The following is a 72,089-nucleotide window of genomic DNA, read 5'->3' as shown; positions in this document are numbered from 1 at the left end:
ATCTGCTGCTTATCACCACCTGTCACCAACTGTGCGGCAGAAGAGACCCAGCAGCCTGTCCTGCTCTGGCTCCCCCACGGAAACCAGCAACTCTGGCTGCTCAGGCAGAGCCAGACTCCCAAGGATTGCGACAGGTAGTGCCCTGTACACAGACACGCATTTCACCATCTCTCAGGTTGAAATTTTTCTGTCAGTTCTCAATATGTGAATAGAGTATGTGTGCATCTATAGTTAAGTACTTTTCTTGGTTATATATTAAAAGCCACAACTTTAGGTGATGACCATGCAAACACCTTTGTCACACTGTCTTGGGATATGACATGCTACTCGGGTAGTGTTTCAGACCATTTGTTTTCAATCAGTGGGACACAGGACTGTGTCATACCCAGTGCTCCTTGCCGATTTTGTGATTAACATCGATTTAAAGGTGTGAGAAAACGAACAGCTCAGAGATTAAAGAAAAAGTGAGGTAGAGAGCCTTGATCTCTGTACTGATGGGGAGTTCCCGCCTGCTAGCTGCATCTCTTTGGAGAAAGATGCAGCTCTGAGTGATGTTGGCCATGTTCACTCTTGGGGTATCTGTGGTGCTGAGGGATCTGATGTACCAATCAGGAAAAAGGACAGAGTGGACAAAGCACCGAGAGCAGCCCTGCATCTTGAAAGATTCATATCTATAAATATATAATGGCCTTGATATAAATGGTAATGTGTGAAAACAGGCTTTTCTCTAACACTCCAGTAAACATAATTCTGTAGTGGTGTGTGTATCTTTCCCCTCAACACGGGTGCATTTTTCACTAACTAGTCCTGCTAAAGTATTTCTTTATTGTCCCAAATATTTTGTTTACTTTCTAAGTCATCCTCAGCACCCAGACCATTCATTCATTAATTTATTTTTTTATTTAAGAATTCCCTCATAGGGAACTCCTCCTCCCACAGAGATAACATCTGGTTATCTCCTCCCATTCAGCATTTAGGATAGGATGCTTTCCCGTTACCGAGGGCTCGTAACTCTTAGTATACGCTTACTGTCCTTATTCTGAAGCAATGTTGAGAAATGACCTGTGCGTGAGGATGCTTGTTGGACATCAGAACCCTTTCCAAGCTTTCTGAGATGATGGGCTTGCTGTAAGGTATTCGTGATTTACTTGGCAGTGGAAGCATTGAAGGAATAGCAAAGCTCAGGATATCCAGGCATAGGAAGCTGACAAGAAGACCTCAGCCTGAAACTGCAGAGCGGGTGACTCTGAAAGACACCTAGAAGTCTCTCTGAGAGCACCTGAAAGACACTTGCTGAGTCCCAAGTATCTCTGGGCTACCTCAGGGTGCAGCTGTGACACAGGGAGCCACTCTGAATTTCACTTGCTTAAGAATCCAGCTCTACTCTGTCAAGGGTACAGCTTCTTTCTCTTGCCTGCCCCTCCCACATTGGGGTGTCCTCTATTGGCAGCGCTATACTCTAGGAAGGGGGATCATGAATGGGGTGCCTAGAGGAGGTGATGACTCGGCCCCATTATAACAATCCAACAGAGTATCTTATGACATGTCAAAGGACAAACTTTAAAAACGTCCCTGAATTGACCTCATTAGAATTTGTTGACCACTCCAGAATCAGTTTTTATCTGAAATGTAGAGCTCCTCTGTTGGGTATGGCAGAACAGTTTTTTTTTTTAATAACAGAGTTTGAGCAGAATAAGGAAACGGTACAACACAGAGCAGAGGTCTGTTAACATCTGATTATCTCTAGTTAATTCCCCTTGGGAGGTAAGAGGTGGGCACTGATTGTATTAGTAGTTACTTTCTGTCGCCGTGAGAAAACACCATGACCAAAAGGAACTTATAGAAGGAAAGGTTTATTAATTTTTGCATATGCTTCCAGAGGGAGAGTCTATAATTGTGAGGGAGGCTTGGCGATGGTCAGGAGGAGCAGTAGCCTGGGAGATCATATCTAGTAAATGCAAACAGGAATCAGAAAGAGGAAATGAAGTAGGGTGAGGTTATAAACTCTCAGAGCCTATTCCCAGTAACGTACTTCCCCTGGCAAGACAGTACTATTGGTGCTTTTGGAAGTTTGACTATCACTGGACCCTCTCCTGATTTCTCAGTTCAGATAAGTAACTTAATTGTGTGCGCAACTTTAGCACGAATAACTTCACTGCAGGTCAGTCTTTTGGCACCTACATCAGAATCTTGGACCAAAAGGCTTCTTATACATTTTATTTAACATAGTTCATAACCTCTCATCTGCTAGAGAACAAAACGTAGTCTTTCATTTTCGTGTTCTCGGTGTCCCAGTTCACGGAAAGAATAGATGTTTGTTTTGTTTTTGTTTTTGTTTTTTTGTTTTTCGGAGCTGGGGACCGAACCCAGGACCTTGCGCTTGCTAGGCAAGCGCTCTACCACTGAGCCAAATCCCCAACCCAAGAATAGATGTTTGAAGCGAATGAGGGAACCAGGAGGGTCTCGCTGCACTGTAGACAACGCTGTGAGAGACCGCTTGCCAGTCTGCCTTTATCTTTGCTAATTTTTCCAGAGCTGTCACATTTCTGAAAGTTTAAATTGTAGGTAGGAAGTTTTGGAAATCTGGGTACTGCCGCTGGTGAAGCATGTTAGGGTGAAGAGCCAATTCCTAGACTTATTACCACTGATTTCTTAAGTTCACTGGTAGCCTTGTGCATTAATATAATATGGCCACTAGGTGGTGCTCGCGCTTGCTGTCTTTTCTTAGACAAGGCGACTAAGACTAATGGAAGCCAGAAATGTTCCAATTTGAAGGCAACCAAACCCTCCTACAAATACTAACTACAATATTGACATCAGTTAACAGTCATTCAGACGATAACTCAGGTAAGACAAAATAAAGGAATAACTGTCGAACACTGTTTGCTATGATGCCACCGTTTGTGGCAGGCACCGTGCTAGATTTTTCAGTTCATAAACACCGATCCTACTTGGACAACATTGTTAGGTACAGAATGTTTCTTTCATCCGTATATGTATAACACAAATGCCTGCAGAAGTCAGAGGACAGTGTTCAATGTCTGGAAATGGCCTTATGGATGACCGCGAACCACCATGCCTGCAGAGGTCAGGGTCCAGAGCACAGTGTTGGATGCCGTAGAAACCGACTTGTAGATGTCTGTGAGCCACCATCTGGGTGCTAGAAACGAAACCTGGTTCCTCGGCAAGAGCGGCAATGCTCTTAACTGTTGAGCCATGTCTCCAGCCCAGCCAGACTGGTTTATATATTTTTAAAATTGCTATCATATTTTCCACATCGTACTTTGTATTTTGGTCTTCCTGATCAATAGTCTTCGAACATGTTTCACAACTTTAGCTGTCAAAAATCACAATTTAAGATTTGCATTTTATTTTCTAGATATGCAGCAATTCATCTAATGTTTCTATTCTTAAACTGATATATATATGTATATATATATATTAAAAGGAATAATTTAACACATGATACTACAGATGAATATTTGCTCACATCTAGACTGATAAAGCTGAGTTTGCTAAGGTAGGGTTGGTGGTTTAAGTGTTTTACAACATGATAAGGTTTGACACCTCTCCTTAAACTCTCTGCATGAGACCTACATGGATTTGTCTCTATGCCCACGGTTCTTTGAATCCTCACCATCAATGAGCATTTTTACTTAAATAAAGTTTCTAGTTCTAAGGGTAAAAATATTATTGCAAATTTAATTTTATTTACTACTACTCTGTGCATTGTGTGTGTGCATGTGTGTGGCGTGTGTGTATGTGGTGTGTGTGTGAGAGCATGTGTGTATGTGTGGTATGTGTGTGGTGGGTTCATGTGTGTGTGTGGTATGTGAATGTGTGGTGTGTGTGTATGTGTGTGTGTGAGAGAGAGAGAGAGAGGGAGAGAGAGAGAGAGAGAGAGAGAGAGAGAGAACATGAGTATGTGTGTGTGTGACATCATATGTGCCTGTTGTGCATGATAGCATGTGGTGTGTGTGTGTGTGTGTGTGTGTGTGTGTGTGTGTGTGAGCATTTGTGTGAAGGTAAGAGGATAACTTCTAGGACTTGCTTCCCTCATTCTTTAAGTTCTAGGAACTGAACATCATGAGCCCTGCACAGCAAGCAGTTTTACCAGCTGGGCCTACTTCACTCTTAAAATGAGTACCATTAATATTCCTTTGCCTACTAACAGGGTTGAATATGTTTTCTTGTTAATTGTTCTTAATAGTTTTTTTTAATTTGCACTTCTTTGATGATTTCCTTGGTCCTGTTTCTTAGTGGTATTAGCTCTTCTTTTATTGTTATGAAGGGATTTTTAAAATGTATTGGTTATTAACTGCAGTCATATTTCATTTGCTTTTACTGGGTTTCTGTCATTTAGAATTTCACATCCTATGAATGAAACATATTTTACTAAGGTTTCTAAGACTAGGTTCAACATTATGTATCATTTAGTGAGCAGGGGAGGCAAGGGGGGGAGAGCATTTTTATGGCTCTCAGAATTAGTTTTCCTTTGTTTTCTCAGATTACCATTCTTTGGCCAAATACTAAGGAAATAATTGGAAATCATTCAATTCGTACTGGCAAAATTTACCAAGTTGAAGAGACCAACAGTATTTCCCTAGGAGCCACTTGGAAATATATCGGGCTTTGTTTTTGTTTCTGCTTTTTTGTTGTTTTGTTTTGTTTTATGATTGAGACACTCCACAGGTACGTACCTCCATCTCTGTTCCAGAAAGTACAGAGGATGTTTCAGAGGATGCAGAACAGGGAATTGGTCATCCCCAGTACTAACGGCAATACCTATTGAGAAAGACTGATTTAGATGATCATCCAAAGACAGCTTTAAAATACACAGCTGAGCCCCGGTGGCTCAGGCCTTTGATCCCAACACCTTGGAGGCAAAGGCAGGCCGGTCTCTGTGAGGATGAGGCCAAGCTAGTCTACTGAGCATGTGTTTCAGGACAGCTAGGGATAAGACGCTGTCTTGAAAAGAATAAAAATAAAATAAAATTTAAAAATACACATTTGTTTGTTTTGCTTATTACTGAGACAATTTGAGATAGGATTTTACTGTGAAGCCAAGGTTGGCCTTAACATTGTGATCCTCTTGTCTCAGCCCCCTGAGAGCTGGAATCACAGGCTGTAATACCCTGCTTAGATTAAAGAAATACAAATCCCTTTCCTTGAAACATTCGAAGGCCACTTTCCAGCTGGTATACTGTTGGGTATTTTCCATGGTATACATGTTCACCTAGTGGGGGGAGAAAATGCACCTGTGCTTTGAAAATAGAAGTAGCTCGAGTTAAGTGTGCATAGTGGACAGACCTTTGCGTGCACGGTCATCAGTTTGATCTAACAAGTTAGTTAAATTGTCATCTGCTCAGAAGGCATTGCAGACAGAGTTGAAAGGAAATTATTAACTTGGTAGCTACAGTCTTTTCTGTTTGTCTGTTTTGCCTTGTTTGTTTGTTTGTTTGTTTGTTTGTTTTGTTTTGTTTTTTGAGACAGGGTCTCTTTATGTAAATCTGGCTGTACTGCTTTGTAGACCAGGCTGGCCTCAAACTCAGAGATCTGTCTGCCTCTGGCTCCTCTGGATTAAAGGCGTGTGCTACCAATGTCCAACTGGTTGGCTGATAGTTATAGTCTTCTTCCCCGCCCCCCCCACCCCCACCCCCCCCCCCCCCCCGAGCTTGGGACCGAACCCAGGGCCTTGAGCTTGCTAGGCAAGCGCTCTACCACTGAGCTAAATCCCCAGCCCCGATAGTTATAGTCTTAATGATGCTCCCACTCCGGCAAAATATCTGTTGGGCACATACCTGCTTTCCATTCTCCTAACACTTTCCAGTCTGTGTTTTCTACCCAAGGTGGCAGCTACAGTCTTGCCAGCACAACTGCTCTGGCTCGTGATACCCTGTTTGTTCTATGTGCTGTTTGCTCCAATGGCATGTGGAGGGAAAACGACCAGGTCTATTTTTATCTGTGAGTGCATTGTTCTTGGAAATATAATTATTTTGTTCATTTGGACTTGCCTCTGATTAAACAACAGAGAGGTAAAAGCCAGAGAGGTTTCTTTGGTGCCTGCAGATGGCAGCAGTTATTAACTTGTCGTTATAAATACAAGGTGTTGCTTTTCTCCAGTTCTAAAGTGATGTAAAAATTCAGGGTTGATTGTGTTCTAATAAAAATTAAAGATGCCCACACTGCAGTTGGAAAAAAGGATTGGATTTACACTTGAAATAATGTCCTTTCAAATATTAGTAATCAAAAACAGAACACAAAAGACTTAGTAAATAAACACACTTCACTGGTTGACACAATGTATTGAAAAGTGAAATAGGAGTTTAAGAACAGCGTTTGCTGTCTGGGTTAAACTCCATTAAGGTATGTTGTAAACATACATTTGAAAATATGCTTAAGATCATATAAACTTTGTGATCTTTACATTTAGCTCTAGAACAGGAAATAACAGTAATGTTGATCATTCTTTGAGCGATACCAATGGAATGTGTTCAAGAATGCAAACACTAAGTAATACTTTCAACTTATCATACAATTGGTCATAGTTTGAGTTTCTATTGCTTGAAGAGACAACACAACCTTGACAACTCTTTTTTTTTTATCTTTATTAACTTGAGTATTTCTTATTTACATTTAGATTGTTATTCCCCTTCCCGGTTTCCAGGCCAACATCCCCCTAACCCCTCCCATTCCCCTTCTATATGGGCTTTCCCTCCCCATCCTCCCCCCATTACCACCCTCCCCCAACAATCCTATTCACTGGGGGTTCAGTCTTGGCAGGACCAAGGGCTTCCCCTTCCACTGGTGCTCTTACTAGGATATTCATTACTACCTATGAGGTCAGAGTCCAGGGTCAGTCCATGTATAGTCTTTAGGTAGTGGCTTAGTCCCTGGAAGCTCTGGTTGGTTGGCATTGTTGTTCATATGGGGTCTCGAGCCCCTTCAAGCTCTTTCAGTCCTTTCTCTGTTTCCTTCAATGAGGGTCCCATTCTCAGTTCAGTGGTTTGCTGCTGGCATTCGCCTCTGTATTTGCTGTATTCTGGCTGTGTCTCTCAGGAGAGATCTACATCCGGCTCCTGTCAGCCTGCACTTCTTTGCTTCATCCATCTTGTCTAATTGGGTGGCTGTATATGTATGGGCCACATGTGGGGCAGGCTCTGCATGGGTGTTCCTTCTGCCTCTGTTCTAAACTTTGCCTCCCTATTTCCTGCCAACCTTGGCAACTCTTATTAATTTTTTTTCTTTATGAGAGGCTGGCTTATAGTTTCAGAGGTTTAGTCCATTATCATCATGGCAGTAAGCATGGCAGCTTGCAGGCAGACATTTTACTGGAGAAGGAGCTGAGAGTTCTGTATCTGGATCTGCAGGCAGCAGGAATGAAGATGAAGACACACTTCCTCCACCAAAGCCATACCTCCTAGCAGTGTCACCCCCTATGGGCCTATAGGGAACCATTTTATTCAAACTCCCACACTATCCAAATTGTAGACTTTAGTAAGGTAATGGAAATGAAGTTACAGCACCTATACCATCTTCCTTTTATGTTATGTAAGCATGTGGATAATGCAATTTTGGTGCCATAAAGAAGGTAGAGTGGAACTGCAGAACTCTGGGAAGAGCCCATTGAAATGGCCAAAGAGAATTGAAAGAAATTACATGCAGGTGTACTCAATAGGTACATATTTCTGAAGTGATAAATGGGCATGGCAATGTAGTTGGAACTCTTATTTCATAATAATTTGCTCTAAGAAGAAATATTACATCCCACATGATGTTCATTAAGACTGTAATTAAACAATTCCAAATGGCTTCAGGAAGTTCCTGAAACTGACCAGATTCACTAAACCCCTCCTCTCCTAAGTTTATATAAATAGTAAAGAACATTGAAAGCCACTCTCTGAAGAGCCACACTGTAACCATACTGTTTTGCTACTTTATTGGCTTCTTATACCTACCATACTCTAAAGACAGAGTCCCATGGTCAAAGCTGCTGAATTCTGCTGCTTGCTGGAAGTAGGGCATGGCCTCACTGTTCTACATTATCCTCAGCTTTCTGTATTCCAACTTCTTTACTACCTAAGCTTGACTGTCCTGGAACTTGATCTTTAGACAGAGCTTGAATTCAGAGATCTGCATAGCTCTGTCTCTGAATGCTGGGATTAAAGGTGTGTACCACCATGCCTGAACCTATGCTTTTCTTCATCTAACTTCTTCTGCTCTTGAACTCAGAAATATGCTTGCCTTTGTCTCCTAGGATTAGAGGTAAATATCCCCATGCCTGGGTCTAAGTTTTTCATGTCACTATTCCTCAAGATCCGAATTAAAAGCCTGTCTTCCAAACTCAAGATCTGGATCACAAGTGAACTCTCCATTTCTGGATTATAGTTCATTTTCAATTAAAAGTCTAAGTTATTCCTTGTTCAATGGCAAACACAATAAGCTTACCTGGGTGGGATCTTAATCTGAGATTATTACTCCACAAATCCCTTTATCTCCTTCCTTAATATCTTTCTGACAAAGCTGGCTCATTAATGCAGCTGCCTCTGTTCTTTCAAGTCCGTGAAGCCCCCTCGTGCAATTTATATTGCATCCTTATATTTTGTATGGTTGTGGAAACCTGTAAAGAACAGTTCTTACATTGATTTATATATTCTTGAACTCATGTTTTTAGAGTTTTTCCCGATAGCCTTAAGGACTGTCCTAAAGATCACAGTGTTGCCATTTTGCTGAGGAACACCAGGCGCATTCTTACTTCCTGTAATCTTGCTGTTTCTGGTTATCATGGAGTCGTTAACTTTGGCAGAAACAACATTCCCTGAAGTAGGAACACAAAGTAAAATATATACATTATTATGCAGACAAGCCTTACACCTATAGCAACTGTTGGTACCCCAGCATATCCACACCCTGCTGGCTCTGCTCCAGGGATGGGAACTGTGTTACACCATCCCTTTCTAAGCAACAATGGACCTGGCAACGACCCTCTCTACAAGTTGAAATGTGTTGTTGTTTTTATTTTTTTCTCTTCTAAATACTTTCTAATTTCCATCCATTGACTTGTGGGTTCATCATAAGTGTTTTATATGGTTTTTTTGCAGTTATTAAAGCAAAAATTTCCAGATTTTTTTCCCTTATTGATTTGTTATTTCCATTGTTCCTATACGTCACACGTCAAATCCTTTAAAATTTAAAGAACTTTTAAAAATAATATGTCTGCCAGGTATTGGTGGCACACATCTTTAATTCCAGTGATGGGAGGCAAAGGCAGGTGTGGTAAGACCCGGAAGTGGCCTTACCTCAGGAGCACAACCCACAGAACACAACTTGACAAAGGGAGCAATGCAATAGCAAGAGGGTTAATGATCCAGGTATGTGGGATTGCTTATCCACACAGGGAGAGGCAACCCCAAACCCAAAAGACACACATCGTTTATTCTTTACAGAGGGCAGACTTCAGCAGCAGGGTTAGCTGGCTTATTCTCATTGGTGGAATACAGGCAAAGGATCTGATCAGGTATTGACTGGTCTGCTCAAGGGGCTGTTCTTGGCTCGGTTAGTCACTTTCCTCATCCAGCCCTACACCTGGTCTTGGAAAATCACTGGGAAAGGGGTAAGTTGGCAAGTCCCTTAGAAGAGGGGAGGAACTGGGTGGTCAGGCAGGGTCAGGATGACACCTTGTGGTTGTTCTCGGGATTTACCACAAGAAGGGGTAGGGGGAGTCTTTCCGAGAACAGTTATCTTTGTTTTGTCCTAACTTAACTCGGTCAGAATAGTCTGGTCATTCTTGACTCAACATCTTGATCATCAAAACTTTGTCATAACATTAGGCAACCTGATGTCAGATGTTGGTTTCTCAGAAAGGTCACAAGTTTGTCATATCACTAGGCATCTTCTCAAAACCTTGTTTTTACAACATTGTTTTTCACATCTATGAAACTTTATTTCTTCATAGGCAGATTTCTGCCAGTTTGAGGCCAGCCTGGTCTACATAGTAAGTTCTAGGAGAAACAGGGCTACACAGACAAACCCTGTCTCAAAGGAACAAAAAAGAAAAAGTAAAAATACACTTAATGTATGCTTACACAAAAATTACTGAAAGAAAATTTAAAAATAAAAAATAATAAGTATATATTTTGAGACTCCTTGTGTCTGGATAATTGCTAAGCATATTGTTAGATTAAACAAACCTAATTATTTTGCAGATGGAATAAACACTCCACAACTGCTGGAGGACCCTAGAGGCTTTCGCCAGCCTTATACCCACTGCCTCAGGACAAAACTAGGTTAAGTACTAGCTTCCCACCTTAGTTCAAGGCTAGGCAAAGTTCCATTCTTCACCCACAGTTCTCAGGAGAAGCAGGAACATTCTTAAAAAACCACAGAGTGTACTGATTGATAGTCGTCTGACCCTTTGGTCCCAGATAGTTTGAATAGGTGTCATATGCTTGCTAGCCAACAGATTTAAAGGTCAATATGCTTAGCCAATACGTTTAAACTGTAACCTTGCTGATGTAACCTGTACCCCTAAAAAGTATAAAACCTGCTTGTTATAGCCATTTGGGGTCACCTTTTAGTCACTTGCCACGAGGGTCTGATTGAGGGTCAACCCCGATGCTCCAGAAAAATAAACCTCTTGAGTTTGCATCGAACTCCATTCTCTTGTCTCACTTGGGGGGCCTCCGGTAGTTAAGACTCACTTCGAGTCTTACACTGCCAATAGCTTCACATAGCAAATGGTTTTATTATAGCTCGAAGAGTATTTGGTGGCAAACTTTACTGTGATGATAGAAGTACTTGGATTCTTCATTCAGTGGCTTCATAATACCTTTTCTTAGATTTTCTGTACTGGAACTTTTATATATGCCTACAAAAATGTGAACGATCACACGGAGCATTCTAGATGTTCAATTTGGAAGTGCTTTACATCAAATCTACTTGTTTGTAATTATCTGGGACCAATTTCATGGTCCAACTGAGTAGCCAGGATAGAAAATTTTGCTCAGGAGTGTTCAAAGGAAGAGGAGAAAGAAAGGCTGAAGAAGGAACTGGAAGCATTGATAAAGGCAAGGATTTCATGATTTCTTAAACTTTCTAAAGTTACTTGCTCCTTTCATCTTTAAACTAAACCTCTAGCTTTTTTCCTATGAGATGTCAGAATAATGCACAGATTCTGTAGCATAATTGTGTAGGATTGCTGCTTGTCACCCAACACCTACCTATTAGATTGCCCTGGCTTTTGATAGTTCCTCTCTGATACTCTATCTTGTCCAAGTTACTATAAACATGAACACATGACCGTTCCTCCATTCTCTAGGGCCACACTGAAGCACAGCAGTAGTAGTAGTAGTAACACAGCTACCAAAACTTCACTGAGAACCAAGATGATCCAACAAGTGGGGATTCCAATTTGCAAAGTAAAGATGACAGATTTTGCTCTTTCAAAGTTTCAGCAAACAAGTCTCACTTTAGAACCCTGCAGATGGCTATTTCTCTTCAGGTTTTAGGGATGGTATACCTGGCAAGAAACTAGAGGTTTGCCTAAGACTATCCTCTAAGTTAAGTATCTTTTTTTCTGCAGAAGCCTCTCCCTAAGTAAGTAAACCAGACACATGAAAACACAAACATCCCCAAAGTATTCTGATGCTGAAGAAATGATTTGTATTGGGTGACTTTAAGCCCTTAAGAGTCAATATTTCTCATAAAAGAGTACCTCTTTGCTTTGTACCTCTATAAAGTCTTAAATTATTTCCCTCAAACAGCAAATTTCTCTCTAAAATGCACTTCCATTTCCCAGAATAACAATAATTGTTTTGTCCTTGTTTACTTGTCTGATTCCCTTTGACATATTTCCCCACTTTCATATGCCAGCAGTACATTCTAATAGCATTCCCACAACTTTTGGAAATTGTTTAAAAAGCAAATGGAAACCTGAGCTATATATGGATCCTTAGGATAATACAGCAGATGCCCCACCTCGTCTGCACATTAGGATCCCCCAGAGAGCTTCTAACCCTCTTGCTTCTAAGATCATAGTCCAGACCAATTAGATTAGAATGACACAGGGACCCCAGTTTGCCTTTGAAAGTGCTTTCCATGATTCCAGTGTGCAGTCAGGATTGAAAGCTACTAGCCTGAAGAGAGATCCATTTTCAACTTCAAAGAGATAACTTTTTAGGTGATGGTCAAATTGCAGCAAGATATATGTGTTTTCAAAAGTGAAGTACTAAGTGTACCTTTAGAGCCACTTCTCTTGGGAAAGAGCCTACAATTTCTTTGGACTGTCATTGTTTGAAGATTTGACATTGGGATATGATGTATTGGCTTCCAGATGGAATTATATTGCCTTCCTCCTCTGTAAGTAATAGCATCAACTATGGCAGTATCTTGACCATCGAATTCATACATTTCAAACCCAGGAATAATTCCCACTGCCAGTTGAATTTTTATCTAGGGGTAATTAAAGCATTTCATCATAAATATCGCTTAAAATGGAAAATATTATTAAGCTTTATGATGTTTCTCACGGCTGAGGTTATTAGACAGCTGGGAAAGCTTTTAGAGACAGTCATAGGAAGAAAGTGCTAGAATGATAAAATGGTCTTGCAGAGCTCCTACAGGCTTATCCCACCCGGTGTATTAATACATTAACTTCATCGTTGGCTTTCTGAGTTCTGAATTCCTCAAGCTCCATCTGTGTTAGTAAAAGCTGGAAACACACACACACACACACACACACACACACACACACACGCACGCATGCACGCACGCACACACACACACACATACACACACACACACACACGTGCTTTCATTCACAATATACCTCCACTTCCTATTAATTAAGGAAAGGTTGATGCCAACCTTCCTTCTGCTGTTCTTACTCTTCTCATTCCTCAAAGTACTAGTCATCTAAATCAGAAAACCTTGTCTTTTTTCCTCTCCTTATTCTTCACCATCTGCGCACTCTGGTGGTACTAAGCAAACATCTTTCTCACTTTGGAACATCCTCTAGATTCTCAACACTCTCTACGTTTCAGCTACATTTTGGGGGTGGGGGGAGTCAATCAATTGCTTCTCATTGAACTTCTTAGCTGGTGTCTCACTTTTAACAGCCCCTGTCTTGTTTAATTAGATCCATTTTTTATGACTTGTACCCTCTTGACTTTTATTTTCATAAAAGTCACAAGTGCTAAAATCTTTAGTCCAGTTTTTAGGGCCTTTCTCTTGACTCCTCAGTGCACTTTGTACAGACTAACACCTATGCATGAACTACCCATTTATCCTGCCAGGGAAAAGTTCCTATAGGGAACTTAGAAGAAATTAAGGAAAGGGAAGGGAAGTTGATAGGGAGCTATTAGTTATTTTGAAAATTGCTTTCAATGCAAGATGTTTCCATGAGGACGCAATTTAGTTGATTTACACAAATGCAATTCATTTATTCCCCTAGAACCAATTGTTGTGTGCCTTAGAGAAATCACTTTCATACTTGTTAGGCTGTGAAGGGACAATAGCAACTTTTGACCCTCTGCCACTTCTTGCTAGAGTGGACAGTCGGAGAAAATAATTACAGCTCAGGAGGACTTCATGAGGACAAAATATGCTGTTTTTGAAGTTCATGCGAAAATCCTTCATTGACAGCCAGTGTCTCCCACATTGGCAGATGGCCCCAGGAATGCTCCTGAGTGGAGTCCATTCCCTTGAGCTGCTTCTGCTCTGGAACAGTGGTCAGACTTCAACCCTGCAGAAGGTATGGCCATATGTCAGGTTATTCACATTGTAACTGCCTATTTCTGCCTCTTTGATCCTGTGGTTTGGTCTGTTACTGTTCTAGCACAGCCTCAAAGATGAATCACTTCTATTCAACAAGAAGTTCTGTTCAGAGGCTGGAGTCCAAGTTCATGGTGCTGCTGACTCTGTTTGGTAAGAAACTATTGTTTATTGACATCTTAGCTATGTTTACATGACAGTGACAGAGGGAATTCTGGCCTCTTGCCTCCTTATAGTAACATTAATCCATCTCTTTGGGGACTCCACTGTGAATAAAAACTCAAAGAAGCTGTTTCTACAGAAACTTATTGATGGATTAGAATTTCACTACTGTGGAGACAATGAAGTGTAGATACAGAGGCTAATTACCTTATTGTAGGCTAGTTTTAGACATCTGGGACAGTTGTTCCTTGCCCACCTGTATCTAACTAACATCTTGTGACTGAGAGAAACATTTTAGAAACTATTAATTTTGACAAGTCAACCAACCGCAAACTAAGAGTGTTACCACAAAGCATCTTGGTCCTATAGAAAAGCTTCCCTCATGTTACTGTAACTGCATCTTTGTTGTCCCCACCAATGCTGTGGTTTATTAATTTCTTTTTTCTGGTTGCTTGGCATTGTTGTTCAGATGGGGTCTCAAGCCCCTTCAAGCTCTTTCAGTCCTTTCTCTGATTCCTTCAACGTGGGTCCTATTCTCAGTTCAGTGGTTTGCTGCTGGCATTCGCCTCTGTATTTGCTGTATTCTGGCTGTGTCTCTCAGGAGAGATCTACATCCGGTTCCTGTCAGCCTGCACTTCTTTGCTTCAACCATCTTATCTAATTGGATGGCTGTATATGTGTGGGCCACATGTGGGGCAGGCTCTGAATGGGTGTTCCTTCTGCCTCTGTTCTAAACTTTGCCTCCCTATTCCCTGCCAAGGGTATTCTTGTTCCCCTTTTTAAGAAGGAGTGGAAGCATCTGCATTTTGGTCATCCTTCTTCTTGAGCTTCCTGTGGTCTGTGAATTGCATCTTGTGTAATTTGAGCTTTTTGGCTAATATCCATTTATCAATGAGTGCATACAAAGTGGGTTTTCTGTGATTGAGTTACCTCACTCAGGATGATATTTTCTAGTTCATTCCATTTGCCTACGAATTTCATGAAGTCATTGTTTTTGATAACTGAATAGTACTCCATTGTGTAGATGTACCACATTTTTTGAAACCATTCCTCTGTTGAAGAGCATCTGGGTTTTTTCTAGCTTCTGGCTATTATAAATTAGGCTGCTATGAACATAATGAGCATGTGTCTTTCTTGTATGTTGGAGCATCTTTTGGGTGTACGCCCAAGAGAAGTAGCTGGGTCTTCAGATAGTATAATGTCCAATTTTCTGAGGAACCTCCAGACTGATTTACAGAGTGGTTGTACCAATTTGCCATCCCAACAACAATGGAGGAGTGTTCCTCTTTCTCCACATCCTCGCCAGCATCTGCTGTCACCTGAGTTTTTGATCTTAGCCATTCTGACTGGTGTGAGGTGGAATCACAGGGTTGTTTTGATTTGCATTTCCCTGATGACTAAAAATGTTGAACATTTCTTTAGGTGCTTTTTGGCCATTCGATAATCATTAGCTGAGAATGTTTTGTTTAGCTCTGTACCCCATTTTTGAATAGGGTTATTTGGCTCTCTGGTGTGTAATTTTTTGAGTTCTTCGTATATCAGATGTAGAATTGCTACAGATCTTTTCCCAATCTGTTGCTTGCTGTTTTGTCCTAATGACAGTGTCTTTGGCTTTACAAAAGCTTTGTAGTTTGATGAGGTCCTATTTGTTGATTCTTGATCTTAGAGCATAAGCCATTGGTGGTTTGTTCAGGAAAATTTCCCCAGTGCCCATGTGTTAGAGATTTTTCCCCACTTTTTCTTCTATTAGTTTGAGTGTATGTGGTTTGATGTGGAGGTCCTTGATCCACTTTGACTTAAACTTTGTACATGGTGAAGGAATGGATCAATTTGCATTCTTCTACGGGCAGATCTCCAGTTGAACCAGCACCGTTTGTTGAAAATCTCATCTTTCTTCCATTTAATGGTTTTAGCTCCTTTGTCATAGATCAAGATCTTCTGAGATCTACCTCAATTTGTTTCTTCAGAGATTTGAAGTTCTTGTCATACAGATCTTTCACCTGCTTGGTTAAAGTCACACCAAGATATATTTTATTATTTGGGACTATTGTGAAGGGTATCACTTCCTTAATTTCTTTCTCAACCTGTTTATCATTTGAGTAGAGGAAGGCTACTGAGTTGTTTGAGTTAATTTTATACCCCAACATTTTGCTGAAGTTGTTTATCAGGTTAAGTAGTTCTCTGGTGGAACTTCTGGGTTCACTTAAGTACACTATCATATCATCTGCAAATAGTGATATTTTGATTTCTTCCCTACCAATTTGTATCCCTTTCACTGTCTGACTGCTCTGGCTAGGACTTTGAGTACTATATTGAGTAAGTAAGGAGAGAGTGGGGAGCCTTGTCTAGTCCCTGATTTTAGTGGGACTGCTTCATGTTTCTCTCTATTTAGTTTGATGTTAGCTACTGGTTTACTGTATATTGCTTTTACTATGTTTAGATATGGGCCTTGAATTCCTGATCTTTCCAGGACTTTTATCATGAAGGGGTGTTGAATTTTGTCAAATGCGTTTTCAGTATCTAATGAAATGATCATGTGGTTCTGTTCTTTCAGTTTGTTTATATAATGGATCACGTTGATGGTTTTCCGTATATTAAACCATCCCTGCATGCCTGGGATGAAGCCTACTTGATCATGGTGGATGATTGTTTTGATGTGCTCTTGGATTTGGTTTGCAAGAATTTTATTGAGTATTTTTGCTTTGATATTCATAAGGGTAATTGGTCTGAGGTTTTCTTTTTTGTTGGGTCATTATGTGGTTTCAGTATAAGAGTAATTGTGGCTTCATAGAAGGTATTCGGTAGTGCTCCATCTTTTTCTATTTTGTGGACTCGTTTGGATAGTATTGATATGAGGTCTTCTATGAAGATCTGATAGAATTCTGCCCTAAGCCCATATAGACCTGGGCTATTTTTGGTTGGGAGACTTTTAATGACTGCTTCTATTTCTTTAGGAGTTATGGGGTTGTTTAGATGGTTTATTTGTTCCTGATTTATCTTTGGTACAGGTATGTGTCTAGAAAATTATCCATTTCCTCCAGATTTTCCAGTTTTGTTGAATATAGGTTTTGTAGTAGGATCTAATGATTTTTTTAAATTTCTTAAGATTTTGTTGCTACATCTCCCTTTTCATTTCTGATTTTGTTAATTTGGATACACTCTCTGTGACCTCTGGTTAGTCTGGCTAAGGGTTTATCTATCTTGTTGATTTTCTCAAAGAACCAGCTCCTGGTTTTGTTGATTCTTTGTATAGTCCTTTTTGTTTCTACTGGGTTGATTTCAGCTCTGAGTTTGATTATTTCCTGCCTTCTACTCCTCTTGGCTTTATTTATTTCTTTTCGTTCTAGAGCTTTAAGGTGTGCCATCAAGCTGCCCATGCTTTCTAGAAAGCTGATGTATGCTTTCTCCTGTTTCTTTTTGCAGGCACTCAGAGCTATGAGTTTTCCTCTTAGTACCGCTTTCATTGTGTCCCATAAGTTTGGGAATGTTGTAGCTTCATTTTCATTAAATTCTAAGAAGTCTTTAATTTCTTTCTTTATTTCTTCTTTGGCCAAGTTGTCATCGAGTAGAGCATCGTTCAACTTCCATGTATATGTGGGCTTTCTATCATTATTGTTGTTATTGAAGACCCGTCTTAGTGCGTGGTGATCTGATAGGATGCATGGGATTATTTCTATCTTCCTGTATCTGTTGAGGCCTGTTTTGTGATCAATTATATGGTCAATTTTGCAGAGGGTTCCATGAGGTCCTGAGAAGAAGGTATATCCTTTTGTTTTAGAATGGAATGTTCTATAAATATCTGTTAAAGCCATTTGGTTCATGACTTCTGTTAGTTTCTCTATGTCTCTGTTTAATTTCTGTTTCTGTGATCTGTCCAGTGATGAGAGTGGGGTGTTGAAATCTCATACTATTATCATGTGAGGTGCAATGTGTGCTTTGAGCTTTAGTGAGGTTTCTTTTATGAATTTAGTTGCCTTTGTATTTGGAGCATAGATATTTAGGATTGAGAGTTCATCTTGGTGGATTTTTCCTTTGATGTGTACTTCCTTATCTTTTTAAATGACTTTTGATTGAAAGTCAATTTTATTTGGTATTATAATGGCAAGCCCAGCTTGTTTCTTCAAGGCATTTGCTTGGAAAATTGTTTTCCAGCCATTTACGCTGATGTAGTGTCTGTCTTTGTCTCTGAGGTGTGTTTCCTGCATGCAGCAAAATGCTGGGTCCTCTTTACATATCCATTCTGTTAGTCTTTGTCTTTTTATTGGGGAATTAAGTCCATTGATGTTGAGAGATATTAAGGATTAGTGATTGTTGCTTCCTGATATTTTCATTGTTAGAGGTGGAATTGGGTTTGTTTGTCTCTCTTTTGGTTTCATTGCAAGAAAATTATATTCTTGCTTTCTATACAGTGTAGTTTCTCTCCTTGTACTGGAGTTTTCCATCTGTTATCCTTTTAGGGCTGGATTTGTAGAAAGATATTGTGTAAATTTGGTTTTGTCATAGAATATCTTATTTTCTCCATTTATGTTAATTGAAAGTTTTCCTGGATACACTAACTTGGGCTGGCATTTGTGTTCTCTTAGGAGTCTGTATGACATCTTTCCAGGATCTTCTGGCTTTCATAGTCTCTGGTGAGAAGCCTGGTGTAATTTGTATAGGTTTGCCTTTGTATGTCACTTGACCTTTCTCCCTTACTACTTTTAATATTCTTTCTTTGTTTTATATATTTGGTGTTTTAACTATTATGTGCGTGGAGAAATTTCTCTTCTGGTCCAATCTATTCGGAGTTCTGTAGGCTTCTTGTATGTTTATGGGCATCTTTTTCTTTAGGCTACAGAAGTTTACTTCTATAATTTTGTTGAATATATTTACTGGCCCTTTAAGTTGGGAGTCTTTACTTTCTTCTATACCTATTATCCTTAGGTTCGATCTTCTCATTCTGTCCTGGATTTCCTGTATGTTTTGGGCTAGGAGCTTTTTGTGTTTTACATTATCTTTGACAGTTGAGTCGATATTTTTTATGGTATCTTTTGCCCCTGAGATTCTCTCTTCTATCTCTTGTATTCTGTTGGTGATGCTCGTATCTATGGCTCCTTGTCTTTTCCTTTGGTTTTCTTTATCCAGGGTTGACTCTCTTTGGGGTTTCTTTATTGTTTCTATTTCCATTTTCAATTCCTTCACCTGTTTGGTTGTGTTTTCCTTCTAATTCTTTCAGGGAATTTTGGGTTTCCTCTCTAAAATTTCTACTTGTTCATTTGTGTTTTCCTGCATTTCTCTAAGGAAGTTCTTTATGTCTTTCTTAAAGTCCTCCATCATTATCAAAAAGTCTAAATCTTGCTTTTCTCGTGTTTTTGGATATCCAGTATTTAGATATCTTTGGTGGGAGAAATGGGCTCTGATGATGATGCCAAGTAGTCTTGGTTTCTGTTGATTAGGTTCCTGCGCTTGCCTCTAGCCATTGGGTTGTCTCTGGTGTTTGCTTGTCTTGCTGTTTCTGAGAGTGACTTGACCCTGCTCTAGGCCTCTGTGTCAGCACTCCTGAAGAAATGTTTTCCTGTTTTCTTTCAGTCTTTCCTGAGAACAGGTACTCTGATTTCAGGTGTATTGGAGCTTCTGGAAACTGTCTTCCAGCTCTAGGCGTGGGCAGGAATCTAAGGGTCCTGCTCCTGACTGCTCCTAGGTCCTTGCACCCAGGGGGCACAGTTGGTACTAGGTGATTCTCTCTTGGGTCTGGACTGTGGGCAGCCGGTAGTCTCCTCTGACTTCTCAGGAGTATCCATACTATTGCAGGTCCAGCTGTCTCCCCCAACAGGATTTGGGTGCAGGGAGCTGTCTGGCTGGTGCAGACCAGAACTGCAGTTACTGGCTGCTGTCTGTTCCTATATCCCTTTGTCCAGAGGCACTCTTCAGTTTCTCCTTGGATCAGGAATGTGGGCCAAGGTGTGTAGAGGTGGCAGTATGTCCTGCGACCTCAGGATGTTTGCCCTCCTGGGTGGTCTGCTCTCTTCCCCACCTTTTTTTTTTTTCAACCTTAGCCTTGGGCAGACTTTTTGGAAAAGGGTAAAATGCAGCCACATTTTCAACAAACTATCAGAAATAACAATCTCTAGTCCACATACTAAAACTCATCTTCTTTGAAACCTCTTGAGCCAGGCCTCCAGAATTCAAATCACCCTCAGCAATAATGTCTTCCATATTCCTACTAGGATGGCCTATTAAGCCTCACTTAAAGCTTTCCATCCCATTCAAATCCAAACTCCCAAAATACATGATTAGGTCTATCATAGCAATACCTCAGTCCCTGATACTGAAAGACCCCCGGAGAGGACCTTTCCCTCAGGAGGAGTCCCAAGTGCCCAATGACCGAGCCGAGTCCACTCAGATGCAATCAGCAAGAGGGTTTATTGGAAAACACAGGTACCTGCGGGCACACAGTCTCTTCGGAGGACTTGCGCGCCCAGCAGCTCCAGCATGGGGCTTTTATAGGGATTGGGGAAGCAGAAGCCGGCGTACAGAAGCAGATGCATAGTTACGGGGATTGGTGGATTCAAACGAGGCACATAGACATGTTCACATATGATTGGCTATTTCACATGATGAGGTAATAAGGTATAGCTACACACATTGGCAGGTTTGGGGCGTCCTGGATGTTGGGGGCTGGGGGCTTATCTCTTCCTGCCAGGTGGCCTGTGAGTCAGATCTGGTACTCCTGGTCTGTTCTGCATTCCTTTCCTTTTATGGTCTGTTAGTTCTAGTGGCAGGGCGGAGCTGCCTGGACTTGCTTTTCACAGTGTTTAGTCCTGAGGTTGTGAATTTTGAAACATACTCTTTTAACTTCATAATTTTAAACCTTAAATCTGTATAATTTTCCTTTCAATACCAACTTCTGTCTTAGTTAGGGTTTTACTGCTGTGAAGACACACCAGGACAAGGCAAGTCATGTAAAGGTCAGCATTTACTTGGGGCTGGCTTACAGATTCAGTGGTTCAGTCCATTATCATCATGGCAGAAAGCATGGTAGCAGGTGAACATGTTGCTGAAGAAGGAGGTAAAAATTCTATGTCTTAATCCACAGGCAGCAGAAGAGAACTTTCTTCCACAGGCAGCCAAGAGGGGATTCTTTTCCACATTGGGCAGAGCTTAAGCACTAGGAGACCTCAAAGCTGGCTGACAGAGTGACACACTTTTTCTGTCAAGGCCACACTTGTTTCAATTAGGCCACACCTTCTAATAGTGCCACTTCCCATGGACCAAGAATATTCAAACCACCACTCTGGGCTAGACTAATAGCTTATCAGAACTCCATTGGTTAATGCTAAAACTCTGAGCTTTTGAAATCTTCATATAGCATATAGCACAGTGAGGGAAAGATATCTGAAATATTTTCATTTTTACAGACCTTAAACCACTTCCCGAGCCCTTTATAACTTATATTTACATGTCTTTCTTTTTTAAATTTGTTTTTCAAGAGAGGATCTCTCTTTGTAGCCTCGATTGTCCTGGAACTCACTCTTTTAGACCAGGCTGGCCTAGAACTCACAGAGATGTGCCTTCTTCTACCTCCTGACTGCTGAGATTAAAGGCACATTTACACATTTTAAAACAGTGCTTTTTAGACTCTCACAACTTATATAAGCTTTTATGTCCTCAGACCTTAACTGAAAGACTAAAAAATGCAGCTAAGAAGTCAGAAGTTTAAAAAAGCCCCAAATACCTCAAATTCCAGGCCCTGCCCTCTACTGTACTAGCTGACCATAAAGTTAGATTAAAATCTTAGAGAACAATCTTGAGAAACAGGAAGCTCCTCCCAGGAACTGATGGACCATAAAGTTTAACAATCTTGAGAAGCAGGAAGCTTCTCCTTGTGATTTTTCCCTGGTATTCTCGACACTTTCCAATGACACCCTCCCTGCCCCCTCGGGTTGTGGTTTCTCCCTTTAAATACCCCTTCTCCCAGCCTTTCGGGGTCCAACTCCACTGCCCCTGCGTGGGATGGGATACAAGCCTCAACCCCAGTGCACTGGTTCCTATCAATAAACCTCATGTTTATTACAGCAAGGACGGTCTCACGTGAGTTCTTGGGGGGTCGCATCATCCCGAGACTTGAGTGAGGGTCTCCCCGCTCCGGGGGTCTTTCATAACAATTTGTATTTATAAGCCATACGTTACTTTCTTAGACCATTGTAACTTGCTTCAAATGCTTTATATTTACCACAAGACACAAGTGGTGATTGAGAGTAGTCATGCCAAACCAAGTTCCTTTACATAAAGGAATAGTAAAAAGTTATGTTGAATCCTGTTTGGTGAGTTCATCTTTTAAAGAATGATATCTCTCATCAAGGTAAACTGTGTTTGCCTCTCTCAACAGGAGATCTAGTAGCTCTAGGAAAGTGAGGCCTGAGGCCTGATTAAAATGAGCTAACAAGACAGCTGCAGCCTTGGGGAGGGGCTGGTTTGCTTGAGGTTAACATTATCAGAGATTTGAGAAGGATTAACTGTTACAGGCAGTAATCCAAAAGGCCTGTGTGTCATTAGAATGATAGTGACTTTCTGCTACCTGTGCGGTCACCCTAGGCTTCTATTGTCTTCAGCTGCCACACAAGAGCATGACTAGCCTTTGGTTGTCAGACCAGAGGGGTTTGGAGAGTTTCCTGTGGATGAGGAATTTGGGAAAATTGGCCTACCTTGACTTGGGCAGACTATGGTTGTTTACCTGAGTGCCCATAGTTTGCCTAAGCAGGCAAGGCATGGGCAGTTTTATGCTGTGTATGCACTGACACAGTCTAGGTGGAGTTTCCTATGCCCCAACAGTCTTCTTTGGAGATCTTAGAGTTGCCTGGAGGAGGTGGCATTTCTATCATGGGAAACTTTTTAGTAAGCATTTTAAATGTTATATTCTAAAGATCTCTGAAGAGCTTGAAAACCATCTGGTAAGTATACCTGAGTAAAACAAACCCATTGATTTATTTTTATTTATTTATTTTTTAGTCACTTGCTTTAGGCTTAAATTTGAAAACATATACAGAGGTCTAAATAAAGCTTGTTGTAAATGTTAATTTTAGTATAAATATAAGCAATAAATTAATACACTAGTTCTTTTTCTTTATCCTAGTTAGTTCTCCCCAATAATGACCAAGATTTATTTAATTGAGCTTTACCTCAATACCTAGGTAGTCATTGATCTATTTTAATCCTCTAAACTAATCTGGCTACCTCCCAGCCAAAATCTCTGAGGTACTTGTATTTTGTATTGGTCTGGCTTTTGGGGATTCATGTATTTTTCCAGGGTCTTTTTTTCTCACCCTCCTCATGGCTCAATCTCTCTTCCTCTTTTTTCTCTCCCCCTCTCTGGGCTGGCAAAAGTCTTACCCTATTCTCTCTCTTTTGCCCAGCCACTGAGTAATCAGGTTTTATTGCCAAGGCAGAAAATAAAGGATAAACATTGTTTACACAAACTTGAGACAGGAGATTCTTGATATAATAATTCCAATTCTGTGTCTCGATTGAAGTAACATATGAGGGCAGAGAAACCAGCATTTGAATAATACAAGTGCAATAATGCTAGTGCACAAAACATTATGCTTACAGCTTGTCAGTAAATGAATTATATAACAGCTTACAAATTACTAGCTTTTATAAAATTAAGATTTTTTTTCATTTTTATTAGTTATTTTATTTATTTAAATTTCAAATGTTATCCCCTTTCCCTGTTCCCACAAGCCCCTTATCCTCTCTCACTCCCCTATGCTTCTATGAGAGTGCTCCCCTACCTGTCCACCCATTCCTGCCTCTCTTCCCTAGCATTCCCCTACCCTAGGTCATTGAGCCTCTACAGCACCAAGGGGCTCCCCTCTCAGTGATGCCTGCTAAGGCAATCCTCTGCTACATATGCAACTGGAGCCATGGGTTCCCCCCAACCCCTATGAATACAACCCCCATGTTGGTGGTTTAGTCCCTGGGAGCTTTAGGGGTGGGATCTGGTTGGTTGATATTATTGTTCTTCCTATGGGGTTGCAAACCTCTTCAACTCCTACAGTTCTTGCCCACTGGGGTCCCCATGCTCAGTCCAATGTTTGCCTGTATATAACTGCATCTGTATTGGTCAGGTTCTGGCAGAGCCTCTAAAGGACAGCTATGCCAGGCTCCTATCAGTAAGTACTTCTTGGTATCAGCAATACTGTCTGAGTTTGGTATCTGCAGATGGGATGAATCCCCAGGTGGTGGGCACAGTCTAATTTGAGCCTCAAAAATTCAGTTTAAGATTTAATTGAAGATCTTTTGGCATCAAAACAAAACTTTAAACAATAAATGCAGTCCATAAAGAGACCAGAACTTTATTTTTCTGTTTCTTTTCTAGTGTACAAAATTATTAAATATATGTTGTTTTTATTTAAAAAGTTCAGAAGCCTGGTGTTAAATACAGTTGACAAAACGTCAAAGTCAGCTTTTGTTACCCTTGAGTATATATATTTATAACCTTAGGGGTTTACATCATATAAAATATCCATTCTAATTTAAGATATTTTGGAGACCTGCTGTTGTCTAGTCTGAAAAGTAGATAAAATAGTAAACCAAGGGCTCAGTAGGACCATAAAGTTTTATTACTGATGTCTTCATTGGTTTATACCCTGTACACTCACATTTATCACAGTGTGCAATTTTGTGTGCAAATTTGTCTGAGTTTTAATTTTTATTACATTTATTTAACTTATTAATTAACTTGAGCGTGTGTGAGATGGGGAATGACAGAGACGACAACTAATATTTTATTGTGTAAAAGTCTAGACAGAGAGATGAAATGGTTGTGGAAGACATGGCGTCTTTGGTTGAAGCTAGTCATTGGAGACTTATACTGGAACCAAAATAAAATAAACCTTTTCTCTCTTACACTGCCTTTATTAGTCATTTTGTCATATCAACTGCAAAAAAATGAATACAATATTTTATTGTTATGTTTTAAAAATCTGGTACCTACATGGAAACACCTTTGATTAGTATTTCTATATGTTTTGCCAAAAATTTCATGTATTATGTGTATTTTAAAAAAATCTTTCTGGTAAAATTTTTTATAGAAAATTACATGTTTTATCAACGTTTTCTAAGTTTGTTTTATTTTCAACAATGGCAAGTAATTGCTTATGATTTTATATGTTCCTTTTTGGTTGCAGGGTCCATCATAAACTTGATATCTTGAAATGAAAGATTTTAATTACCTTCCCAAGCAATGACTATGCAGTCAAAGATAAAAACCTGTGTGGCATTTCTTATTCAGACCATGGCAAATGGATGATACTAATATATTTTAAATGCATAGATGAAACGGAAAACTCAAATGCTGAGAGTTTGATGTGAGCACCACATTGATATAAAAACCTAATAATCATCATACACACATAAACACACATTCACAAACTCACTGATAACACATAAATTTTTTAAATTAAAAATAAGATAAAATGAACTTTCAAAGTGGTTTGACTTGCAATGGCTAAGGATGCTGAACTACTTTGAGATTTTATTTTATTTCTGTCAGAATGGGTAAGAACAAGTGACAGCTCACGCTGCTAAGGATGTGGTATAGAGGGAATACTCATCCATTGCTGGTAGGACTACAAAATTGTTCAGCCAGTTTGGGAATCAGCGTGGCGGTTCCTTACCAAGATGAGAATAGATTACGTCAAGATCCAGCTAAACCCCTGTTGACCATATAACTAAAGCACAGTCCGCCTTACTACAGAGACACTTGCTCGATCATATTCACTGCTTCTCTATTCATAAGGGTCAGAAATTGGAAACAACTTAGATACTCCCCAGCAGAAGGATTAAGAAAAGAATGTAGTACATTTATAAAATGGAGTATTACTCAGCTGTTAAAAGGAATGAAATTCACAGGGAAGAGAGTAGAACATGAAAAATAGTCACCCTGAGTGAGGTATCCCAAACCCAGAGATAAATAAGGTATGTACTCACTTACATGTGGCTACTAGTTGTTAAGTCAATGATAGCCAGGCTACAGTTTATAGAACCACAGAGGGCAGACATAGAGTAAGGTACTATAGGGGGAGATAGACCTTCCTAGGAAAGGGAACTAGAAAGGATAGTTATTGATGGATGGTGGGGAAGCTTAAATGGGATAATCAAGTTGGGAGGGGAGAAGGAGATGGGAGGAATATAAAGAGAGAAGTAAAATTAAGGGCTACTTGAGGGATAGTATGGATGCCTAATATATTAGAAACTTCGTAAAATATGTACGTAAGTGAAGATGATCTAAATAAAATCACCAAATAATGGAGGGAGGTGAAGTCTCAACTGGGCTTCTCTTGTCACCAAATGAAGCTTCTAGTATTGGGAATGTATACAATCCAGTTGTGTTGCTGGCCAAATGACTCCTGTGGGAACACTAAACAGCCCAGACTGTTGCTAGTCTGTTCTTCACAAACTGAGTTCAAGGCTACATTGCTGAAGGCAATACGTACACAACTCACTGGATGGAAGAAGTCAAGCCGATGCATACCTAGAGCTCTCACTCTTATGTTCTACCATCTTTGCTGTAGGAAGGCACTCTCTATGCTACCAAAGGGGAAAGCTAAATGGCAAGTCAGCCACACACCCTTTGACCTACAGTGGTGTCCCGCCTTCAAGACATGCTAGTGCAATGGTGGCACAAAGCTTGTGAGAGTAACCAACCCATATCTGAATTGACTTAAGGAACCTCTGCTGGTTTAGATACAAATGACTGCCACAGTTCCATAAGGAGTGGCATTATTAGGAGATGTGGCCTTTGTTGGAGGACCTACATTAAGAGGTGGTGGGCTTGGAGGTATCACAACTTCAAGACAGGCCTGGAGGGTCAGTTCCCTTCTGCTGCCTGTGACTCAATATGTGGAACTCTCAGCACCTTCTCCAGCATCATGTCTGCCTGCATTCTGTGCCATGATGATAATGGACTATAGTGCTGAGGTAACAAGCCAGCCCTAGTTAGATGTTCTCCCTTCATAAGAGTTGGCATGGTCATAGTGGAAATCCCAGCTAAGACAGAATTCATATTTGATATTGTTTGGGTGGCCAAGAACCAGAGACTAGAGATCCCAGAGTCCTAGGGTGAAAAACAACAGCAATGACAAAAATAGAGTGATAAAATGACTCCTAATGGCATTCTATTTGTAGATCAGTGTCTTGTTCAGCCATCATGAGATAACCTTTATCCTTCAGCAAATGGGAACAAATATGAGACTCATAACCAGACAATATTCTCTCACTGAGATAGAGAGACCTTGGAATACTCAACTTAAATGGTGTGTCTCCATCGAGTCCCTCCCCTCAGAGCTCAGGAGACCACTGGAACAAGGGAGTGGAAAGACCGTAAGAGCCAGAGGGGTTGGAGGTTACCTAGAAAACAAGGCCTTCTAGGGGCTAGAGAGATGGCTCAGTGGTTAAGAGCACTGACTGCTCTTCCAGATGTCCTGAGTTCAAATCCCAGCAACCACATGGTGGCTCACAACCATCTGTAATGGGATCTGGTGCCCTCTTCTGGTGTGTCTGAAGACAGCTACAGTGTACTTACATATAATAAATTAATTAAAAAAAATAAAAAAATAAAAGAAAACAAGGCCTTCTAAATCAACATGAGCAAAACCCATACGAACTCACAGAGACTGAGGCAGCATGCACAGAGCCTGCACAGGTCTGCACCAGCTCTTCTATGCCTTATGGCTTCCTGTTTACTGTTTTTATGGGATTCCTGAGCATGCAAATCATGGGTCTCTGATTGTTGTGCCTTCTCTTGGCCCTTTTTCCTTCTGTTGATTTATTTGTCCACCTTTGATGTGATATTTTTGTTTTATTTTATTTTATCACACGTTATTTTTATTTCTTAGAAATATGTTATTTTCTAATGAGAGATAGAAAGGGAGTGGATCTGGATGAGAAAGGAGGTGGAGAGGAACTGGGAGGAGTAAAGGGAAAATAGTAATCAGCATATATTTTTGAGAAAGGATTCTATGTTCAATAAAAGGAAAAATATTTTAAAAAACAGAACTCGGGCAGAAGAATTGCCTCATATCTGTAAATGACAAAAATCTATTAGTTTTTTTGTTATTAAAAGCTTCATTGTGAAACTTCATTGTGATGAATTTGTGAAATCTATATGCCTATAGAATAGCTCATTTTTATATATTTATGTACACATGTATCCTGTTTTGAACAAAAATAAACTATAAATTCTAGATACATTAGGGCATCTGAATATGGGTAAGACACTATAATCTTAGGAAACTACTGCTAATTCCTTGATACTCATGATAGTGTTGTGGTCATCAAAGGTAATCTTCTTGTTAGGAGATCCACAACTGCTACAGTGATATATTTACTAAACATCATTCTGTACAGAAATTACATACTACCTGTCTAGACAGATTTTTGCCCGTTGATGAATTAGTTCCATTTGTAAAGTTTTATATATCAGAAAGCTTTGAATTTGACCAGGCTGCCCATTAATCATCTCTGGAAAAGTGGCATTAATTTTAGTTTTATTTTTACAGCATGTACTGGCTGGTTTTATGTGTCAACTTGACCCAAACTAGAGTCATCAGAGAGGAAGGAGCCTCAGTTGAGAAAAATCTTTCTATGAGATCCACCTGTAAGGCAAAAATTTTCTCAGTGTTAAAGGGGGAGGGGCCCAGCTCATTGTGAGTGGTGGCATCCCTGGGGTTGTGGTCCTGGATTCTATAAGAAAATAGACTAGAGAAGCCATGGGAACCAGGCAGTAAGCAGCATCCCTCCATGGCCTTTGCATCCTGGTTCCAAGTTCCTGCCCTGTTAGAGTCCCTGTCCTGACTTCCTTTAGTGATTGATGAACAGCAATGTGGAAGTGTAAACTAAACAAACCCTTTTCTCTTCAATTTGCTCTTTGGTCATGATGTTTTCCTTGCAGCAGTAGAAACCCTAACACAGACACAGCATTAAAAAGCTTATGTATCAGGTGAGCGTCTCAAACATTACTCTCTGCACAATGGCATTGAGCAGACAGAGCTCAGAGTCACATCTGAGTCCTTCTGCTACATATCTGGGACATATGTCCCAGCAGCTGTCCTTCATACAGGTGGCGATAGAACAGCAGGTCGGTGACATGATGGGAACAGGTGCTGTCATAGAGTAACTAAAGGCCCAATTAAAGAAAATGCCAAATTGAGATAAAAATCAAGGGTACCAATCCATGGCAGCAAATTGTACCCACATCACTCAGTTATGGAAACATTACATGATTCAAATCCCTTTAGCTCAATTTTCATAGCCTTGTGGCTATGCTGCAAAGTGTGTATCTGCTTCTGTTTTGGCAGAAAAATATCAGGTCCTTTGCACCCACGTTTGTTTTATTGCAACAAAGTAACTTCTTCCCTTTAACATTTAAGATGATTATTTTTTCTTTCCAGTGACACCCCCAAAAATAATTAAAAATAGACTTACAATAGAGAATGTCAACTCCAAATAAAACCTCCCAGCTTCTGATGATCCTCCCATTGAATGGGAGGGTTCCATTCACTGTAAGGAGAAAATTTAAAAGTGCCATCTTAAACTACAAGGATATCTGTTAGTTGTCACAATTAAACATGCCAACGAAGAAGCCATTTTCTCAAAATCCCACTTAGCCCGCCCAGACATCTCCAACCCGCCCTTGCTGACCTTTATACCCTCCCTTTCCCTTTTTATCAAATAAGAGAAGGTCAGATCCATGTTGGTAAATGCTGTCTGTATTCACATAGAGACACAATGGAATCTCTAAGCACACTGTAATCACCGAGAAAGGAGAAAAGCAACCTAGCACCCTTCAGCCTCCAGCAGAGCTAAGGAAACTGAAGGGCTTTTCTTTTTTTTCCCATAAAGCATGGTGATGAAATTGAATCCACAGGGTTTTGAGAGGAAAAAAAAAGGGGGTGGGTGAAGTGAATTTAGAATAGGAGAGTGGAGATTTTTCTTCCCATTTTATTTTTCCCAAGATATTCCCCTAAAATAAATGGAGAACCATGGTGTTGAGAAGAGAGAGACCTCAAAAAAGAAGATGACTGGGCTCAAGAAAGGGGCAGGAGCGGAAAATGACTACAACTTACTCCCAGGGACTGGAGAAAAATTTAAAAAGGGAAGGAAAAGAAAAAAGGTTAGAATATATCAGTCTTCTAATGCTAGTCAGACTCACCTACATCCTCCTCTCCTTCCCTTCACCAACACCTTCACCTTCATCCTTACCCCCTTCTTTATCAATATCTTCCAATCTTCATCATCCTCATCATCTTCCTTTATTATTTATATCAGGAGCCAAATAACACTGCAAGGGATTTGGCCAATATCATTTTTGATGAGCTTTTCTAACCTCTGTACCTCAGCAGAATGGCTTGTAACTAGGTAGAGGTGTCTCTGGCACTATGTACAGCTTCCCGCAGGCTTTACTCTGTGTTTGACTTGAGCATTTTGTCAAACCCTTTTCTGATTTCTATTTGATGTCAGTGGACTTTGAAGATGCATCACCACTCTCATTCAGATGAAATTGGTTAGGGAGAGCTTTATTTTCCAAGTGAAGATTTTCATCAAAACCAAACTGTATTCTGTAGGCTGATTTAATGTCTGGAAGTTCTGTCATTTCAACTCTGGTCAAATAATGCAGAATCTTCCTCCCCAAGCAGTGCAGACACTTGTGGGTGGTTGATAAGTGTTACCCCCAAATTTGGGATTTTGACTATCAGCTCTAACCTTTTTTCGGAAAAAAAAATGGTTGGTGGAGTTTGTTATATATATATTTTTATCTACTTTCAGAATTTCTTCACTGGCCTGTTCTTAAAATCTACTCCATTTTGTACTTCCTCAGTATGTTCAATTGTTTCCTGCTGTTATTTATTTTTCTCCTTCCAACGAAGGGGAGTGGCTGTGTCCCCAGCTTCCCCTAAGGAGCCAGTCTGAGTTTCTTAGCCTGAGGCGGGAGCACAGATTACTGCTTCCGGACCCTGGCATGAGGCAGTGGCAGAAGCTAGAGGCAGGACCTGGATGCAATCGGCTAGAAGAAACTTAAAGGAACTAGTAATTTATTCTCATTAATTTGTTCCTGGTGCTCTTTGAGGTGGTTACTTTTTACACTTTTCTAGTTTTTTTTTTAGAGCAGGATATTTAAATTAGATGCTTTTAATTAATATTATTTAAATTTATTGTAGTCCATTTTATTGTAAGCAGAGCCTTAATTGTACCTGATGGCTCCCTATAAGTAGTCTACTTACTAATATTTCTTAAAAATTCTGAAATGTCAAGTGTGATTTTCTACTTTGATCTAAGAACTGTATAACATTGCAAGGTCTATCTAGTGTGAGCCTATGGCTTACAGTCTTGTGCTCTGGGATGTATCTCTTTATTTCTACTTTGTTGAGGCTCAGTTGTCTTTGTGAGTTATATATGTTCCATTTTCATTGAAATGACCTGTGCACTTGGGGCACAATGTGATATTTTCTAAGGGTTTAGTGTTCTTGCTTTTCTTGCAGTGGCTAACCTTTAAGGTTATTCTGTTCTTTGTGAAGATAGGGCATTTTGTAATTTGAACTTATCCATCGTTGTGCTATCTCAGTGGCCTCCATCAGTGTTGTTGAAGGCCTGGGTCTTCAGCTTTCTTTGCATTTTTCTGGTATAACTTTGCTTCTCTTTGTATCCTCAGCTTTTATGAATCATTACGTATTTCTTGTATTTAGCAGTATTTTTTTTGCTTCCTTTTGAATCAATTTGAGCATTTCCAAACACTTCACTACTATTATTATAAAAGCAAATGTGTGCCTACTTATATAGGACAAATGGGATCTACTCAGCACGCAAAGAAAAATCGCAAACACTTCTGATTCTGGTCTACAAGGACAACTGCTATTAGTATTACGCTATTTCATTTAGTTATGTCCTGGCCCTCAGAAGGTGTGTTATGAAATGTTTCTTCTTTATTCATCACCTATTTTAAAGAGCATTATTTTTCAGGGCATAAATTGCGTTTTATATGTGTTTTCAGAACTGTCAAGCTCAATATATTCCCCTTTTCTGTGTTTCCACGTCTAGCTATTCGGAATGCCCACTCACGGATGTGTACTGAAGTTCAGATGAAAGAAAAACCCCCCTTTACTTTCTTGCACTGAAAATGTCAGTCCTACAAAGTTTTGCAGCATATTCTGTCTTCTGTGCCCTGTAGCATGTCAACATGAGCAAAGTAACCATGTGGTCTAGGCTTTAAACTTGGAATGTTGAAATGAAGAGAGGACTTTTACTATTTATCTCAGGATGATAGACTTAAACCAAGGGTGTTTTGGATTATCTTGTTCTATAAGTACCATACAGAGGTGGGCCTCCATCTTCAGGACACCTGTAGGGTGCCCTCTTCCTGTCTGTCTCTTGTCTGCCTGTCTGTATGTCTGTATGTCTGCCTCTGCCTCTGCCTCTGTCTCTCTGTTTCTCCACAAAGTGTGTGTGTGTGTGTGTGTGTGTCTGTCTGTCTGTCTGTCTGATTCTTATCTAGCTAGCTGACCATTTCATTGAATTAGACAAGAAACTTCTGCTTGTGATCAGCATTGACTTCATCTTGTTCTTTAACTTCTACTTTGGTTGTTAACACCTACATCAGGCCTCTCACAACCACCTATAACTCCAGTTCCTGAAGATCCAACCTTTTCTGGTGTACATAGACTCATGCAAACACACATGCATGCACATAAACAAGAGAGGCAGAGTGACTTTATCTCTGCTTCTCATGCTCAACATTGTATTGATCTCCTTGAAACCATATGTTCAGTCCCTTCCTCCAATACTTAATGATCTCAGTCTTGTTCTCTTCTACTTTGCAGCCACACCAAGGTACCTACAGTAGTCACAAATGCTTCTTCTTATGAAGGGCATGTGGGAGCTCGGAGTTGCCTGACATATTGATATTCCTGATCACTGCATATTCAGCTTCACTAACCTAAGTGAGCATACCCACGATGTTGTAAAAAGAGAATCTCACTTTATGGATACTTGGCATAATGATAGCACTAATAGTTAAAATACCAAAGATTAGTAAAAGCAGCAGAGCACAGATAGGTCAGCTCTTTCAGATGTTGCCCAAACATCTGTACAACAGGCCGCAGCTTTCTCAATTTTGATGTTGTAGTTCTCATTATTGAGGAAGTCCCCAAATAGGTTCTGATTGGAGACTATGGGCACAGCCAGTAAAATGGGCATGGGCTTATGATTATCTTTAATGAGATCATGAAAAGATTTCTCCACAGAGTCCATCATACCACAAACACAACGACATTCATTTATCAAGATGGGAATGAGCTGATGAGAAAAAGAATCTACAGGGGTTTTCTGGATACTGAGATCATGTGTTTCATATATTTGAATGTATCAGAGGAGGAGCCTGGAGAGATGGTTCAGTATTTAAGAGCTCTTCTGGGTGTTTTGATTTCCAGTACCCACATGGTGACTCACAACACCAATTCTGCAACACCAGTTCCAGAGGCTCCAACATCCTCTTCTGACTTATACTGGTACCCAGCAGGCTTGAATGTGGTGTGCAGACATACGTGTGGGCAAAACCCTCCATGTACATAAATAATAATTATTAAGTATCAGAGAAAACAAAATAGATATCTTTTTATCCCCAATAACCTTATTATTTTGATGGCAGGCCTTATCTTAAAGTTCCTATTGCTGTCATAACACACTATGGCCAAGGCAAGTTATGGAAGGAATTTATTTGGCATTTACAATGCCAGAACAGCAGGAGCCAATCACCATCATGCCAGGAGCAGGGCAGCAAGAAGACATGGTACAGGAGCAGCTATTGAGAGCTCACATCCTGACCTGCAAGCAGGAAGCAGAGAGGATACAAGAATGGCAAGAGACGTAAGAAACCTTTATCCCACCCCAGTAACAAACCTCCCCCAGCAAGGCCACAGCTTTCAGTCATTTTCACATAGCTTCCAATTGGGGACCAGATTTTCAAATATCTGTGGAGGCTGTTCTCATTCTAACCACAACAGGCCTGACTCTGCTTTGCTTTCCCACTGCTTCGGGAAAGTCTCTTCACTCGAGCAGGTACCCCTACCTAAAGACTGAACCGTGAGGAGTGTAAGAAGCCCTGAGTATGTGGAGTCCTGAGTAGAGCTGTGTTGCTGACTTGGGCATGGCTCCATCAAGGACCTCAGAACTACGGAAGCATGGCAGTTTCCTCCCAGAGGGAGGCTTGGAAGGTGTGGATGTTGATAGTATGTGCAAAACTATCTACCTACCCTCTTCTACCTCCAAAGACTGCTCCCCTAGAGAGAGTGCTCATAATGAGATTAGCTAGCTGAGCCTGCCTTTTTGATCCTGCTGTGTACGTAACCTCTGTCTCCTTGTTTATCTGTAGATAATAACCCTGCCTCCTCATTCAGCTGTGACAGTGTACTGACTCTACTTCACTATTCAATTGTCTACATTACATCAGACAGCCCGGTCTACCTAAGGCCAGCCTTTCCTGTGTCTCCGTGTCTTTATATGTTTGTCTCTCCTTCATTCCCTCACCGTCCTAGACTGTTTCTAGACTATACAATGATGTAGCGTTGAGCATCAAAGATTTTATCTTCACAACTCAGGACGAGCACTATAAAAATGCTGACTAATGCTAAGGTTCGAGATCAATGTGTTGCATTTGACAGCGGCAAACCTGTCCAAAGGATATGCAACAGCAGTGGCATGTGACTTGTTGTTAATACAGAGACCAGGCATGCTTCTGGCATTCTGGCATTGTTTTTGCCGTGACAGTGAGAATTATCAAGGTTCTGGTTCCATGATGATATTTCAGCACACCAAAGCTAGCCTCTGAGATTTTGTGTATCTCTTCTCACCAAGTCATAGACAGAATTTCTTTCAGTCCCTTCTTATGTAGCGTTTAGGTCTTTGACCTGCTTGGCTTATTCGAGAAGCAAATTATCCAAACTCTGTCTAATCTTACATTTTGCAACAAAAATCCCATTGTGATATGAACTGTTACTGGTTATTTATACTACCAGTGACCATTTGGTTTCTGTAAAGGTAACAGCACCAATGAAGGCAGGGACCTCAGTTCTACTCATGGGTGCCATCCTCTTAGGAATTTCTTCTATCAATATCAACTCCAAGTTTCTTCCACATGACTCAGAACAGACTAATGGCCCACTAGAGACAGAAGTAGACATCAGATCTACTCCTATATTCAATGAGCTTGTTATTTCAACACACAGAATGTGGAAACAGATTTTCTGTTCCCTACTACTGCTATTCTTTAGAGTTTGGTTAAATGAGGCTCTTCATGCTCTGAGTCTACCTCTGTCTCCTCCTCCTCTTGTTCTGGTTCTTCTGAAGTTGAATCAGCCATGACTTGGATGCCTTCTGATGAATGGTTCATAGTGGGGCTGGCAAGAAGAGCCTTTGAAGATAAAACAGAGAGAGAATTGGTGACACACACTTGGGAAATAACTATCATCTAACCAGGATGTTGACTTTAAACCGTGAGTTCTTATCTTAATTTCCTGTGGGATCAAAATTTTATGTTCCAAGGAAATGATGTTTTTTTTTTTATTGTCTGAAATAAATTGCAGACCAATGTTGGATAGTTGTTGTTTTTTTTTTTAAATAAACTTCGGGTTGTTGGTTTTGTGCAGAGGCTTAAATTCTCATCTCCAGTGCCTTTTGGAATGAATACATACGTTGTAAGTTCATTGAGTGACAGTTCTCAAGAACAAAAGAAGTAAATCATCAGCTTCCTTACAAAGCAAAGCTATAAATGATTTTAACAGTTCCAATAAAGACTGACTCTCCATGAGCCAGTGATTACTAATGCCTGCATCAAGATTTTCTCTCTTCCCTAAGAGCAAGCAGCATACACTTTTTCAGGGGCTCAGTTTCATTAATATTTGCTCTGTCTATCCCAAGTGACTAATGACATGTGTTGCCTGTTTAAATGCTTTCTGGAATTTTGGATAATATACGTCTGTAATACAATGTTTACACTTTCTTAGGAGTTAATTTCAACTGAAATTGCCACTAGAATTTTGTGTGTGAAGTTATTTTTATAGTATTTTCTGTGAAAAATAAGAAAGCAAGGTATAGGCAAAGATAAGGACCTTCTGAATAGTCGATCACTCAGGAAATAAAGCCAACAATTCACAGATGAGACCTCATAAAACAGTGGCTCTCAAGCTTCCTGATACTGCAACTCTTTAATAGTTCCTCATGTTGTAGTGAACCCCAAACATAGAATTATTTTTGTTGTACTTTGTAACTGTAATGTTGATACTGTTATGAACTGTGATGTAAATAACTTTTCCTCATGGTTTTAGGCAACCCCTGTGAAAGGGTCATAATCCTCAGGTTGAGAACCATGTCATAAAATTAAACCACAGTGAAGGAAGAAGTGATTAGCTGTGTGAAGGGACTGTTTACAAAAGCAGTCTGAGTAGAAAATGATGAATGAATGCTTCTTGGCTTGTTCATTTTGAACAGTCCAGGGTCTCAACCAGGGAGTGGTATCACCCACGGAAGGCAGGTTTCTTACCACACTTAAAATAATCAAGATAGTCCCTTACAGACATCCCCAGAGGATGATCTCCTGTTGACAAGTAACACTACCAATTACAACCTCACCCTTTATTTAGACGCGACTTAAAGCTAACATTTTAAGGTAAAAACCACTACCTCCTGTTCTCGTAGGTTCATCAACAAGGTGTAAGGTACATTCAATCCAACTTTAAAATTTTAAGTCTTTAAAAATTCCAATACTGTGAAAGCCCAAAAGTTTGTTAACTATGAGGTCCTATAAATGTAAAAAAATAAGTTACATACTTTGAAAATACAGTGGCAATAGGTACATTACAATACAAAGTACAATACAATGCTATAGGTAAAATACAGTACAATAGATAAACATCCTATTCCCAAAGGGAAGATCCCAGGCATGTCGAGAGACAGTCACACTAAATCCTGCAGCACCATGTCCCGGTCCTCTGGCTCTGCTGCCCTCAGGACAGACACATTGTCTTTCTAGGCTGGCTCTGCTCCATGACTGCAGCTTCCCTCAATGCATGTCTGATGCTCCAGGGATCTTCACAGAAACCTTGCTGGCCCTCATAGCTTCACACAATTGGCCCCTCAGGGCCTTCTTGCAGGGGTGTTAAAACATTTCTGGGCCTAGCTGTTCTCTTTCATCATGGAGTCAAGACTCCAGGACTCCATCAAGCCTTTATCTTCCATGCTTGCAGACCCATAGGGATCATGCTACCAAGTTCTGCTAGCTCAAAATGCGCCCCGGCCCTGCTGTCCCACAGGTGTTTGAGCTGCTGTACACTGACCCCAGATAGCACATTCTTTGGCTGTTGCTTTTGAGGAGCTTGGAATTTCTTCAGTTTAGGTTTTCTTCCTTTAAATGAATTTGGCTTATCATGAGGTACCGCCTCTGGATGGGTGAGCTTTGGCTTCTGGTATCAGTGCAGCCTAAAGGTTTCCCTTTAGCGATGCTGACCTTTTTAATAATTACAGCTGCTTTCTCAACGCCTATCCAAATGCTCTCCTGTCTGGAAATTACATTTGGCAAACATATTAATCTATTATTTTTAGGCTCAACTTTACTTGGATTCTCAGGACACAGGAAGAGTGGAGCTAGATAGTTGTCCATAGTATAACAGGAATGGCCCCTGGCACAATTCCATCTAGAGCACTGTTTTCCTTTGAAACTCATGTGTAGGGCAGCACTGTCAAGGTTTCTCTCAGCATCATTTCTTCTATCACAGTAGGGGGACTACTCTCAATGCATCATCTCTCTCTCTCTCTTTCTCTCTCTCTCTCTCTCTCTCTGTGTGTGTGTGTGTGTGTGTGTGTGTGTGTGCGCGTGCACATGCGCATGCATGTGTGTAATGCCCATAGGTAGCACAGTACTGTATAAATTCAATATATACAATGAAATTTAAAAAAAAACTACATGGCAAATCTGACTTTGAAATTCAGTCTGTTTCCCCCATACCTTTAGATACTTTGTGATAATGCATTTTAAATGTTTCTAAAGTCAATATATGCTTATATTATTTGGTATCGTCCACTGTGTTCACCACTCAGACTTCTGTTGGTATGATTTACCTGTTGGGAGATGTGTGAGCTAATCCATTTGCTGTGGCATAGCCCTCTACTGTTTGAATATATCCAGAGTGACTCATTTCCCCTTTTCTAGTGATTTGCTATGAGGATGCTTCCTTTTTTATTATTATAAGCAATGCTGCTGTGATCATGAGAGCAAAGATAAATACATTTAATTATATCAAACTATAAACTACATCAAAAACCAATCTTTAAAATGCAGAAAGGGCAATTTTGAAATGTATTTTCAGTGCATATAACAACCAGAGAGCTGATATTCAGGACTCATAAGACATGTACACAAATCAACAGAAAGAATACAAAGACAACAACAATCAGAAACAGTTGGGGGACAGTTTACTGAGGAGCAGAAGAGTAAAGCAGAGCAGCCAGTACAAGAATAAGAAATGCCTCACAGACCAAAATGCAGATGAAACTTACAGCAGCCACGCACGATTACACTGTGGAAGAAGGGAAGGACACCATGCTGAGGAGATGTGGGTTGATGAAAACACATTTTGTATGGCTTGACGAAGTTAAAATTGGTACAATTATCTTAAAGAACACAATCTGGGAGAGTGAAAGGTATGAACACATATATGGATAGAGAAAACTACCCAGGTATCTGTAGAGGAGTTTGAAAAGGATTGCTAGTCCTTCTGAGCCAAACTTTTTTTTTTTTGTTTTGTTTTTTTTGTTTTGTTTTTTGGTTAAGAACTTGGAGCATGCAGGGCATACTAAGTTAGGGTGACTCAGTAATTTCTGCCTCTATACTAAGAGCATATATTGAATTTTGTTCTTTGGCAGTTTTTGTTGTGATTTTTGCATTGGGATTAAACCTAGGGCCTCACCCATGCCCAACAAACACTCTCACTGAGCTATGTGCTGAATTAAGCTGTGACAGAGAGATGCTGGGTAGCTCTTGAAATCTGAGTTAAATTGCAGTCTTTACGTTTAATTTCATCTGTACGTTAAAAAATAAATTTTGGTTGTAAAACTTTCCCTAAGGGCTCTAGTTATTCTCTCTCCCTCTCCTTCTCCTCCTCCTTCTCCCCTCCTTCTCCCTCTCCTCCTCCCTCCCTTTGTCCCTCCCCACTCTGTCCTCTCCTCCTCCTCCTCTAACATCTATTGTGGCTGTGTAATGAGCTGAGGTGAAGGAGGCGAAGCAGTTACTGCTTATTACTTTTTTTTAAAGGCTCAAACACTTCTATCTGTGTCTTATAAGCATCTCTACCCAGAAGGCAAATCGAAGCTTTTCAGGGAGACTCCATTATCTGGATTAACCTACCCTGTTCCCTCTGACTGCAGAGGACACTCAGTAATCAGTGGTTGACAGCACCCGTGATGGAACTCTGATCTGACCATCTCCTGAGTTTTTAGCTGGAAAGAGACATTAAAGCCATCCACTTAATCACTAGAAGGAAATGAATACACAGATACAGAATGGCTGAGGAAATTACCGAGCACAGCCAAGAATAATTCCCCGAAGTTCCCTAACTCAGCTTCTAAGATTCAGAGGAAACTTAGAATAAGATTAAAAATAAGAAAATATGGTGGGAGAGTGGAGGAAGAGACATTTATGCAGCTCTCAGTGCGCTCCAGGATACTGTTCCTAAAGCATTTCAGAGGGAAAAAATGCATTTTCAAAAGTCCTTTGCCCCACCCCACCCCAAACCAGTAGTTTAGCACAGAGCTGTAACCCGGATACTGCGCAGGGGAGGAAGAAAGATAAGGAGTTCAAAGTCCCTCTAGATGACACAGCGCGGTGCAGACCCGCCTTAGCTGCATGAGATGCTGTTTTTTTTTTTTCTAAATAAAACCCAAAAGTAAACCAACCAACCCACAAACAAAAACAAAAAGTTTTTCCTACTTATGTGGGGCAGAATATTTTTACTTTTTTTTTTTGAAAATTTGCTCATGATTTCATACATGAACACAATGTATTTGAATCCTATCCAAGCCCACTCCTTATCCCCAACTCTCCCAGAGATCTCTTTCCCATGTGATTTCTTTTTCTTAAAATAAGAAAGAAAGAAACAAATAATGATATCATTAGTTTTTTTTTACATACCACGTACAGTATCATCTATAGTGGAAAAAATCTGACTTTTTAATTTCACATACACGTTGGATTAGTGAACACTTCTTTCTCAGTCAGAAAATTCAACTTTAATCTGGCAAGTGAGACTTCAGAGGGTGCTGTGTTCAGATCATCAAACTTGCCAGTAGTAGAAACCCTGCAGGCAAGCGATGCCTTTTATAATTTATATCATTCCATTATTGATGAATACTTTTCAGCACTTGGGAATAATATCTCAGACTGAAGACATCACGGCTGCTCTGTCGTGATAAACGATGCCTGTGGGTAGCATATGTGGTTCCACATGCATTGCTGCCTGCATTTTACCTGCTTTGTGGGGAAACAATGAGACAGACACACTTGTTTTCCATGCTTCAGACTTTAGTGATGGTGATCAGTATCTGGAACAACAAAAAAATTAAGCAGGCATAGCAAAGAGGGACAAACTGAGCAGGCAACCCTTTCTTAAGCCTTACTAGAATATTTAGGGAATCTGCCACTCACGGAGACCTCTCCTGCCCTTCTCTGCCAAAGGAAGCTTCTGAACAGAGCTTAGGGAAAAGGCATCTCTTCTGCTCCAATATATAACATGTTACCACTCAGGAGCTGGGCTTCTACCCAGTATTTAATTTGGGAGCCAAGATTAATGTTGCAGCTCACATGCAGGAAGCACTAAGCGTTCATCACTCATATAATGTGGCTCCTGGTGCACAAGTTAACTGTACGGATGGGTGGGAAATAAGGTTTAGTGTGCTCTAAGGTAAGGACTCAGGCTCTAGGACTCTGAAGTGCTTATAAAAGCTGCCTCTCTTGGAAGCTTAGAGAGCTCTGTTCTGACTTAGGGAGAAGCAGAAGACAAGTTGCATTCTCAGGTGTCCAACCCTCTTGCTCTGACCACAACTCACCTCCCTTTTCTGTTCCCCATAGCTCTATATGCTTGTTATATTCTGTCTCATGGGGACATGGTGCGATCCAGGTCTTCTTGGGTGGTATCCATAAGACATGGACAGAAAGACGTAGATTTGCTCACACTTGCAAGGCTAAGCCACTGTGTAGGTTAAGGGGAAAGGGGGTTCTTCATTCAAGGATGTGAATTAAGGAAATGAAATCCTTCAACCACCTCTACACCTTTTCCTTAGCTCTCTAAATTTAACAGCATTTATAATTTCAGTGTCAAAAGTTTGTTTATGGGCAAGAGATATGGCTCAATAATTAAGAGCACCAACTGCCCTTCCAGAGGACCCTGGCCTATTTTCATCACCCACATGGTGGCTCATGACCCTATGTAATTCAGGTTCTTGGTATAAAGAAATGCTCAGTGAGACCCTGACCAGGTAAGACCAACTACTGTAATTCCTTTTAGTAGGAGTCAGAATGAGATCAGACATGGGAGATGGAGTTATTACAAATAAGAAGGGGACAGAAAAGGGAGGTGAGTCTGTGGGGGGAAGGGAGGGAGAGGGGGGGAGGAGGGGGAGGGAGAGGGAAGAGGGAAAGTAGGGAGGGCTAGACACATGAGACGTGACTTGTTAATCACCTCAGCAATCAGCTCTTTTATTACTTTCTTTTATGTTTTCAAACTACAGTTGAAAGTATTTATTATTATTTTCTGGGCATGAATATTTTGCTTGCACATGTGAACCATGTGGCTGGCAGCGGCCAGAAGAGGGCACATTAAGGACAGTTTTGATCTGCCATGGGGGTACTGGGAACCACTTGGGTTTTCTGCAAGAATAGTTCCATGAGATCGTGTCCAGGTAGAACCAACCACTGTAATTCATTCTAGTAGGAGTCAGAATGACAGCTCTCAGCTGTCTCTGCAGCCCCTTGATGCACATTTTTGAATGAACTTTCTTTACTCCAACTACCTTTTTAAGTATGTTAAATTCTTAGTTCTTTTAGGTTAATTTCTCTTTTGGGCTGCACACTGAGTGTGACACCATTACTCTGAGTGTCTGGTATTAACAATTCCCCTATAAAATATTCTCGCCATTTTTCAGAGAATTCAACTTTCTCTTATATTTTTGGTTGTGAGCCTAGCCTTTAATGGCTGAGCCATCTCTCCAGCCCAGAATTCAACTTTCTCAAACATGAGGGCATCCTTCAGTGGTAATGGAGGAGTGTTATGCAGTAGAGACTTCCTAAAGATGATACACTATGGCATCATTCCACCAAGTGCCAGTCCAGCTCTGGGTATTGTGCACAGAGAACACAAGAAAATAGCTCCGAGGGTGGCAATAAAAACTCGGAGCATTTTGTGCTTGACTCTTAAACAGGGCTGTAGCTATTTAGACAGAATATCAAATGGGAAGGCTAGAGTTAGACATGAATATGTGCTATTCAAGGGAAGTCGCTCAGCAGACATCATCTGCGTCTCAGTTAATGAGAACATCCAGTAAGTGCTCATGCTGGGAGAGATGTTTTATTAATTCCATGTCATTGGTTGTTTCAGAAATGACTGAAAAATGGTTCTCAAAACATCCCACGAAGCCCAGTGTACACTCAAAAAACATAAATAGCTAGTGCAGGCTCTCTGCAATCTCTTTTGGCTGGTACCAGGCTGAACGAGAATCCACTGTGGGGTGGGTGTGGCTTAGGAGGGTTCAAAGGACATGACACATAGGGACTGGCATTTCTTGAAGACAATGATGGTGAAGGAGAATCAGGGCTCTAGGTCAAGGATAAAAGATGGTAGTGAGGAAGCAGGGTCTTGACACATCTAAAAGGGTCTGCCCTAGATGTGAAGAAGAGTGGTAGATCCTTGTATAGGACTTCAACAATAGCTTGTCTCCTTCCCAGCACTCTATTATAGAGACTTGCAAAACTAGCTTTTTAACCATAAATAAGAAATATTAGAGGCAAGAAAATGCAAATAAGATTTAAGAGTTTTGTAAAGATCCATATTCACACAGATAAACTTAAGGAATAATATACGTGCATCTCCAGAGGTAGGCACCACACTGAAAATGTTTATTATTGGTACTTATATTGTCACGTTTCTGTGATATATGTGTTCATGCACAGCATCTGATATTGTTTCACATTTTTCAAAAATTTCATTAAGGGTATTTGCTCTCTGCAAGGCTCCTTCCCTGCTTTGAATGCAGGTTCTTGTGGTTTAGTCATTGTAATTACTGCTTTTCATTGTATTGCATTGGCAAAGCATTCTACAATTCTTCCTGCATCTTCCTATGGGTGGACCAAAGAGTACACCTGAGCCAGTCCATGGCTCTCGCTACATATGTAGCAAAGGACTGCCTTGTCTGACATCAGTGGGAGGGGAGGTGCTTGGTCCTCTGGAGGCTTGTTGCCTCAGGGAAGGGGGATACTGGAGGGCTGAGGCAGGCGTGGGTGGGTGCGTAGGGGAGCACTGTCTTGGAGGCAAAGGGGAGGAGGGAAGAGGTGAGGGGTTTGTGGAGGGGAGACTGGGAAGGGGAACAACATTTGTCATGTAAATAAATAAAATTATCAATAAAAATAATGCAGAGGAAAGAAAGACTACATATTGTATGAACTCAACTATGGACGGATGGATGAAACATGTGACAATGTAAAAGATCAGGAGGTGCCACAGAGTGTGAGGGAGGTTAGTGACATGAAAGATTAGTGGAAAGCTAACTTTCAGAATAAGTGCTGAGATCAAATTATATGTCTATATGTGAGTATGCATACATATGTGTAATGTATATATCTGTGTATATGTATATGTATACATTCTATAAGTTCTGTTTCTCTAGAGAACCCTGACTAATACAGCTAGTAAGCTGATAATATCCACAACAGAAGTATTCCTATGAATAAATCAGAAAACTCCCATTTGATGGGGGAATAAATAAATAAAGGAAGTGCTATGTAATGGTGTAGAAAAGTTTCATAAAGCTGACAGGCCAGAAAGACTACCAACACCAGGATGCTAGTGGTGTAGAGACGGTAGGACAGAACTGTGCAAACACTGTTGAAGGATATATTGCATTACTTAGCAGAGTAATGTATGACCAGACTCGATGAGCCAGACATTCTACTAGCGAGTAAATTCTTGGAAAGCTCCTTGTACACTAGGAGGTGGCATTTGCCAAATGCTAACAGCAGCACTGTTTGTCAAAGAAAACATGCCAGCAACTCCAAATGTTCGAGAGTAAGATGCATAGATAAGTATGGAATGTTGATATAGTAAAATACTACACCACGGGAAAAAGGAATCAACTTCAGAACTCCCATCAGTACAGATGGTCCCGATGGCATAAACTTGGTTGCAAACAAAGATGAAATAATTCACTATGAATGTTCAAGCAGAGGGACTCATGGGCCATAAAGATAAAATAAAGCAAAAAGAAAGCCAGATGAGATTACAAATGAGTGAGGTCACAGTCACTTCCAAGGGGAGTAAGGAGGGATGTTCAGTCACGGACTAGAACGGCATCTGGGAATGGAGATGTTCTTGGCCTGGTTGTGAAGTACATAGCTTATTTCATCATGGCTCTCCATGGACTCTCAAGTCTCATTTTATAATTCAGACAATGCCCCTGTAGTTGGAGAAGTCAGCTCCCTCAGAGGTAAGGTGGCTAAACCTGCTGTGAACTTGCTCTTTCATTATGGGCGGCTCCTTTCCTCTCTGCAGGAATCTGCTTCTTTGTACCTTGCCTGTCTTCAGTAGTCACTGTTTCCCAGCTCCTTATGTATTCTGCTCATGGGTGATATGTGAACTCTGCTCACAATGTCTTGACTTACTGAGTCTACTCCAGCAGCTTTATTCTGGACAGCAGGAAAATGCAACGCACCCTTAAGAGACGATTCTCAACCAGGCAAGAGCAGAATTTAGTGACTTTGTAAAGAAACCCATTTTTGGCAGAGACTTTGTGAATCACACTGTCTTCTTAGCATTGCAATCCAGACCTTTTCCTTGGTCACAGGCCCACACACCCACTGTGACACCTTGTCTGCCAGTGTCGATCAACTATAGTGGTTACTACTGACAGGGGCAGTTTTGGGAAGATTTTTCTGTGGGCCATAGAGAAAGACATGGGCAAAATCTAAGCACAAGACACTAAGGGAGAAAATGAAAGGCCAGTTCTGGACGTGCAGTCTAAATGCATTGACACTGAAACAGATATTTTAAGGACATCAGAGGAAGTCAGTGTTTATTCAATAGACTTACAATTCAAGATTTTTCTATGTTGAACTTGTGTTGGTGAAACCTGTGTCTCCCATTTACTCAGCATTAAACATGAATCTGTTTTCTTTATTTGTTCTACTCTAGAATTATCTTGACCTTGCACTTATGTGTCCTCTGGAAATTAAAAGATAAACTTGCATGCTAAATGTCCAAAAGAATAATTATCTGGGTGATTCATCTGACATGCTTTCAGCACTAGGATCGAATCAGATGCAGAGGGACAATAAAAGACTATTGCAGAGAGAACCAGTTCCCTATACTGGTTTAACTAAACAGCACAGGGTTCTTGGAAGTGAAAGTCTGAGCTGCTGAGATTCTAACTTGTAAACTTTAGAGTGATAAACTTAACAGCACGAGTGAGGAAAACCTCAATATTCAGTATTCAGATTCTTAAGCCTTTTATGAACTCTGAATAACACGACAGTGTACTTTTTATAGCATTCCACCTACATAGTATAATTTAAGGTAAGTGCTGTATTGCATATTTCAAATATAGGTTGTCATCTTAAATACCTGTTATTTTATTGCTAGAAGTAGATACTTGTGTACCATGTGCCAAACAACATCATGACATTATCCTCTTCCAAGAACATGCTCCTGTGTAGACAAACATGCAAACAGAAGTCTATAGAACTTTACCACAGAGAAAACACGTGAGCACAGCACATTAATACAGCATGTGAACATATTGTGTGAGTATAGCATGTGAGCACAGCATGTGACCATATTATGTGAGCACAGCATGTTACATATGTGATTTTAGCATGTGAACATAGCATGTGAGCACAGCATGGGAACATAACATGTGAGCATGGCATGTGAGCACAGCATGGGAACATACCATGTGAGCATAGCATGTGACCATATTATGTGAGCACAGCATGTTACATATGTGATTTTAGCATGTGAACATAGCATGTGAGCACAGCATGGTTTAATACCTACACAATGCGTCTGAATTTTGATAGAAGGTTGAGATTTGGGAAAGAAATGTACTCTATAATGAAAACAGACATGAAATTAAAACAATAAATTTGAAAACTTGATATAAAATGTCAGGTAAAGGAAAACATCAATTGTTTCTCCATGCTTTAAGACCATTTATTTTTTTCATCCAAAGGGCTAAGGTTATGAAGGACCAGCCACTCTTCTGTGGCTCCAGACATATCCAAGCCCTTCTCAGATTTTTCAAAACCAGTCTATTTTCTGTCTACAACAGCCAACAAACCATTCATTCTACTTTTGAATTTAATGGTTAAAGTGAAATGGTTATTTCTCAGGAAAATATGACAATGACTTAAATTCAAATAAAAACTTCCATTACTGTGGCCAGACCGTTAGCTAGAGCAAATTCTGGTACATAAACAAGGCAGAGGCATACAGAAAGGCACAGGTGAAGTTTAGAATGTCTAAAGTGAAAAAATAGTAATCTGGTGTGACATTGTACTCATGTTCAATGGACGATTACTTCTCTCCCAATGTCTTCACATCATGAGTGAGAAAACTGAGGGAATCCCTATTACAGGTGAGTTTATGTCACATTCCAAAGTTGTGTGACTAACACTGGGGGTGTGGAATGGGCTCAGTCACTAAAGGAAAAACCTAGTGACAGGTGGAGATCAGAATATATCCTGTGTTGTGCACAGCCCCTGGACATCTACCTAGTCTCTGTTGGCCCCAACCAGGGATATTCCCAAGATCTCTATGAGCCACAGGCATTGACACTTAACCCTGCTGCTGCATAGCCATAAACCCAGACATGGGCTGTAAGCTGGGACCTCACCATGGCCTCAGGTAACGGGGGCTCTGTGTATCTATGGCCTCCTCATGCCATGGGGCAGAAGGCAGGCCTGTGGGCATCTTTCCCTGCCCATACCGTATGGCATGACTGAACACAGGTCTCTGTCTTCTTTCTCCAGTGCTGTGCTGCTTGGATTTGACTTGGTTTGATTTTTATAAGTCCTACTCAAGCTAGGTGAACAAAGGACTGCCAGCTGACTAATATAAGAACATCATCACCAACAAGGTGTCTCTTGGCCCATTGCCTGGGGGAGGGATAATATTTTTACTGAAATGGTCAATGCATGACCAGCTTAGAAATTGAATAAAGAAGAGGTCAATGCATATTAGCATTTTAGGATAAATTTATGGACATAATAATCAGATGAGAAAGTATTACATACTTTGCAAAGTGAGAAAAAGTCACAATCAAACATCAAGAAAACTTTCACTCACAGTAAACAAAGAAGCAGAATCCATTTCAACCAACCACAACCATCATGAGCCACAGAAGGTGGCATGTTGGGCCTCTGGAGAAGACTCAGTCTGCCTGCCATTCAGTCATGAACACGAGTGTCTGATTCCCTAGCACACATGTAAAAAAGGCAAGTGTGGTTGTGGACATCATGAAGGGGTGTGGGAGGGCAAAGACTGGTGGATTCTTGGAACTTGCTAGCTAGCAGGTCTAGCCAATCAGTGAACACTGGGTTCAATAACAAATACTGTTTCATTAGATATCAGTTGAGGAAGACACCCAACATTGTCCTCTGGCCTGTATATGTGTGTGTGTGCGCACACAGAGACACACACAGGCACACGTACATTCACACACACATCAGGGGAGAGGGATCAGTATGAGCAAGAGAGATAGGCATACGTTATCCATTTAGAAGCAAATCTAAGTGTATCAGCCAGGCCCTAGAAAGAGCGACAGCAAATGCAAAGGTTTTAGCTGGAGAACATTCCATGGGGAAACTACTTACTAAGATGTGAGTGGTTAACTTAGGAAAGTGGTGAAGCACGATGATTAGCAGGGAACTATTCCCTAAAGGGAGACCGTGTTGGGGATGTGTGGGAGGGAGAACTACATTAATGGAGTCAGGTGAGATCTGGGCTCTCACAGAGTTTAGACCTGGCAGAGGCTGACACACCAGAGAGATACAGCCATTGGGAGACCCTGACAAAGCAGGGGAGAGTGAGAAGCAGCCCGACTCTTCCATGAATGTTTACTTAACATCATGGAACAAATTAGTGAAAAAAATGAATAGTGTTTGAAAATAACATCCTGATAGAGCAGAGTGGGATACAAAAGAAATGTGCAAACCTAAAGAAACATTTTGAGAGCCAGAACCTCATAACCACAGGCTAAATGTAGAGAAATACTGAGCGTCAGAACCAGTGTCCTTGGTGATGGAACTAAGAAGGAGAAATAGATAATCACCAGCAGTAATAGAAAGATAGAACATTAAAACCAGGAACTCACAGTGAAGACGATCCAGCACATGAGTACCAGCCATCTTCAGTAGAAAAGCAGAAACTAAGTAAAGATAAAATTACAAAGTAAAAAATTCCTGTAATGAAAGCAGAAAAGAATTAAGATGGAGAAGGTATGGTGTACGCGGCGTGATGGTACACACCTTTAGTCCCAGCCCTCAGGAGGCAGAGGCAAGCAGGTCACTGAGTTCGGGACTAGCCTCGTCTACAGAGGGTTCTAAATCAGCCATGGCTACACAGAGAAACCTTGTCTCTAGAAAAGACTAAAAAAGAAGGAAGGAGAGAGGGAGGGAGGGAAAGAGAGAGAGAAAGAGAGAGAGAGACAGAGACAGACAGAGACAGAGACACAGAGAGACAGAGACAGAGAGAGGGAGGGAAGAGAGAGAGACATGAATTATAAGCAATTTTTATCCCTAGTCTTGGGAATTGGATGTTATATTGTTGCACCCTGAAGATGAAGCCAGGCACCCATGAAGAATGAAGTAAGTGTGTGTGTGTGTGTGTGTGTGTGTGTGTGTGTGTGTGTGTGTGTGTTTAGAGGAGGAGAAGGTCTGATTAGAAATTGGAGAAGCATTGGGAAAACCCACTGTTCTGAGAGAAATAGAATGTATGTCAAGGGTATTATTATCTAGGCAGTAAGCTATTTAAGTGGAAATGCATCAGGCAGATGTAGAAGGAGCTGAGATTTGAGAATACTATGGTGATGATAGAGTGGACAGGCTTGGTAAGTGTAAGATCTCTTTGTAAGCAGTAAAAGAGATTCTCCCCCAAGATGAGCAGGCAAGTCTGAAGATAAGATGACCCTTCTGGCTATAATCTACAGTCTATGTTGTGAGGGAGATTGGGTTAGACTTCTAAGGTAGAGCCAAGTCATGGAAAGACAGGGTAAACTACACCTTGTCTTAACAGACTGCAAATGTATCAGGAAAGAATCCTGAGGAAGGCAGATGCCTGTGGTGGATATTTATGGTTTTCATTTTCCAGAGACCTGGAATCCATGATGACCACTTACTATTTAACTCACTGAAGTTTGGCCCCAGAGAGGTGGCTCAGTAGTGTAGTCTACATATTACTCTTTCAAGGGGCCTGAGTTGCGTTACCAGCACACATGCCTGGAAGCTCACATGGGATCCAACTTTATCTTCTGGTCTCTGTTGGCACTTGCACTTATGCTCACAGACACACATATGCATAGCTTAAAACAAATATTTAAAAAAACCAATGTTCCTGCAGCAATTAGTTCCCCATACACTGTATTCTACAATGTCTCCACTATTTTTACATATGTGTGTGTATGTGTATGTGTGTGTATATGTGTGTATGTGTGTGTATGTGTGTGTATGTGTGTATGTGTGTGTGTATGTATGTATGTGTGTATGTGTATATGTGTGTATGTGTGTGTGTATGTGTGTGTGGGTGTGTGTATGTGTGTGTGTGTGTGGGTGTGTGTATGTATGTGTATATGTGTGTATGTGTGTGTGTATAGTGTGTATGTGTGTGTATGTATGTGTGTGTGTATGTATGTGTGTGTGTATGTGTGTGTATATATGTATGTGTGTATGTGTGTGTATGTATGTATGTGTGTGTATGTATGTGTGTATGTGTATGTGTGTGTATGTGTTTGTGTGTGTGTATATGTGTGTGTATGTGTGTGTGTGTGTGTGCGTGTGTGTGTGTAACTTATTGCTGAGCCTCATATCCTTGAGCATTCATTTACTACCGAAGAGATGAGTAAGTAGTCAGCTATACAGACAGATGTATTTTCACTGGGCCAATTTAAAATGTTTTCTGTGAGTGAGTTTCAGAACTCTTTTACTTCAAACAGAGGAAAAGTCAATATTCTATTGGTTTACATATCAAAAGGTAAGACCAAAGAACCCATCTGGCACTTAACAAATCTAAGAGAACCAGCTGTTCAGAAAGCACAGTGAATGAAATACATCCTCCCAAGGGAAAAACATCCCTGCCTTCAATAGACTTACTACCTAGTGTGTACACAGAAAAAAACAAAACAAATAAAACTGTAGTGCAGGTAAAGTGGAAGAAAGAAGGAGCTATGGGCTGTTGTAGACAGCAGATGTTTAACACCTTTTAGAGGAACTGGGGGTAGGGTCATACGCTTGGGTTGTCGCTAGCAGCAGACCAACGGGTGTTAAACTTTCTGTGCACTCTAGGTGAATTGAAGAGGGAAAATAGAGGCTGAGACATAGTGAGTGGCTACTATGGGGACCAGAGAGAAGACACAGAGTATGAGATTGAGCTGTAACCATAGAAATGGCAGACAGGACAACTGGCAGCATCTCTTGACATATTTTGGTCTATGTAATGAATGCAAAGTGCATCAGTTCAAAAGAGGATACTTAAGAGTGGAGATTGCCCTTACTCTTGGCAAAGCCATCATTTGCAGTTCCTTTCATCTTCATGATGACAGGAGAATCATAGCAGAACTCTTCCGTGAGAGGAAAAGAACTCTGAGTACTTGATATATACATACATACATACATATATATATATATACATACATACATACATATATATATATATATATATATATATATATATATATATATATATACTCAGAAATTATGCTGCATCCCTATTTCCTTCAATAACCCCGTGTCATTCAGTCTTGGTAGCTTCCCCTTACATAAAGCTTTATAAGACTCTAACATTTTTTTTTGTTTGTTTAAAATTTGGTGAGGGAGCAAGCGATTTTGTGGGCACTGCTCTGCAGCCCTTAGTCTTCATAAGCAACGTCTTCAGAAATATGCTGAGAGGCGATGAGCCCTTCTATTTCAGCTCCATTGAGTGCACAGCTGGGCCAGTGGCATGGCAGTTGCTAAATTGCTCGGGTTCTAAGGGAGTCAAAATTCTAAGGTGGTCTAGGCCTAGGCCTTGAGTGTAAGGAATCCTTGAATAGTGTTAGGTTATGTTAGATGGCACAGTTGGCTTCCGAAGGGTGGTTATTCTGGGCTGGTTTGACCTAATTATGAGAGCTTTAATAATAAGTGAGGTTGTTTTGTTTTGTTTTGTTTTGGTCGTTTTTGCTTTGAAAGAGAACAAATCTGGGAAGCTTGGAGGATGAGAAGACGGCTTGCAGAGGATTCTTTGTCCTCTTCCCCTCTTCCTCCCCCTCCTTTTGTCCTGGACCTTGGTGGCAAGTCTAGGTAGCTACTCTGATCCCAAATTTTTTCCTTCTCAACTTTGAACACTAGAGGGCCACATGGCAAGAAGGGTAACATCTTTTGACAGCCAGCAAGAAATGGAGATTGCAGAACTAAACCTATAAGAAATGCAATCTTGCCACAATGACCTGAGCTTGGGAAAGACCTCTAGACTGGAGGGGAATTCCCTGGAGAGGCTGAGACCTTGATTTAAACACAAAGAGAACTTGAGTTGAGTCCCTCCTTGCTATGTCAGGAATACTGACCTAAAAGCTATGACTTAATAAGTGAGAATTGTTTTGCATTCAAATTAGTACTAATTGGTTATATGGCAATAGACAATGAGTCAAATTCTACACTTGAAATCTATCTGGGTTAAGAAAACCTAATAACTATGGTTCCATGGCTAAACACAAAAAATTACACCAGGGACTAAGAAGAATCAGGTTCTGTCTTGTCTGTTCCCCTGTGTCCCTGAGGAACAGTGAGATTGCTTCATCTGCAAATGAAGTAGTCAGGTAAGATGCTGTCTGCTTTCTCTTGCTCCTATGTATTATGATTCTCTCACAGTCACTCGTGTCTGTGGTGAAGCTGTTGCTCTAGGAGTCATTCCAATCTGTTTGCCAAAGGAGTGGGTAAGAAAAGCAATCAGTGGAGAAGATATCCCAGGTGCAGAATGAAGCCGCTGTGATGTTAGTTTTCTATCTCCATACCTCCTGACTCTCTCTCATCTCTGCGACATTCTTCAGACTTACATGGAAACCCACGAGATCCACATTCTGAACAAACATTTAAACTCCTACAGATGGGCTGACACTCCTGGGGAGATTTATGAATATATATCTCACACAAGTGTCATCTTGCAGGCTAGGTTTGTCATCTCAGACAGAGACTAAAGTATCTTATTTAGAACAAAACCAGCAAACCAAACTGCAGGAAACAAACAAATGAACGAAGGAACAAAAAAATAAAAACATGTCAGTCGACCGGGACTGGATAGCAATCGAATGCCCCTGCTTCGTGGCAGATACACGATTCATTTTCAGGCTAAGACTCTTCCCATCGCTGTGGGTATTAAAGTGTGTGGGAGGCTATTAACAGCAACTTAATGTCAAAGGGGAGTAATGAGGCCATGCTTCTGATTCTGCTTCGAATGCCTGGCCTCCTGACTGTCAGCAAGCTAGTTTTGTTGCAACTCAATGAATATTAATGCTTAATGGCATTTAATGATACTGGTTTTCCAGCAAAGCTTGAATGTAGTGCCGAGCTGGAATATAGCTAACCGAGCTTCACTGTGATTTAGGGTGCAGATAACACACAACAATTATAAGATTAATCCCAGAATTTGTTTCTCTTACCATTCTCGCTACTGTGAAGACAAAGAGGAGCTGTTTTTATCTATTAATTATAGAATTAGTTCAAGCTCATTACAAAAACAAAATGCAGATGAATATTATTCTATCGTCTAAAATAGGTAAAAGTTATTATTATTATTTTTTTTGAAGTTAATTTTTTTTTATTAACTTGAGTATTTCTTATATACATTTCGAGTGTTATTCCCTTTCCCGGTTTCCGGGCAAACATCCCCCTCCCCCCTCCCCTTCCTTATGGGTGTTCCCCTCCCAACCCTCCCCCCATTGCCGCCCTCCCCCCCATAGTCTAGTTCACTGGGGGTTCAGTCTTAGCAGGACCCAGGGCTTCCCCTACCACTGGTGCTCTTACTAGGATATTCATTGCTACCTATGGGGTCAGAGTCCAGGGTCAGTCCATGTATAGTCTTTAGGTAGTGGCTTAGTCCCTGGAAGCTCTGGTTGCTTGACATTGTTGTACATATGGGGTCTCCAGCCCCTTCAAGCTCTTCCAGTTCTTTCTCTGATTCCTTCAACGGGGGACCTATTCTCAGTTCAGTGGTTTGCTGCTGGCATTCGGCTCTGTATTTGCTGTATTCTGGCTGTGTCTCTCAGAAGCGATCTACATCCGGCTCCTGTCGGTCTGCACTTCTTTGCTTCATCCATTTTGTCTAATTGGGTGGCTGTATGTGTATGGGCCACATGTGGGGCAGGCTCTAAATGGGTGTTCCTTCAGTCTCTGTTTTAATCTTTGCCTCTCCCTTCCCTGCCAAGGGTATTCTTTTTCCTCATTTAAAGAAGGAGTGAAACATTCAAATTTGATCATCTGTCTTGAGTTTCGTTTGTTCTAGGGATCTAGGGTTATTCAAGCATTTGGGCTAATAGCCACTTATCAATGAGTGCATACCATGTATGTCTTTCCGTGATTGGGTTAGCTCTCTCAGGATGATATTTTCCAGTTCCAACCATTTGCCTACGAATTTCATAAACTCGTTGTTTTTGATAGCTGAGTAATATTCCATTGTGTAGATGTATCACAATTTCTGTATCCATTCCTCAGTTGAAGGGCATCTGGGTTCTTTCCAGTTTCTGGCTATTATAAATAAAGCTGCGATGAACATAGTGGAGCACGTGTCTCTTTTATATGTTGAGGCATCTTTTGGGTATATGCCCAAGAGAGGTATAGCTGGATCCTCAGGCAGTTCAATGTCCAATTTTCTGAGGAACCTCCAGACTGATTTCCAGAATGGTTTTACCAGTCTGCAATCCCACCAACAATGGAGGAGTGTTCCTCTTTCTCCACATCCTCGCCAGCATCTGCTGTCACCTGAGTTTTTGATCCTAGCCATTCTCACTGGTGTGAGGTGAAATCTCAGGGTTGTTTTGATTTGCATTTCCCTTATGACTAAAGATGTTGAACATTTCTTTAGGTGTTTCTCAGCCATTCGGCATTCCTCAGCTGTGAATTCTTTGTTTAGCTCTGAACCCCATTTTTTAATAGGGTTATTTGTCTCCCTGCGGTCTAACTTCTTGAGTTCTTTGTATATTTTGGATATAAGGCCTCTATCTGTTGTAGGATTGGTAAAGATCTTTTCCCAATCTGTTGGTTGCCGTTTTGTCCTAACCACAGTGTCCTTTGCCTTAGAGAAGCTTTGCAGTTTTATGAGATCCCATTTGTCGATTCTTGATCTTAGAGCGTAAGCCATTGGTGTTTTGTTCAGGAAATTTTTTCCAGTGCCCATGTGTTCCAGATGCTTCCCTAGTTTTTCTTCTGTTAGTTTGAGTGTGTCTGGTTTGATGTGGAGGTCCTTGATCCACTTGGACTTAAGCTTTGTACAGGGTGATAAGCATGGATCGATCTGCATTCTTCTACATGTTGACCTCCAGTTGAACCAGCACCATTTGCTGAAAATGCTATCTCTTTTCCATTGGATGGTTTTGGCTCCTTTGTCAAAAATCAAGTGACCATAGGTGTGTGGGTTCATTTCTGGGTCTTCAATTCTATTCCATTGGTCTATCTGTCTGTCTCTGTACCAATACCATGCAGTTTTTATCACTATTGCTCTGTAATACTGCTTGAGTTCAGGGATAGTGATTCCCCCTGAAGTCCTTTTATTGTTGAGGATAGCTTTAGCTATCCTGGGTTTTTTGTTATTCCAGATGAATTTGCAAATTGTTCTGTCTAACTCTTTGAAGAATTTGATTGGTATTTTGATGGGGATTGCATTGAATCTGTAGATTGCTTTTGGTAAAATGGCCATTTTTACTATATTAATCCTGCAAATCCATGAGCATGGGAGATCTTTCCATCTTCTGAGATCTTCTTCAATTTCTTTCCTCAGTGTCTTGAAGTTCTTATTGTACAGATCTTTTACTTGCTTGGTTAAAGTCACACCGAGGTACTTTATATTATTTGGGTCTATTATGAAGGGTGTCGTTTCCCTAATTTCTTTCTCGGCTTGTTTCTCTTTTGTATAGAGGAAGGCAACTGATTTATTTGAGTTAATTTTATACCCAGCCACTTTGCTGAAGTTGTTTATCAGCTTTAGTAGTTCTCTGGTGGAACTTTTGGGATCACTTAAATATACTACCATATCGTCTGCAAATAGTGATATTTTGACCTCTTCTTTTCTGATCTGTATCCCCTTGATCTCCTTTTGTTGTCTGATTGCTCTGGCTAGAACTTCAAGAACTATATTGAATAAGTAGGGAGAGAGTGGGCAGCCTTGTCTAGTCCCTGATTTTAGTGGGATTGCTTCACGTTTCTCTCCATTTAGTTTAATGTTATCAACTGGTTTGCTGTATATGGCTTTTACTATGTTTAGGTATGGGCCTTGAATTCCTATTCTCTCCAGGACTTTTATCATGAAGGGGTGTTGAATTTTGTCAAATGCTTTCTCAGCATCTAATGAAATGATCATGTGGTTTTGTTCTTTCAGTTTGTTTATATAATGGATCACATTGATGGTTTTCCGTATATTAAACCATCCCTACATGCCTGGGATGAAGCCTACTTGATCATGGTGGATGATTGTTTTGATATGCTCTTGAATTCGGTTTGCCAGAATTTTATTGAGTATTTTTGCATCGATATTCATAAGGGAAATTGGTCTGAAGTTCTCTTTCTTTGTTGTGTCTTTGTGTGGTTTAGGTATAAGAGTAATTGTGGCTTCGTAGATGGTATTCGGTAGTGATCCATCTGTTTCAATTTTGTGGAATAGTTTGATTAATATTGGTATGAGGTCTTCTATGAAGGTTTGATAGAATTCTGCACTAAACCCGTCTGGACCTGGGCTCTTTTTGGTTGGGAGACCTTTAATGACTGCTTCTATTTCCTTAGGAGTTATGGGGTTGTTTAACTGGTTTATCTGTTCCTGATTTAACTTCGATACCTGGTATCTGTCTAGGAAATTGTCCATTTCCTGAAGATTTTCAAGTTTTGTTGAATATAGGCTTTTATAGTAAGATTTGATGAATTTTTGAATTTCCTCTGAATCTGTAGTTATGTCTCCCCTTTCATTTCTGATTCTGTTAATTTGGACGCACTCTCTGTGTCCTCTCGTTAGTCTGGCTAAGCGTTTATCTATCTTGTTGATTTTCTCAAAGAACCAACTTTTGGTTTTGTTGATTCTTTCTATGGTCCTTTTTGTTTCTACTTGGTTGATTTCAGCTCTGAGTTTGATTATTTCCTGCCTTCTACTCCTCCTGGGTGTATTTGCTTCTTTTTCTTCTAGAGCTTTTAGGTGTGCTGTCAAGCTGCTGACATATGTTCTTTCCTGTTTCTTTCTGCAGGCACTCAGCGCTATGAGTTTTCCTCTTAGCACAGCTTTCATTGTGTCCCATAAGTTTGGGTATGTTGTACCTTCATTTTCATTAAATTCTAAAAAGTTTTTAATTTCTTTCTTTATTTCTTCCTTGACCAGGTTATCATTGAGTAGACCACTGTTCAATTGCCACGTATATGTGGGCATTCCTCCCTTATTGTTATTGAAGACCAGTTTAGGCCGTGGTGGTCCGATAGCACGCATGGGATTATTTCTATCTTTCTGTACCTGTTGAGGCCCTTTTTTGACCAATTATATGGTCAATTTTGGAGGAAGTACCATGAGGAGCTGAGAAGAAGGTATATCCTTTTGCTTTAGGATAGAATGTTCTATAAATATCCGTTAAGTCCATTTGGCTCATGACTTCTCTTAGTCTGTCGACATCACTGTTTAATTTCTGTTTCCATGATCTGTCCATTGATGAGAGTGGGGTGTTGAAATCTCCCACTATTATTGTGTGAGGTGCAATGTGTGTTTTGAGCTTTAGTAAGGTTTCTTTTACGTATGTAGGTGCCCTTGTATTTGGGGCATAGATATTTAGGATTGAGAGTTCATCTTGGTGGATTTTTCCTTTGATGAATATGAAGTGTCCTTCCTTATCTTTTTTGATGACTTTTAGTTGAAAATTGATTTTATTTGATATTAGAATGGTTACTCCAGCTTGCTTCTTCTGACCATTTGCTTGGAAAGTTGTTTTCCAGCCTTTCACTCTGAGGTAGTGTCTGTCTTTGTCTCTGAGGTGTGTTTCCTGTAGGCAGCAGAATGCAGGGTCCTCGTTGCATATCCAGTTTGTTAATCTATGTCTTTTTATTGGGGAGTTGAGGCCATTGATGTTGAGAGATATTAAGGAATAGTGATTATTGCTTCCCGTTATATTCATATTTGGATGTGAAGTTATGTTTGTGTGCTTTCATTCTCTTTGTTTTGTTGCCAAGACGAATAGTTTCTTGCTTCTTCTAGGGTATAGCTTGCCTCCTTATGTTGGGCTTTACCATTTATTATCCTTTGTAGTGCTGGATTTGTAGAAAGATATTGTGTAAATTTGGTTTTGTCATGGAATATCTTGGTTTCTCCATCTATGTTAATTGAGAGTTTTGCAGGATACAGTAACCTGGACTGGCATTTGTGTTCTCTTAGGGTCTGTATGACATCAGTCCAGGATCTTCTGGCCTTCATAGTTTCTGGTGAGAAGTCTGGTGTGATTCTGATAGGTCTGCCTTTATATGTTACTTGACCTTTTTCCCTTACTTCTTTTAATATTCTTTCTTTATTTTGTGCGTTCGGTGTTTTGACTATTATGTGACGGGAGGTGTTTCTTTTCTGGTCCAATCTATTTGGAGTTCTGTAGGCTTCTTGTATGTCTATGGGTATCTCTTTTTTTAGGTTAGGGAAGTTTTCTTCTGTGATTTTGTTGAAGATATTTACTGGTCCTTTGAGCTGGGAGTCTTTACTCTCTTCTATACCTATTATCCTTAGGTTTGATCTTCTCATTGAGTCCTGGATTTCCTGTATGTTTTGGACCAGTAGCTTTTTCCACTTTACATTATCTTTGACAGTTGAGTCAATGATTTCTATGGAATCTTCTGCTCCTAAGATTCTCTCTTCCATCTCTTGTATTCTGTTGGTGAAGCTTGTATCTACAGCTCCTTGTCTCTTGTTTTGGTTTTCTATATCCAGGGTTGTTTCCATGTGTTCTTTCTTGATTGCTTCTATTTCCATTTTTAATTCCTTCAACTGTTTGATTGTGTTTTCCTGGAATTCTTTCAGGGATTTTTGCGATTCCTCTCTGTAGGCTTCTACTTGTTTATTAATGTTTTCCTGTGTTTCCCTAAGTGTGTTCATGTCTTTCTTGAAGTCCTCCAGCATCATGATCAAATATGATTTTGAAACTAGATCTTGCTTTTCTGGTGTGTTTGGATATTCCATGTTTGTTTTGGTGGGAGAATTGGGCTCCGATGATGGCATGTAGTCTTGGTTTCTGTTGCTTGGGTTCCTGCGCTTGCCTCTGGCCATCAGATTATCTCTATTGTTACTTTGTTCTGCTATTTCTGACAGTGGCTATACTGTCCTACAAGCCTGTGTGTCAGGAGTGCTGTAGACCTGTTTTCCTCTCTTTCAGTCAGTTATGGGGACAGAGTGTTCTGCTTTCGGGCGTGTAGTTTTTCCTCTCTACAGGTCTTCAGCTGTTCCTGTGGGCCTGTGTCTTGAGTTCACCAGGCAGCTTTCTTGCAGCAGAAAATTTGGTCTTACCTGTGGTCCCGTGGCTCCAGTTCGCTCGTGGGGTGCTGCCCACGGGCTCTCTGCAGCGGCATCAACCAGGAAGATATGCGCCGCCCCTTCCGGGAGCTTCAGTGCACCAGGGCTCCAGATGGCCCCTGGTGTGTTCCTCTGGCGTCCGAGATGTATGTGCAGAGAGCAGTCTCTTCTGGTTTCCCAGGCTTGTCTGCCTCTCTGAAGGTTTAGCTCTCCCTCCCACGGGATTTGGGTGCAGAGAACTGTTTATCCGGTCTGTTTCCTTCAGGTTCCGGCGGTGTCTCAGGCAGGGGTCCTGCCGCTCCTGGGCCCTCCCCCACGGGAGCCCAGAGGCCTTATACAGTTTCCTCCTGGGCCAGGGATGTGGGCAGGGGTGGGCAGTGTTGGTGGTCTCTTCCGCTCTGCAGCCTCAGGAGTGCCCACCTGGCCAGGCGGTGAGGTCTCTCTCCCACGGGGTCTGGGAGCAGAGAGCTGCTGCAGGCCGGGATCCGCGGGTGTGCGACTTCCGGTAAACACAGGAAGTGCCTGGTCATAGAGGAATTCTGCCTCCCTGTGTCCCGAGCTCACCAGGCAGCTTTTTTGCAGCAGAAAATTTGGTCTTACCTGTGGTCCCGAGGCTCAGGTTCGCTCGTGGGGTGCTGCCCAGGGGCTCTCTGCAGCGGCAGCAACCAGGAAGACCTGTGCTGCCCCTTCTGGGAGCTTCAGTGCACCAGGGTTCCAGATGGTCTTTGGCTTTTTCCTCTGGCGTCCGAGATGTGTGTGCAGAGCGCAGTCTCTTCTGGTTTCCCAGGCTTATCTGCCTCTCTGAAGGTTTAGCTCTCCCTCCCACGGGATTTGGGTGCAGAGAACTGTTTATCTGGTCTGTTTCCTTCAGGTTCTGGAGGTGTCTCAGGCAGGGGTGCTGCCGCTCCTGGGCCCTCCCCCACGGGAGCCCAGAGGCCTTATACAGATTCCTCTTGGGCCAGGGATGTGGGCAGGGGTGGGCAGTGTTGGTGGTCTCTTCCGCTCTGCAGCCTCAGGAGTGCCCACCTGACTAGGCGGTTGGGTCTCTCTCTCACGGGGTCTGGGAGCAGAGAGCTGCTGCAGGCCGGGATCTGCGGGTGTCTTTTTTTTTTTTTTTTAATTAACTTGAGTATTTCTTATTTACATTTCGAGTGTTATTCCCTTTCCCGGTTTCCGGGCCAACATTCCCCTAGCCCCTCCCCCTCCCCTTTTTTATGGGTGTTCCCCTCCCCATCCTCACCCCATTGCTGCCCTCCCCCCAACAATCACGTTCACTGGGTTCAGTCTTAGCAGGACCCAGGGCTTCCCCTTACACTGGTGATCTTACTAGGATATTCAATGCTACCTATGAGGTTGGAGCCCAGGGTCAGTCCATGTATATTCTTTGGGTAGTGGCTTAATCCCTGGAAGCTCTGGTTGCTTGGCATTGTTGTTCATATGGGGTCTCGAGCCCCTTCAAGCTCTTCCAGTTCTTTCTCTGATTCTTTCAATGGGGGTCCTGTTCTCAGTTCAGTGGTTTGCTGCTGGCATTTGCCTCTGTATTTGCTGTATTCTGTCTGTGTCTCTCAGGAGAGATCTACATCCGGTTCCTGTCTGCCTGCACTTCTTTGCTTCATCCATCTTGTCTAATTGGGTGGCTGTATGTATGGGCCACATGTGGGGCAGGCTCTGAATGGGTGACTAACTAGCATCTTGAAGGAAGAATAACACATGCATGGAAAGCCGTAGGCCCATTTTAATACCCTTGGTTGACTCTACGTCCAAGTTCAAAGACAGATTAATATGGGGTCTCCTTCTTTGCTCCCCTTGCCTTCAAAACTATAAATATTGTGGAGAGTTAAGAGTTAAATACCTTATATAAAAAAATCTTATAAGTGGACATTAAGAGGTAGGTTGAAGACCAGAGATTGGACCCCAGATATCTTCATAAATACCAGTTGGCCATTGAAAGACTAGCCATACTGTGGAATCCTAGATTTGATATAGCATGCCCACATACATGACAAAATGAATACACATTCTCTCTCTCTCTCTCTCTCTCTCTCTCTCTCTCTCTCTCTCTCTCGCACACACAGACACACACACAAATACAATCAGAGGAAATCTTGTAAGATTTTCTTATGTAACAAAAATTTATTTATAACAAAATAATTTAGGCTCATGAAAAATGAAAGACAAAGATACAGTATCAGTATTGGGCAAAGAAATATGAGAGAAATTAAAAGCTAAAGTAAAAAGAAGAATAAACCCAGTTCAAACTCCAAACCAACCCCTCTTTAGAAAGAAGGAAGGGCAAACATGCAGACATTTCCTTCCTCTTTATTTATTTTTTTGACACAAGATTTTTCTGTGTATCCCCAAGTGCTGGGATTAACAGTGCCCACCATGTCTTCCAGCCTTCCCTCCCTTTGTTAAATGTTGTGTTTTAATCTCAATTTAAAATGATATTTTCTTTAGTTTTGTTTTCTGGGCAGCCTGGATTTTTTCATATTTTACACAGAGAAAAGGAAAATATTTGCTAAAATAAAGCAAGTGACATTTTATAATCTCTGCTTAATACTTTATTATTAGGCAATAAGAAATATTTAGGGAAATAAAAAAACTTCTACTGCAATTTCAGAAAAAGCTACTCTTTCCTAATGTATATTAATGGCCCCTTCTAAATAGACTAAGCCTATTAGGTAAATATGTCATTTTCCACTTAAAACAATTTTTTCTGTCTTGATTCAATTCTGTTAGGTTGTAACAATGCATCTTATAATTCCACAGAAATACTTTGGATGGCTCAACAATTCCACTGTAATGGCTTCCTTGGTGCTCAAGTATTTTACATCATTTCAACCCACAATGATCAAGGTTGAGCTTGTTTTGTTCCAAGGGTAAAAATTATTTTATATTACTCTGGCATAACAGACCAGAGGTTCTAATTCATTCATTCATCTAACCATTCAGCCATCACATGTCAACTGTCTTATACATGCACAACATTGCGATGTCTGACAGAGAAAAATAGCCATGAATTACACAGTGGGTGCCTTTAAAATATGTACTGTTTAGTAGTAAAGAAATACCCCAAAGACAAAACTGTAGTAATTGACAAAACAGAAATACAGGGAAAAAATACGATTATCCCTGGGAAAGTGAAAGATCCGCCTCAGCCTCTCTGGTTATCCCATGCCACTGAGACAGGGCTGCCCTATTGTAGCTGATCTCGCTTGTTGAATGGGATGAGGAGAAGAATTGATGTATATAAAAAAGGAGGTGTTGGGTTATCTGAGCTTGAATGATGAAGCATTCTGGTCCCTGGAAAATGCATTGTAAATTTTAAGAATAAAGGTCCTCCTTGTGAACCATTTTAATTATTCTAATTCAGAAGTTTTCAACAATAGATACTTCACTATAGTCCTTAGTCCACCCTCTCATGACATAACTCCCTGAGAAATTGATGATCGTAAGCACAAATGTAGCCAAGGACCAGGAAGGATTGGATAAAGTGAAACATCAAATAGACACCACCCTTTCCAGGCAGAGTCTCACTGGGGCACTAACCACAGATGGCACACACATTCAGACAGAACTTAGAATTCTGTAAGTTGCCTTAAAAATCTGTAGCAGCTGCTTTTAAACAAGGCAGCTGCATGCTTCCTTTTAGAAACTGGCTTTAATATTTGAGCTGCTTCCTTTCATTAAATGTACAAAGAGAACATGCAAATATTTCTACTGAATATCTTAAAGGTGGCAAGGAATCTGAAGTAGAAGGGTCATTGAGAGTCTGAGCTATCATTTTATCAAAGTAAAAATTTTAACAACCCTTTATCATGCAATAGATTATTTTTTTAAAGCTCGGTGAAGCAGAAGTTCTAATAAACTAACACAGCTTTCTGAATTGCCTAGGACTTCAAAAAAAATCCACAAATGGTGAGACTAATGAATGGAAAACTCGAGTTTTTTTCCTATCTGTTCAGATTAGAATTCTCATTATATCACTTAAGTTGGTCTCACTCCTGGGCTCAAGAAATCCACCTAGATCATCTTTCAGAGTAACTGGGACTGTAGGCAATCTTGACCATGCCTTACTTTACCACATGCAATGTTATTTTATAGAAAATAGGTACAGATAGATTACTAGAATTTGTTAAATTAATAAAAAACAGGTACATCTGAACTATGAAAAATAACTGCACATCTCTAACCTAAGTGTTATAGCTTTACACTATCCAACTACAAAAACGTGAGAAGACTCAGAAAGAAGTCTCTCTTTGCTCCTGGATGGTTAAAGTTCTTTTCCATATCTTCAACATGATATATTATTGATGGTGCCAAGGTTGTAGATGAAAACAGATCAGCATCTTTTATTGTGTAGCAGAGGCTGTATTTTATACATACTATCTTTTATGTTAACTATATGCTTCTTCCACTATTCAGAATAATATATATATATTTTTTCTATTTCATATGTGTGTGTTCTGTTTCTACTTGAACCAGACAATGAATCAGCATTTGACTCTCAAATCCTCATAGTTTTGAAAGAAAAGGTAAGCTTTCAGAAATTTAGTTTAAAGAACACAAAAATGCCTCTGTAGCCTATGAACGGCATATTTTAGTGGTTCTCAATATGACTTCACTGAGGGACCCTATTAACACACATCACACATGACACGTGTGACAGAAGCCCAGTGTTTTCTAGATGAACCAACTCCTGAGGGTTTGTCTCTGGTCTCCCAAAGCACACTGTGACACACACACACACACACACACACACACACACACACACGAGAGATAAATAAAAAGAAAACATATATGATACGAGTCATATGAATAGTGTACCTTTGTCTTTTTAAATTTCAAAGGCTTAGAATTTTCACTATGCTTATAAAAGTTGTTAGGTTCTATGTCATAGCTAGTTGAGACACCAATATTCCAGTCACCAACACTGCACTGCTGGGTCATTAACTTGTTCCTTCAAAAGCACACTGATCATTTGTCACACATTCATTGTCTGAGGGTGTCAGACTCTGTGACAGGAACAGACAGCCACAGGAGTTGTTTATTCTGTTTTCTTTTCCTCAAAGAATGATTAATACATTAACTTCTGTGAATACCAAATTGTTGTTTCATGTTCAAATTCTATGACTGGTAAACCATAACATGTTCTTTATGTTAACTAAAATATAATCATAAATGTTTATAATCATAGAATATCTTCTCTATCTTAATGTACATTTACTTAGCACTGTCTAGTTCATGGACACCCAACACAGAAAATTTTAGGTTTTAAACAATTGAGACATGCCAAGATGACTGTCTGAAAATATGTATGCTAGTTCCTCCTCTGATAGTTTTGAAAATTGGCAAAATAAAGTGGGTATCTGATCTATGACTAAATATCCTAACACGGCTTCCAAATAAAAGAAAAAAGAAAAAAAGAAAGCAAACGAAGAAAAGAAATAGAACAGGAAAAGTTAAGAATGAATCTTGCAACCCTATCAATGGACTTGAAACAGGATGGCACTGTGCTATTAGGTTAAAAACAAAAAGTATTTTTGTTTATTTGCTTCATTTCAGGCAATTTGAGGTACAAAAGAGTTTAAAATTGTCTAGCTTAAATCCATCTAAATAGTTTAAGGGAAGATATGTTTTGGGTGCTTTAAAGTCATGGACAGATGCTCTTCTAAGGGTTGAGATGGGCCAACAGAAGCTGGCCCAGAACAGGGTGACAGTTACTTGACATTTCTCAAAGTGTGGTCTCCAACAAGGAGCAACAGTGATCCCTTTATTATTAAGGAGGTAAATTCCTGAGCCCCTTCCTATCTAATCAGTAATTCCAGGATTATGACAGCAACCAGAGTTTTGAGAGATTAGCAGTAAGTCTGAAGGTACAGTGTGTTTGGGTACTTAAAGACATATTAATGCCTTACATGCTGGAGTCTTGTTATGCTACTGGCTTCTCGTGAGAATATCAATTTCTCAAAGCATTTTCCCATGAATTGAAAGCATACCAAAAATGATTTCCTTATTCTGTCATTAGATTCATCAAGAGAAATGGACAGACCCATTTTGCAGACTCCAGCTACATACGTAGCAGAGGATGGCCTTGTTGGGCACCAATAGGAGGAGAAGCCTTTGATCCTGCCTGGACACCGCCCCCCAGTGCAGGGGAATGTCAGGGGGTGGGAAGGGGTGTGGTTGGGGAGAGGGAACACCCTCATAGAAGAAGGAGAGGAGGAGGGGATAGGGGGCTTATGGCCGGGAAATCAGGAAAGGGAATAACATTTGAAATGTAAATAAAAAAATATCCAATAAAAAAAAAGAAATGGCAAAATCTTGGGCAAATGAAGAGGGCCAGAAACCAGAAGCAGAAGAATGGGACTGGCATGGATGGTTTTGAAGGAAGAAGGAAAGTGTGAGCCAAGCATTAGAGGCCACGTGACTGCTGAAGGCTGAGGATCTCATTTTACTCACCAGCAGGCAACGGTTTTTCAGCAGCGGCATTTATGAAAGTTGTGAAGTCTAATTTCTACAACTGTGCTTTTACTAATGGATGTTTGTATAGCCACAACATTTATAGTATGGACCATCATGTGCCATGATGGCAAGAGAAAAATCAGTGTGTGTGTACATATTTAGAAACATACACATATGAAACTGGTAATGTTGTATGAAAACCATATTAAAAGAAAGCAATTTTTCACAGAGGAAAACATATAAGAAAGAAAGAGTTGACTATGAAGTGCACTGGAGATTTGACAGGGAAAGGGAGGCAAAGGCCATCGTCCTGTGACCGCAAGCATACCAGTCTTAGAGATGTGAGCGACTAGAGACCAGTATGACAGAGGACCTACAGTATTACAGGCTACAGTACTTTTTATTTGACTTCAATATTCCAGCAGCAGACCCGGCATTTGTTTCTGTAGAGATTACAGTAATTTTGTGAGAATAAGAGACTATACAAAATCTGTTTGTATAGTATCTGTTCATCATTAGGAAATACATAATTAGTTATTATGGACAGTGGTAAGTATTTTGGAAACTGTTGACATTGCATATCTGGTGTTATATAAATATAAAAGCATCAACTAAAAAACATAGACATTATGTTGTAAAATGAAACATGTACATACAATATTAATAGATGTGTGGCCTATGAATAATTCTGTGAAAATGTATTAGGAAGCATGCACAAGAATATAGATAAAATATTGTTTATAATGAGACTAACAAAACCACAAAGACTGAGATCTTCATGAAAACTTCGTATAAAACACAAAGCTAAGTTAAAGAAATGAAAAACTGAAAATGAAAACTTTCTGATTTAAAGAAGGAGCTTATAAGAAGAAAGAAAAACTTCTGGAAAGGAGAATTAACAGGAAATTAGTCGAGTACTTCCAACGGCAGCAATAAGTACTACGTATTAACAAGAAAAGACTTCACCTAGAATGTACTGTTCCCAGAAGCTCATCCAAATGGAAAAGTAAATAAAGACAGTCTCATTAAGTAAGGAATCAAGGGTTTTAATGCTCATAAATTTTGAAAAACAAATCTATTTTCAAACATTACCCAACCAATGGAAAGATAAGACAAAATAAAGACATTGCAGTTGGAGAAGGCACACTGTGAAGAGATTCTTCGTGATTGCTTGAGTCTAAATAGTCTATTCAGCAAGTGTAATTTTACAGTCTTTAAAGAAACAACACAAATGTAGAATAAGAACAATTTGAGCATGATGGACTAGGTTGAACTTTGCAGAAAGGGTCATATTGTGTATGGAAGGCAGGAGTAGATAACACAGAAATCCCTGATCATTAGTCCTTTGGGAAACAGGCAAGAAACACGGTTTGACTTCCAACACTGATGGGATGGAAAAGAGCCTCCTTGTAAATTATTGGAAAGATACAGAGGAGATTGATATGAGAATTAAAAAGCAATATCTGTACATTGTAAGCCAGAAAGAAGAAAGTACAGAGAAAGGAATCAGAGACCATGTTCCAAAGCCAACAAAGATTTCGATACCAATGAATAGGAAAATAGAAACATTAGCAAAATTTCAGAAAGAAAGTCAAATACATGCAACAGTAGATAGAAATAGGATAAATTCACCCATAAAAGTACAATCATTGGACTTACATGTTATGCCTAAGATTTAGCTTAAAAATAGAATCCAGATAAAAACAAAACAATCTATCAAATCTGGGTCATAAAAGTAAGGGTAAAAATGGAGAGACCCTAAAGTTATAAAATAAATGTCAATATTCCATGTAATAATAAACATTTGAGTAGGATAAAGAATGGACAATGTATAATGAAAATAACTTTCATGATTATTATATTAAATTCATGTAGAAAATAAAGAGAAAATCAATCTTTTTCTTTGGTAAGCATGTAGGGAAAGGTGTATGTGACATGCTTTTGCACTAGACTTTGTAGGTAAAGAAGAAAAATTAGACATTGAAATATTTGTCTTTTTCCAATACACATTGGCTAAGCACAGGCATGTATACTAAGGTCCCTAAGACATGCTAGGTAGCACACATCTGTAATCCAGAATTCCAGAGTTCAAAGCAGGAGGACCGAGAGTTCAAGATCAGCTTTGACTACATAGGGAGTTTGAGGTTAACCTGGGATACTTAAGACACACTCCCTATTAAAAAAGAAATAGAACCATGCCACATATCTAATGTCATAGTATGTAATTTCCAGACAGATTCAAGATTTCAATATTATTATGAAGAAGTTAAAGGAATCATTTTTGTAACCCTAGGGTTACAGAAAGTGGGTTGAAGGCCTACTAGAGGTAAGTACAGGCAGGAAGACTGACAGCAAAGTGGGAGCCGTATGGCTAAGGATGAAGATGTTTTATGATAACCTGTTTAGAAAAAATTAAAAGGTCAAGTGTGCTGTCACACCCTTGTAATCTGAACACTAGGGGATACTGAAACAGGGAGAAATCAACAGATGACCTGGGCTACAGAGTGATACAGCAAGAACCTGTCATCAACATAAAGGAAGGGGAGAGTAAGAGGGGCTAAGAAGAAAGGAGGACAGAGAAGAGGAGGAGGAAGAAATAGAGAAGGGATAGTTTAAGATATCACTAGTAGAAATGTAGACCGGTAAGTTTTTGAAAGTCATTGTGAACATTTATAATTCTAAAAGAATGTCAAAATGTTATTTACTTTTGTTTTGGTTGGGGTTGTAGCATGATAAACACTGTCTCTGGCTACATTAAGTACCAACTGACTGTTCAAATGATGTTGGCTAGAGACACAGTAGAGGTGGAGAACAAAGACAAAACTGGAATCAGCCATGTCATAGACTATCATCGTTGGAATAAAAGAACAAGGGAGAGTCATCCATACTTTTTTTTAAAATTTTTTATTTTTTTAATTAACTTGAGTATTTCTTATATACATTTTGAGTGTTATTCCCTTTCCCGGTTTCCGGGCAAACATCCCCCTCCCCCCTCCCCATCCTTATGGGTGTTCCCCTCCCACCCCTCCCCCCATTGCCGCCCTCCCCCCAACAGTCTAGTTCACTGGGGTTTCAGTCTTAGCAGGACCCAGGGCTTCCCCTTCCACTGGTGCTCTTACTAGGATATTCATTGCTACCTATGAGGTCAGGGTCCAGGGTCAGTCCATGTATAGTCATTAGGTAGTGGCTTAGTCCCTGGAAGCTCTGGTTGCTTGGCATTGTTGTACATATGGGGTCTCGAGCCCCTTCAAGCTCTTCCAGTTCTTTCTCTGATTCCTTCAACGGGGGTCCTATTCTCAGTTCAGTGGTTTGCTGCTGGCATTCGCCTCTGTATTTGCTGTATTCTGGCTGTGTCTCTCAGGAGCGATTTTTAAGTACAGGTATTCCTCCTGAGCCAAATGGCCTCACTCTATGGGAAAAAGAGAATGACAACTTGTACGACAGTTCTAACAAGACTATTCAGTTCTGACTGGGTTAATAGATTACAGTCATGTACACAGTGGTGTCCCTCATTCAATACCTTACTCCAAAAAAAAAATTGGTCAAAGTTCCAAATATTTACAACTAAGATGTTTATCAAAGTGGCAAAGAATACATTGAAAAGTGAAAATGCTGTTTGATATCAGAGTTGAATAAATAAATGATGTCATAGCATCCGAAGAAGTAACAAAACCACTTAAAACAGTGGTGCAGACTATCTACTGGCATGGACAGGCTTCCTGAGGATGGAGTGAGTCAGAAACTAGACGGTATGCCTGAGGGTACAGATCAGTGGTAGAGTGCTTGACCAACCATTCCGTGCACTCGATTCCATTTCCAGCAGTTACAATAAAAAGTCATTTATTACTTTATATTTTAAGGGAAAGTGGGGACTTACTAAACAAAACACACTGGGAAAAGCCTGCCTGAATTTACTGAACTGTAGGGTGAATTGGTCTGAGACTAGGCAGGTAAAGGAAGGTGGAAGAGTTGATTTGCATAAATATATGTATGTTAAAAGTATGGAAGGAGGTTCATCAACACTTTAATAATAACTTTTACCAGTCCCACACCCGCGGATCCCGGCCTGCAGCAGCTCTCTGCTCCCAGACCCCGTGGGAAAGAGACCCAACCGCCTGGTCAGGTGGGCACTCCTGAGGCTGCAGAGCGGAAGAGACCACCAACACTGCCCACCCCTGCCCACATCCCTGGCCCAAGAGGAAACTGTATAAGGCCTCTGGGCTCCCGTGGGGGAGGGCCCAGGAGCGGCAGGACCCCTGCCTGAGACACTGCCGGAACCTGAAGGAAACAGACCGGATAAACAGTTCTCTGCACCCAAATCCCGTGGGAGGGAGAGCTAAACCTTCAGAGAGGCAGACAAGCCTGGGAAACCAGAAGAGACTGCTCTCTGCACACACATCTCTGATGCCAGAGGAAAACACCAAAGGCCATTTGGAACCCTGGTGCACTGAAGCTCCCGGAAGGGGCGGCGCATATCTTCCTGGTTGCTGCCGCTGCAGAGAGCCCGTGGGCAGCACCCCACGAGCGAACTGGAGCCTCGGGACCACAGGTAAGACCAACTTTTCTGCTGCAAGAAAGCTGCCTGGTGAACTCAAGACACAGGCCCACAGGAACAGCTGAAGACCTGTAGAGAGGAAAAACTACACGCCCGAAGGCAGAACACTCTGTCCCCATAACTGACTGAAAGAGAGGAAAACAGGTCTACAGCAGTCCTGACACACAGGCTTGTAGGACAGTATAGCCACTGTCAGAAATAGCAGAACAAAGTAACAATAGAGATAATCTGATGGCCAGAGGCAAGCGCAGGAACCCAAGCAACAGAAACCAAGACTACATGGCATCATCGGAGCCCAATTCTCCCACCAAAACAAACATGGAATATCCAAACACACCAGAAAAGCAAGATCTAGTTTCAAAATCATATTTGATCATGATGCTGGAGGACTTCAAGAAAGACATGAAGAACTCCCTTAGGGAAACACAGGAAAACATTAATAAACAAGTAGAAGCCTACAGAGAGGAATCGCAAAAATCCCTGAAAGAATCGCAAAAATCCCTGAAAGAATTCCAGGAAAACACAATCAAACAGTTGAAGGAATTAAAAATGGAAATAGAAGCAATCAAGAAAGAACACATGGAAACAACCCTGGATATAGAAAACCAAAACAAGAGACAAGGAGCTGTAGATACAAGCTTCACCAACAGAATACAAGAGATGGAAGAGAGAATCTTAGGAGCAGAAGATTCCATAGAAATCATTGACTCAACTGTCAAAGATAATGTAAAGTGGAAAAAGCTACTGGTCCAAAACATACAGGAAATCCAGGACTCAATGAGAAGATCAAACCTAAGGATAATAGGTATAGAAGAGAGTAAAGACTCCCAGCTCAAAGGACCAGTAAATATCTTCAACAAAATCACAGAAGAAAACTTCCCTAACCTAAAAAAAGAGATACCCATAGACATACAAGAAGCCTACAGAACTCCAAATAGATTGGACCAGAAAAGAAACACCTCCCGTCACATAATAGTCAAAACACCGAACGCACAAAATAAAGAAAGAATATTAAAAGAAGTAAGGGAAAAAGGTCAAGTAACATATAAAGGCAGACCTATCAGAATCACACCAGACTTCTCACCAGAAACTATGAAGGCCAGAAGATCCTGGACTGATGTCATACAGACCCTAAGAGAACACAAATGCCAGTCCAGGTTACTGTATCCTGCAAAACTCTCAATTAACATAGATGGAGAAACCAAGATATTCCATGACAAAACCAAATTTACACAATATCTTTCTACAAATCCAGCACTACAAAGGATAATAAATGGTAAAGCCCAACATAAGGAGGCAAGCTATACCCTAGAAGAAGCAAGAAACTATTCGTCTTGGCAACAAAACAAAGAGAATGAAAGCACACAAACATAACCTCACAAACAAATATGAATATAACGGGAAGCAATAATCACTATTCCTTAGAACTCTCAACATCAATGGCCTCAACTCCCCAATAAAAAGACATAGATTAACAAACTGGATACGCAACAAGGACCCTGCATTCTGCTGCCTACAGGAAACACACCTCAGAGACAAAGACAGACACTACCTCAGAGTGAAAGGCTGGAAAATAACTTTCCAAGCAAATGGTCAGAAGAAGCAAGCTGGTGTAGCCATTCTAATATCAAATAAAATCAATTTTCAACTAAAAGTCATCAAAAAAGATAAGGAAGGACACTTTATATTCATCAAAGGAAAAATCCACCAAGATGAACTCTCAATCCTAAATATCTATGCCCCAAATACAAGGGCACCTACATACGTAAAAGAAACCTTACTAAAGCTCAAAACACACATTGCACCTCACACAATAATAGTGGGAGATTTCAACACCCCACTCTCATCAATGGACAGATCATGGAAACAGAAATTAA

The 72,089-nt window shown here is 40.5% G+C and overlaps 1 pseudogene; it reads right to left on the bottom strand.

Moving 5' to 3' along the window:
- Window positions 1-30,124: 30,124 nt before the first annotated feature.
- Window positions 30,125-33,216, bottom strand: Set-ps6 (Set nuclear proto-oncogene, pseudogene 6; annotated as a pseudogene).
- Between the last annotated feature and the right edge of the window lie 38,873 nt (window positions 33,217-72,089).

The sequence above is a fragment of the Rattus norvegicus genome, chromosome 4, assembly GCF_021556685.1.
Source record: "Rattus norvegicus strain SHRSP/BbbUtx chromosome 4, alternate assembly SHRSP_T2T, whole genome shotgun sequence".
Taxonomy (NCBI): domain Eukaryota; kingdom Metazoa; phylum Chordata; class Mammalia; order Rodentia; family Muridae; genus Rattus; species Rattus norvegicus.
This window is presented reverse-complemented; position numbering and strand designations above follow the sequence as displayed.